The sequence below is a fragment of the Muscardinus avellanarius genome (genome assembly GCF_963383645.1).
Source record: "Muscardinus avellanarius genome assembly, chromosome: 2".
Classification (NCBI taxonomy): domain Eukaryota; kingdom Metazoa; phylum Chordata; class Mammalia; order Rodentia; family Gliridae; genus Muscardinus; species Muscardinus avellanarius.
Genome location: NC_137787.1, coordinates 22,269,433 through 22,341,521, shown reverse-complemented (window position 1 = coordinate 22,341,521; position 72,089 = coordinate 22,269,433). Strand labels below are relative to the sequence as shown.

Genomic DNA, 72,089 nt, shown 5'->3' with positions numbered 1-72,089 from the left:
AGCTGGAGCCAGAGCTGAGACCCACCGTGCTCAGGAAGAGAGGTGGCTACTGGTAAGCTCCCTGGCCCAAGCACAAATAGAACTGACTTGACTCAGAAGTGTCCTGTTTGCCAAACACTGGCCTCAGGCCCAGGTACAGAAATAAAGGGGCATATTTACATAATGAAGTACTATTCAGTCTTTAAAAAGGAAGGAAATGCCCTCATTTGGGATGGTGCGGGTGAACCTTGAAGATATTATGCTAAATGAAGTAAGCCACACCCAGAAAGATAATGCCTCATGATCACATATGTGGAGTCTCAGACTGAAGTAGAGAGCGGGATGATGGTACCAGAGACTGACAAGGAGAGAAGAGGTATTTGGGAGATGCTACTCAAAGGGTACAAAGTTTTGGTTAAACTGGGAAAATAAGTTTTTATTGCATAGTATGATGACTATAGTTAATAATAATGTAGGAGAGGGTTTTAGTGCCTGCTTGCTGAGAGCAGATTTTAAATATTTGAACCACATACACAAAAAGCTCTGTGAGGTGATGGATATGCTAATTACCCTGATTTAACCATGCCACGATGATGATCGAAATGTGCTCTCTACATATATGCAAATATTATTGTCAATTAGAATTTAAAAAATCTTCTTGCAGTCAGAGAGGACAAGAAAGATAAAATAATATAAACAAAGAAGAAAAATGAATAAATAAATGGGACTCAGCTCCTGCCCTTCAGGGCCTTATCAACCAACAGGAGAGCCTAATGCAAAGGCCTAAAGCATAGGCCTTTTGTGGCCCAGAAGTAAATGAGACATGAACTGTGGAATGAGAGGAAAGGGATGGGTTGATTCTTCCTGGGAGGGCCGCAGAGCACTTTTTACACTGGGCTTTGAATGGAGAGCAGAAATTTAGATCTAGGCAGACAGGTACAAACGATGGGGTACAGGGTAGCAAAGACATTCGCACCTAAGGAAACCACATGAAGAATGTCGTGGACAAGCAGAAGTACCGCCCAGGAAGAGTGTGGGGCTTGGTGTGGAAAATCAGGGAGCTCGGGGTGTGGCAGGAGATGAGCCTGGGAAGGATCTCTTGGCTCACATCAGCTTTGACTGTTCCCTTGCAGGACTGCTGAGTAGAGCTTTCTGCGATGATGCCGGTGCCTGTTATCCGCACCGTCCAACATCACCATGGCCACGGGCCACGTGCGACTCCTGAATGCATGAAATGCGGCTTGTGCCCGTGAAGAACACGTGTCATTTAAATTTATTTATATTTAAATTTCAGCAGGCACACGTGACTAGTGGCTACTGTCTGGGACAGCGCGACTCCAGGCACTGAGGAGCAGGTTAGAGAACGGGGCTAACAGAGAGATGCAGAAGATGTAATGACAAACCCGATAACTACATTTGTACAGTGTATTAATTTCTTGGAGCTTCCGTTAAAAATATCATAATCTGGAGGGGAAGGGGCTCAACCAATATTTTCTCCCAGATCTATAGGCTGAAGGGCCGAGGTCATGGTGTTGGCAAGGCCGGTTTCTTCTGAGAACTGAGGGAGAATCACGTCTCGGTATCCCTCGATATTGTTGCAGATGCCCCAGCCTGAGGTTGCCCAGTGTGGGGCCTTGGCAGCATCCAGCACAGGTGCCCTTCCCTGGGCCTCGAGTCCCTGGGAATGGGGACTTCTGTGGCCCAGCTCATCTCGCCCTTCTGCTTACCTCCCCCGTCCTTGCACACAGGAGTCCCAGCTCATCATTCACAATGGAACAACTTCTATGCAACTTGGTGAAGTGGAAATTTCAAGGTCACAAGGCAGACAGAGAAAGGCCTTAAAAACGGTTGTGGAGGTGGGGCTAGGGCTTGTATAGAATTCCTCTTGTGCCCAGTTGCACATGCACATAGAATTGCCAGATAAAATACTGTATGCTCAGTCAAATTTGAATTGCAGACAAACAATAAATAGCTTATTTAGCAAAGGTATATCTCTCCAATTTATACTTATTCATTGTTTACCTGAAATTTGAATTTTACTGAGAACACTGTACTTTTTGCTAAACCTGGAAAATCCTAATTGTACACCCTCCTGGCCCATTTTTAAATAATCAACTAATTAATTTACTGGAAATTAAACCCTGGGGTGTTGTCTATCCTCAGTTCTTTTTATTATTTATTTCAAATTTTGAACCAGACTCTTGCTAAGTTAATTTGTGCTGGCCTTGAATCTATTGAATCTATGATCTTTCTCCTGTCTAGCCTCCCCAGTACTGGGCCTGCAGACACGCCCCACTGTGCCTGGCTCTTGGTCTATCTTTTACACCATCATATGCAACCAATTTGAAGCTCCTCTGTCTTTGTTGAAGCTGAATCTTGGATGTCTGGCTTTGCCTTGGGGCTTCTCTGATATCACTCTGTGGAAAGGCTGGGCACTGGTGTGGTTGCACACTGGAAGGGGGCCTCTCCCCTCTGGGACAGCCCCTGGCCAACGGAGGGTGGGAGCTGCTGTGGCTTGGATGGGGTTTGTTCCCCCAAGGGTTCATGTGTTAGAGACTTGGGTCTCAGGATGGCAGTGTTGGGAAGTGGTAGGGTTTGTAAGAGGTGGGGCCTACCAGGAAGTCCTTGAGTCACTGGGGGTGCTGCTCTTGGAAAAAATTCAGCTATTTCTTCAAGTTAGTTCTTGAGAGAGCTAACCCCTGAGTTGCTCTCTGGATTCCAGTTTTATAATGTGGTCTCCGGCTCCTGAGCACTCAGTGACCATTGCGATGCCATTCTACCAGGTTGCCTTCACCAGAGCATGCCCTTGAGCCTCCAGAGCTGTGAGCTAAATGAACCTCTTTTTCTTATAAAGTCAGCTTTCATCAGGCATTTCCTTATGGCTTTTATTGGAAAAATGAACTAATTCAGGAGTCAATAGATAAATATTCTTTTGCTTCCATGACTCCAGGAGACTGTTATAAGGTACATTTTGCATGGCTCTTCAGAGGATACCAGCAAGATTGAGCCTCAATTTTCTTAGTGGAGATCATCTTATAATGTACCCTGTGTTAGCCTTCCTCCCTCCCTCCCTTTCTTCCTCCCACCTTCCTGTTTCCCACTTCTGTTTCTTGGGGTCACTTAAAAAACTCAGGACCTACTACACTCAAGCGAAGCTCAGACTTTGCTCTCTGAGGGACAGCTCAGGTTGGGAGAGGCTTGGAAACTCTTCTGAGGCTTCTGTTGGAAGAAGAAAGTAGATTTCAGAGCTGCATAGAGTTTTAGCAAATGTAGACTAGAATAACACTGAGAAATCATACAACACACCCACTCATTTAGATTTGGAAAAAGACCAGAGACTTTCCCAAGAGTAACCTTCAACCCTACCAGCCCAGAAATAATCTGGAATTTCTGCTCTTCATAGAATGAGCTAATCTCTATAAAAGCACAGTGCTTAACACACAGCAGGTGCATGCAAAATGTCAAGATAAAATAACATGGGGGAGAGGGGTGGATAAAGGTCAGCTGTGATAGTATACAAAATATTTCCATATGTCTCTGCGGCATGTCTCTACTGCAGGGCCATGGCTGCTCACCTGCTGCTGTTCTTCAGGGCTATGACTTGCATATTAATCAGGGGAACCCTCGAGAGATAGAGAGAACCCAAGGAAGATGTCCCTAAGGGAAGAGGGACCCAGTGGAAAATCTTAGAAAAATTATTGTTTTTTATCTTTCTTGTGCCAGGGCCAGATAACCTTAGACAGAAGCAGCAATGCTTCCTGGGAACTGCTTAGAGACCCCTTGGATCAACTCAAATTAGATAACTTGGGTCAATTTCACAGACTTTTATGGCAGGGACTTACGATGCCTGAAGATTTTACAACAAATAACATGGTCTGGTTTATGCTCCACGGAGCCTTTAGTTCTGTGGATCATAAAAGCAGTTCTGCTGAGAAGAGAGGCAAGAACCCAATTTATTAAACCAAACTCTTGTAGCCGGGCGTATTGGCGCATGCTTGTAATCCCAGTATTTGGGAGGCTGAGACAGGAGGATCGTACAGGTTCGAAGCCAGCCTCAGCCTCGGCTACTTAGAAAAGCTCTCAGCAATTTAGTGAGACCCTGTTTCCAAATAAATTATAAAAAATAGGGATGGGGGTGTAGCCCAGAGGTAGAATGCCTCTGGGTTTCATCCCCAGTACTTCAAACAAAACAAAACAAAACAAAACAAAACAAAAAACTCTTGAGATAGATATCCTATGCCTTTAAGAAAGTGACTGCATTTTGGGGAACAGGAAAAGAAATGGATGACTTAAGGAAGAAAGCTTAAGTAGGTTAAGTGCTTTTACCATGATAGGGTCTTATTAGGAGAACAGCCTCTTCTGCTCCCTGTTCACAACACTGATGGAATCATGACAAGTGAATCTATTGACAGGAAGTAGCCATACTGAAGATAAGCTTTCCAAAGATTCAAAGATCAAGACAGTAAGATATGAGGGTTCCATGGTTTTTAAGCATACCATATGCCAGGGTTGGGATCCTGAATATTCTCCAAAGGCCTATCTGCTGAAGGCTTGGTCCCAGGCCTATGGTGTAACAGGGAGGTGGTGAAATATTTAGGAGGTGGGTCTAGTAGAAGAAAATTAGGTAGCTGAGAGGCATGTCCTTGAAGGAGATATTGGGACCTTGGTTCCTCTCTGTCTCTATCTTTCACTTCCTTCCTACCAGGACATAAGCCTCTTCCTTGACCATGCACTCCCGCCATGATGTACTGCCTTGCCATGGGCCCAAAAGCAATGGGCAACCATGGGTGGCAGTCTCCAAAAGTGCTATCCGAAGCAAACTTTTTTTTCTTAAATTGCTTATTTAATGTATTTTTTCACAGTAATGAAAAACTCAAAGCACCCCTCTAAGGTGTGTGACAAGTGGTTCTGTACTTTGGAGTTTCTATTACCATAACTCTTGGTCTTGGTGATGTCCCACCAAGAAAGAAACCGGGATCAAAGTGTTGACTGAGAGGGAGGGAACATATAAGGGGTGATGGAGCTGGGCGTGGGGCCACACACTTGTAATCCCAGCTTTTGGGAGGCTGAGACAGGAGGGTCGCAGTTTGCAGACAGCCTCAGCTACTTAGTGAGGCCCTTTGCAAAACAGTGACACCCTGTTTCAAAATAGAGAATAAAAATAGGTCTAGGGTATAGCTTGGAGGTAGAATACCCCTGGGTTCCATCCCCAGTACCACATACAAAAACAAATAAATAAATAAATAAATAAATAAAGGGTGACAGAGGAGGATGATGGTGAATATCAATCTTGCGTCCAGGATAGTTGCAGCTGTAAGGACTATCGCTGGTTTCACTAAACTGCTTGCATTGAATCTTTGTGGAGACTGGATGGTCACCATCCTCATACCCCTATAGTATGTCTTTTGCCATCTGTCCTTAGTTTAGTTTTTTGTATAGCACAGTACAGAGCACTCATAGGAAAATTCTAGGCCCTTCCACATATGCAACCTAGATGTGCAGAGCAGTTGGCGTGTGTAGGAGCAAGGGAAAAACTCCTCAGCAATGGGGTACAGGAGCTGCTTCATACGTGTTCCTCTATTTTCTTTTCTTGGATGGACAGTCTTTCTCAAAATACAACTCATAAAGTCTTTTAGATAAATACAAGGTACAACATTCAGCTCTCCAAATAATGGCCAATTTGATAACACCTCCTAGTGATGGCTCTCCCTCTTTTACTGTTCCAGCTTCCCTGTCTCTTACTCCTGATCCCTGGCATCACATTTCTGTATAAGCTACTGAAACATAGATTTTTGCCTTGAGCTCTTCTTTCTTGGAGCAAGCCAAGCTAAGACAGAGAGATTCCCAGCTTTTCTACTTTGAAGCTATGTGATTTTAGGTTAGTTGATCTCTTTACATCTCACATCTCCCCCATTAGAGAGATTCTCCTTAAGGCACTTGGAGTGCTTGTATCATAACCAAATGGGGCCCTATTATAAAAAAAGAGAGTGAATCTCCACACAGATCTCCATAGTGGTTGAACTAGTTTGCATTCCCACCAACAGTGTAAAAGAGTTCCTCTTTCCCCACATCCTCACCAGCATTTGTTGTTGTTTGATTTCTTTATGCTTGCCACTCTGACTGGGGTTAGATGGAATCTCAGTGTAGTTTTGATTTGCATCTCCCTGATGGCCAGTGATGAAGAACATCTTTTCATGTATCTATTGGCCCTTTGTATCTCTTCTTTTGTGAAGTGTCTATTTAGTTCATTTGCCCATTTCTTGATTGGGTTGTTTGTTTTGCTAGTGTAGAGTCTTTTGAGCTCTTTGTATATTCTGGATATTAGCCCCCTATCAGAATGGTGGCTGGTAAAGATCCTTTCCCATTCTGTAGGCTTCCTCTTTAGGTTATTGATAGTTATACCACTCCTGGGTATCTTTCCAAAGGGGTTGAATTCAGAGAAATACAGCAACATATGCATACCTATGTTCATAGCAGCACAATTTCTAATAGCCAAAATATGGAACCAACCCAGATCACCATCAACAGATGAATGGATAGCAAAACTTTGGGAAATACACACAATGGAATTCTATTCAGCCATAAAGAAGAACAAAATTATATCATTTGCAAGAAGATGGAAAGCCCTGGAGAACATTATGCTAAGTGAGATCAGCCAAGCACAGAAAGAGAAGGTACATATGTTTCCTCTAATATGCCCAAACTAGGAAAAACAAAGGATACCAGTGGGACTCCAGATAATGGAGGGGAAATACCAGCAAAGTTTGAATGAAAAGATAGGAGAGGAGGAAGGCTGATCTTGATTAAAGAGGGTCTACATCTGAACATGTGTAAAATTATGAATAAGACATGGTTAACCTGGACAACCATTGGTGGGAGGGGGGAAGGGAAAGTGGTGGGGGGGAGAGGGCACCAAATATAGTTTAAATGTATACTGTTTATGTTCAATAAAAAAATTGTTAAAAGAAAAAAAAGAGTGAAGAAGAGTTTTTGGTAGATGTTTCAGCCAGGGTTCCATTGATAAGAAAGAGATGTCACCCTCAAATGAAATGTTTGAGCCGGGCCTGGTGGTGCATGCCTGTAGTCCCAGTGTTTGTGAGACTAAGACAGGAGAATCACAGTTCATGGCCAGCCTCAGCAATTTAGTAAGGCCCTCCATAACTTAGTGAGATTCTGTTTCAAGAAAAAAAAATATATAATAGGGCTGGGGGTGTAGTTCAGAGGTAGAATGCCCCCAGGTTTGATCTCAAGTACCTGTGCCCCTGACCCCCTACCAAAGAGCATTTCTATTTTACCTCCCTCTCTTCCTGGGGTGGGGGACAAGGGTAGAAAAAAAACCCCATCAAATACATTGTTTATGAAATATTTCCTCTGAACCTATCACAGAGAACTAGATGACCCAGGGACAAAAAGAGAAAGGACAGAGATGGCCTCAAGCCTCCTGGATTTTGCATTCTACGTGGGGAGATAAATCCCTTAGATGAAACAGAATAATAAAAAGTAGAAAGAATCGAAGCCTTAAAATGCGGTATCCAGATGAATTGCAAGGAATTTGACCAAATGAAGAGGTACCACTTCCAAGTCTGTGGTTTCTACAGGGAGCTCAGGGTGGGGGGCTCCCACCTGGGTGGGACTGGGTTAAAGCCCTCGTGTGTGAGCTTGGAGACCAGGGTGTGCCTGATCAGAATTGGGCAACAGGAAGAGAGGGAACGTATCATACTTGGCCTCCCAATTTCCTCCTTTTTGGGTGGGGCCCTTTGGCTTAACTGAATCTGCTGTAGGCTCATGTTGGGTTTCTCAGGGCCCAGATAGATGAGGGGTCCCTTGCTCTTTGTAGATATCACATGTGTCCTGGAAAGTGGAGGAGAGCAGTCAGCAAGCCCGTGTCATTGCTATTCCTTCCCAAGGTGGGTGTGGGGTGGAGCCAACAAGGAAAGCTCCAGTATCCTCACTGAGCTGGCTGTCTCTATATCCCAGGGGAAGAGGAAATGTTAAAACTCATCTGTTCTCTTCCAAGGATTAGAGCAGGGTTCATTAAAAGTGTTCTGTAGGACAGACAGGGCCAGGGAGTGAGAGAAACAGATTTCCATAGCCTGGGTGTGGTGGCCCACATTTTTAATCCCAGTACTTGAGAGGCTGAAACAAGAGGAGCCCAGGTTTGAGGCCACCAGCCTCAGGAACATAATGAGGCCTTCTGCAACTTAGTGAGATCCTGTTTCAAAAAAAATAATATATTGCTGGGGGGTGTAGCTCAAAGGTAGAATGCCTTGCCTCTGGGTTCAATCCCCAGCACCACAATTTTTCTTTTTCTCTATTAAGAAAAAGGTTTCTTTTGTTAAATAAGATTATGAACAGTTAAATAGAGGATTTTTTTTTTACTAAGTTCTATTTGCAGCTTTAACGTGATGTTGTGCATTATGAAACTTCCCCTATGGGTTATGACATACAGCCATTTCCAAACTTATTTGACCAAAGAACTCAGTTTTTGTGAATGCCCTGATGTCCTGAGACACTAGTATTCCAAGGAATTGTTGAAGAAACATTAATATGGGGGGAGTTTGTCTTTTAAAAGAGGATTCCTACAAGAGAGAGCAATGTGTAATGTTGTAGGGTTCCTTCTATGCTATGATCTGAATGTTTGGGTTCTCCTCAGATTCACAGGTTGAAATTCTAGCCCTCAAGTGATGGTGTACAGAGGTGAAGTCTTTGGGAGACATTTGGGGCTGTTGGCCCTCATGGGTAGGATTGATGTCCTTGTAAAGAAGATTCTTGAGAGCCAGCTAGCCCGTCCCACCATCAGCAGATATGAAAGACTGGGCCACATACAACCAGAAGACAACCCTAGCTGGACACTAAATTTGTTGGTGCCTTGGCTTTGAACTTCTCAGCCTCCAGAACTTAAGAAAAATAAATTTTTGTTGGTTATAAGCCACTTAGTCTATGCTAGTCTTTTATGGAAGCTCCAAAGTACTGAAATGTGTTAATGTCTAAAATCTCAGAATCAGTTGGTGGTTGGGAAGAATTCTTTCAAAATTCACAGAAGCCCTTCTTCCTTCCCCCAGGCTTAAGAAAGGATGCTGCCGAGGAAGGGATTCAAGTGTGTGTGGGGGCACGTAGCTGGGGAGTTTCTGCTGATGGGCAGAAAAAAGAAAGCAAGAAGAAGGGGATCGTGAAAACTCTTTCCCAAGTGGCTGAAACTACAAGAGGAGAGGAAATGTGGGACTTTCAAGACAGTGGGGGGTGGGGGCTCTGCAGTTATAGCCTTCTTTTCTAGAAAGGCTTCTTCTTCTACAGCCTCAAACCAAAACAGACTAAGTGACGTAGAAACAACAGAAACTGATCTCAGTTTTGTTCTGTAGGTTGAAAAGTTCGAGATCAAGACCCCAGCAGATTTTATCCTTTTTTTTTTCTTTCTAGGGAGCAGGAGAGAAACTGAAGAGACAAAAATCTGTTTCATCCAGAGCATGCCTGTCGTTTTTCTGGAGTTTCTAGTTCAAGGAATTGTCTGGTGTTTGCAGCTCAGGTCAGCAAGGAAGGAAACTCCTTAGCATGTTAAAGATGTAGAAATGCTATTTTCAGGGCCATAAAAATGTACAAGAACAAGGCACTATGGCTTAACGAGAAGATTTGATGGATCCTAGGAACCTCCAAAGATGAGCCACTCGATGTAATGTATTAAGTTGAATCATATGAAATTAACCCCTTTCCTAGGTCACAAATGCTTGAATGCTGTTGGTTTCATGTAATTCAACCTCTAGCTGATAAAACACTTTGTCAGTATTTTCATATAATTCAACTTCTAGCTGACAAAACACCTTGTCAGAGGGAGAGGAGAAGAGAGGAGAGGAGAGGAGAGGAGAGGAGAGGAGAGGAGAGGAGAGGAGAGGAGAGGAGAGAAGAGAGAGGTGTTGGTGGGAAGCAAGTCTTCAATGTGATAGGAATTACCTCCCTGCTGATGGAAAAGTGGAAGAGGAAAACTCTCTTGGGCTTATTTTTATGAGGTGAATGACATCATTAGGATTTTCTTTAAGGAAATAAAGGTGGAGGTTTAAGGATCAGCTTTTGGGATCCAAGGTGGATAGACCCTGGGTACAGCATTGATCTCTGGGAGGAAGGCATTGGATTTTGTGTCCAATAGTGCATTAAGTCTCAAGGATTGAATGATTCAGAAATGAGAAAAAGTGAAATAAAGGAGTGATATTACCAAAAGAAATGGAGCCCAAGTTTAGCGTCCTGGCTTCTTTCTCACTCTTCATTCTGTCCCTTCTTTTCTCTCCCACTAAATCCTGAAATCCAAAATGGAGGATGATAGGGTAGGTCTGGGAGTGTACTGAGGGACATGGTCAATGTAGAGGAGTGTGGTCAGCTCCTCCAGGCCTTGATGTTAGGTGTTCCTACTCCCATCAGCGAGTCCTTTGGGTAGGTGAATGCAGCTATCAAAATGAAACATTTCACACTTTTATAATACGTTATGATTTACAAAGTAGTCTTTATTTATTTTGACTATCAAACAACCTATGAAGAAGGAATTGCTATTCTCATTTTCTAGATCAGGAGAGTTGGCTCAGAGCAAATTACTGAACAATAGTAATTGGCAGAATCAGTCTCAAACCTGTGAGTTGGGACTCCAGATGGAATACTACTTTTGTTTGACCTCATGGAGAGTGAAGGAGGCAGTGGTACCACCAGTGAACACTAAGACAAAAGCAGTTGTTCAGACAACCTATGCAGGAGACAGGCATAAGTGAAGCTGGGCACAGGGCAACAGGGAGTGGTGAGGACTGTGGCTCAGAACTGGTGAACCAAAGGAAGTTGTCACTGCTTAGCTCCAGGTGGTAACTGCCAGGAAGAAATGCCAACCTCGACTACCGGGAAGATGGCGACGGAGAAAAGCGTGGCTAAGAGCCCTGCTAACAACCAATCTCTATCACTACAAAATCAGCGCCTTTCATAGTCAGAAAACACCATCAGCAGAGAAACAAAAAATGTAATTACAAGGGACAGAGAAAAAGAGGGCTGGAAAAACGAGACACCAGAAAGAAACCAGATCGCAGTGCTGCGGCCGGAGCCGCGGCGCAGAGCAGCGGGCGCCATCTTTCCTTGCAGCACCAGGCCCCAGAGAGGAGGAGACTCAGAACGGAGCTCAGAGCCACAGAGGAGATACGCCGGCCTCATGCCCGAGGATGCGGCAGCAGTGCCTTACTGCCGGTGGCAGTGGCGAGTTTACCGGATGGCTCCAGACCAAAGCACTCAACAGCCCACCAGGCTCCAGAGGAGTGGCGGACAGCGAGCCGAGGTGAGCCGCTGCGGAACAGCCGGGCGGGATTCGGCAGATTTTTAGGCGCAGGGAGCATCTAAAGCTCCCAGTGGCTGGGCTCAGCACACCCTGCAAAGACTCAGAGCAGAGCTCAAAACCAGAGAAGAAATATGCCAGCCTCATGGCCGAGGGTGTGGCAACGGTGCCATATTGCCACCAGCAGCAACAGCAGCGAATCCACTGAGTCCACTACAGCTCCATCGGCGCATTCATCAACAGTAAGTCAAATTGCGGCCCCTAGAGGAGAAATCTCAGTACTGCACCCCCAGGGACTTGACCCAGTAGGGGAGTGGCGGTGGCAGAGATATCATACCATAGGAGAACGCCCAACCTGGCCCCTCCCATGGTCTAATGTAGCCTCGATTGACTCCCTGGGTCTGAGACTCTGCAATACAACCTAATAAAGGAGTAGTGGGGACTGAGATCCAGAGCACCTTAAGTGAAGTCTTAGTGACCCGGGAAGAACACAGAGAAGGCACAAACTTCCAAAATCATGGGAAAGAGGAATAACAATGGAGCAATGAATGCCCACAACCCCACAACATCAGAACCTGATAAAACAGAAATTCAGAGATTTATAGAAGATCAAATCAGGAAAATAACTGTAGAAATAATAGAGGTGTTTCAAAAGGAATTCAGAGAGAGCCAAAGAGAGATAAAGGATGCAATCAATGAAGTAAAGACCTCAATTCAAAGTACAAACAATCGATTAGACCACATGGAGAATAGAATCTTGCTCCTAGAAGATGATCATTCAAAAAATGAACGCAGTTTCTAATTTAGAAAAAAAAATCCGACAGCAGGAATCTGACATTGAAGAAATATGGGCCCATTTTAAGAGAGCTAACCTAAGAATAATGGGAATAGAGGAGGGAAAAGAAGGTGAAACCAAAGGTATCAACAATCTCTTCAAGAAAGTAATAGCAGAAAATTTTCCAAACATAGAGCAAGAGGTCGATACACAGGTCCAGGAAACTTATAGAACCCCCTTTAGACAGGATCGGAGAAGAGGATCCCCACACCACATAATTGTCAAAATGACCAATGTGGAAGTCAAGCAGAGAATCTTAAAGGCAACAAAAACAAAGGGCCAAGTGACATTCAGAGGCAAACCAATTAGAATCACTCCAGACTTCCCAAACCAAGTCATGAGAGCCAGAAGGGCTTGGAGTAACATATTCCACACTCTGAAAGAAAACAACTTTCAGCCAAAAATTTCCTACCCAGCAAAACTATCCATCAAATTAGATGGGGAAATAAGAAGCTTCCACGACAAACAGAAACTGAAGGGATTTATGTCTTCAAAACCAGCGCTAGAGAAAATACTCAAAGAGATTAACTACAAAGAAGAATTAGGTAACACACACCAGAACCAGAGAAACAAGATTTTCCATCCAACAGACAACTAAGATTGGTTATCTGTGGAGATTCATTATTTATGTTAGTCTTTTACATATCTCTAAATTGTATTGTTTGCTTTTATTGTTGCTAATTTTTAGGATTTCTAGTTGGAATATTAATATACCTTCAGATATAGCATTTGAAAATATTTTATCCCATTCTATCAGTAACTTTTAACTCTGTTTACATTGTCTTTGGATATACAATTCTTTTTTAATTCTTAGGGAGTTTGTTTACCCTTCTATTGCCTGTACCATTGAAATCATATCCAAGAAATCACTGCCAATTCCAATGTTGTGAGGTTTAATGACCCAGATTTTCTTCTAAAAGTTTATAGTCTTAAGATTTATAGTTAGGTCTTTTATCTATTTTGAGTTAATATTTATATATGGGATTAGGTAAGGGTCCAATTTTATTCTTTTCAATGTAATTATTATTTTTCAACAGTATTTAGTTAAAAGATTATTTTTTACACCACCACATATTCATGGAAACCTTGTCAAAAATAACTTGACAATATAGGGAAGAATTTAGCTCTAGGCTTTTATTTAACTCCAATGGTTTATATATCTGCCTTTAGAACAGTACTACACTGTTTCGATTATTGTAGCTTTATATGGTTTGAAATCAGAAAATATACATCTTCTAGCTCTGTTCTTTTTCGAGATCGTTTTGGGTATCTAGAGTCCATATTCCATATTAGGATAGATTTTTTTCTGAAAAATAAATAAATAAAGGTATGATAGTTTCACATAAAAATATTCTCTGGTAAGAAAGAAAGCAAAAAGAAATATTGAAATGTTATCTTTAAGTCATCAAAAGCTTGGTATCAGACAAATTAAACTTTTCTGTGAGATTATCATTGTTAATTTTGGATAAATTACTAAAATACTAGATGTCAACCACTAAACCAAGCATGGGAAGGAGGGATGGGGAGGGAACGGGGTGGGGATCAGGTAGGGGCTAATTGGGTGATGTGTGCATGTATGTCTACAAAAGTTTTTTTTTTTTATCCCATTATGATGTATGAATACAGTACACCAATAAAAAAAGTAAAAAAAAAAAAAAGAAATGCCAACCTGATTTATTTTGGAAAGAAGCTGGGAATTCAATAAAATAAATACTTATTGAGTACTTACTGTGCATTAGACACTGGGGATAAAGCTGTGAATAAAATGGAGAAAAATCTCTAGATTTTTATGTGAGCTTTTCCAACTTTTAAGTGTTGGGAACTAATAGAGAATTTAGAAAACATTATTTGAGCCAAGAAAAACACATCTGTGGGCTACATTTGGGCTAAAGGCTGCCAGTTTGTGACTTCAGTTCAAAGACTTTGATGGACCAAGTGTTCTCTGAAGAGGGGAGTGTGTGGAATGGTAAGCTAGGGCCAGGGAAAAACTTGTTAGCACTTCTATTCATATTTTTTATGTCATCTTTAAGGATTTTTCATTTTTTTGGTGAATGCTATATTGTACATATAACTGATTTATACATAGCACATGACTATCATAAATAAATCTTTAAATCATGCACTAGAGTGGGAATATGTGATCAGAATACTTTCATTGATAAGAATATGCATCAGAAAAGGGTAAAGATGACTGGGATCATCTTTGGAAAGAGTTTATTTATTTAGCCCTAAGAGGGCTAAAGACTTCTCTGGCTGGTATACAGAGGACTTCAAGAAATGTGAGGTTCGGGCAGAGTACCTAGTGCAGCACTGGCCAACCCAAACCATTCTCTGTTCCTTCCACCAGAACACTGTTGTGAGAGAAAAGTGCAGACCCTTTAAGTGATGAGAAAAACATCTGGGTGCTGGGGTCAGTCCAGGGTGGGCCAGCATTTCAACCACCATGGCCAAGGCTGTGGGGGTGTGATGATCATGCTTGGTTTCCCTTTATATGATCCTGAGATGTACTTGTAAGCTACGCTGAAGAAGCGAAGACTGAGAGGTAATTTGATATTCACGCTACATTGTCAGGAAAGTTATTACAGGAAGGCAGGTGACCAGCCGCTCTCCAACTTCCCTGAGGGCAGACACGGATCAGGGTACAGTCAGAGAAGGCCCTTCCTTCCTTCTTTCCTTCCTTCCTTTCTTTTATTTCTTTTTATGGTCCTGGGGATTGAACCCAGGAGCAGTCTACCTCTGAGTTATATCCCCAGCCCTATTTTATTTTTATTTTGAAACAAGGCCTCACTAGGTTGATCGCTATTTGCTGAGGCTGCCATCAAACCTCCAATCCTCCTATCTCAGCCTCCCAAGTACCGGGATTAGAAGCGTGTGCCACCACCCTCAGCACAGAAGACATTTCTGATAGTTTCATCTGAGTACTGTTCTAAAGACTTCTTTAGACCTCTCCCCATTAGCAGTCAATAGAGTGGACTTCTGAAAAGGGGAATGGATGAGGAGTCAGAAAGACGAGTACTCTACTCCTGAAAAAAACTTTTGCCCTCCACGATTTAGGCCATTCCAGATTTACACTTCTCTGGTTCACATTTTCCTCTCTGGGATGAGGAAGTGCATGGTCTATGGTCTTTGAGCTTCTTTCTCCTACTTTAGTGTCTAGTTTTGTGCTAAGTTTAAGTGTTGCAACACTTGCGTGCTTTCTTGGGCCTGTGATAGTTGTCTCTAAAATGGGTAATTATACTAGCTGCTGTAGCAAACAATCTTAAAGGGGTTCTGGCTTGTGTGTGGTAGATGTTTATTTCTTGTTTAAAAAAAGCATAAAATGTGTTTCCCTGATTGGCAGGTCATTTTCCTCCAAGGGGTGATTCCGGGATCCAGGGTCTTCCCACCTTGAGGGTCTGCCCTCTTTAATACCTGGCACCAAAAAAGCCATACTCATCTACCTCAAGCTGGTGGAAGTGGCGGGGGGGGGGCATGGACAGTTGAGCCTGGGAGATTTGTATGAGCTGACTGGGAAGAGGGTACATTAATTCTGTTCAGTTTTATTAGTGAGAAATCGGCTTCACAGAAACAACTAACTATAGGAAGGCTGGGAAACATAGGCTGGCTGTGTGCCAAGGAAAAAGAGGAAATGGATTTGTCCAACAAGAACCAATCTTTGCCACAGAAAGGAGAGTTTAAAGAAGGAAGAGTTATGTGGATTGAGAAAGAATAAGATCTTGATGTAGTCTTAATTTTTTTTTTCTAAGAAGCTTGGAGATTCCTTCAGTTGCTGAGGAATGATAGAATCTGGGATTGAAAAGTTCTCCTGGCCATAGGGTAGAGCCCTGGGCTAAGACTCAAGGCATCCTCGGTGCTAGTTTGGGTTGTGATTTGACTTAGTTGTGTGACCGGATGATTATTTGACCTTTATGTTTCCAGGTTCCTCATCTATAAATGGAAACTCCAATTCTCAGCTTATTTATCTGACATAATTAAGAGAGATAATGACTAAAATGGAAAATGAGAATATTAGATGAGATTAAAAACAAAACAAACTTTTTCTATAGTGATACCAGATTTTTTTTAGAAAATATGCAAATAACCTCAAGAAATTAATGTGAATGCATTTTCAAAATAGTAGAAAGAAGACTGAAATTTGGGGAGCAGCTGAGGAGTCAGTGCATCCATAAGGATCCCTGCCCTAGCTCTGCATCTAAATTGCTCTTTGACACTGGGGGAGTGAGTTATTTTGCCTCTTTGGGCTTCAGTTTCCCCTTGCTAAATCAAATAAGCTTACTAAAGTCTTGTTTCCAAATGGCTTTCATTGGATTGTGTATTCAATCTGTTTGGATGCAGGGATCCGGCAGGCTTGAAACATTTATGCCAGTGAACACTGTGTTGACAATATGCGGGCTCAGAACACATCCAAATGCCAGGTTAATATCTCAACGGGCATGTCTGGTAGGCATCTCACTCAAAGCATTGCAGTTGTCTTTCCTCCTTAAAATGTTTCCCCTGTAGCCGTCTGTATCTTGGAAACAAGGCAACTACCCTGGAAGTGTCTTTTGGTCCCTCTATTTCAAGTACAGCCTGTGTCCCATTTGCCATCAGGTCCTATTGCTCTGTCTTCAAATACCTCGCAGACCTTAGCCCTCTCTGCCACGCCTGGGTGCCATCTATCACACCCCTCCCCTCCACTGGGCAGCTGCCTGCAGGGGTGCTCTCTGAGACTGCCCTTGCCATCTCTATTTCTCACAGTAGTCAGAGTGAGTTCTTTATTCTTTCCTTCATTCAATATCCTCCAGCAACATTTGAAATAAAATCAGAGTCCTTGGCTTGACCTGGAAGGTTTCCGCCCTCTACCCTCTACCATACCTGCCCACTCTGCGCACCCTGCCCACCCTGCCCACCCTGCCCACCTTGCCCACCCTGCGCACCCTGCCCACCCTGAGCACCCTGCCGCGGGGCTGCGGCCATTTGGGATGTTCATGCTGGGCTCAAGGTGCTTGGGGACCTTCTGCCTGGGGCGCTCTCCTTCCAGATCTACATCTGTCTCTTCCCCTTGCCCCATTTATATCCTAGCCCACATGTCCCTTCTTTGAGAGGCTTGACTGTCCCCTCCAACTCCTAATCCATCCATTTCCCACCCAAGCCCCAGTTTGCTTCTTGTTAAAGCACTTCTCACTATCTGATGTCATGTTATGTCTTGTTGACTTGTGCATATTTTTGAATTCTCTATTAAAGTGTAAACTTCATAAATCCAGGAACTTCTCCCATTTTACATGCAACTGTATTCATTGTGGTATATTATAACAATTCAATGAATATTAACTAAATGAACAAAAGAATCAAGGAAGATAAAATGGCCAGAGGAACTCTGTGGAGACCATCACCTGTGGCTGTCATTCTTCAGCAAAGAAAGGAGAGTTGGGGACTTGGGGATGTTGGCCAGGGTGAGGCCAGCCATCCTGCCTAAGGCAGTGCCATTCTGAGCAGGGCACAGGTCTCTGATGCTAGAGGCCAGCTGTCTCTTCCTCGTGGCCCCATTACAGTTGCTGGCTCAGGCTTCTGTGCTCCCCACTTTCTTTATTTTAGGAGCTACTCAGCTAACATCCAGGGGTATATGTGGCTTATTCTGAGCCACTGGCTTCTACTGTTGAGAAATGACAGAGCAGATTCTCCATCTCCTGATGACCCACTGCCAGCTGCTAGCTCAGACTGATTTACAGGACAAGTACCCTTTCTGAAAGAGCCCTCATTTTTTTTTCTGCATTCAGAGAAAGCATAAAGCAATGCTCCACCACTGCCCTCTCTGCAGTGCCTCACTACCTGCTCTTGGTACGTGGCACTAGGTTGACCGCACAAAGGAGGGGGATGCAGAGAGTCATATGACTCGTACCTTCAGGGCTCAAAGGCCAAGTCATACTGGATGTTGCAGAATGGCTGGCAAAGAACATTCAGATGATCGCATACTAATGACACCATTTTCTCCTTACTGAGTGCTTACGATGCACCAGACACAAATCTACCCTCTGCAGGTACATTTGCTTATTTGGTTCTCACAATGATTGCATAAGGTAGGCACTCTGAGTTTATAGAGGAGGAAATCTATAAGAAAGGGTAAGAAACTTGCCCACGTTACTATGGCTCGGAAGAGGGAGCCTACATCTAAGTGTGGGCCTCTCTCTTTCCAAATGTGTGTGCTGGCCTATTTCAAGTGCTCTTATGCCCTGCTGTGAAGACCGTGCCAAAGCTGCAAGTGGCAGAGGAAAAGCCCAAAAAGTTTTTCTGAATTTCTTACATTTTCTTAGTTTATGATAAGTTAGGTCCCTCCCCTACCCCATGTGATCTCACAGTGGGAACAGGAGGTGGAACTCCAGAAGCCAGAAGCGGAGATATCGTGAGACTACAGGTGCCATGAGACATACCTGAGATCACGAGACTATAGCTGTCGCGAGAGAATCGGCATGCCTATAAAACATCGGTGCCTCCGATCCACCACGTGACTCAGCCGGCCGATCAGGACTATGCGCAGCTCTCCAGACACGGGGCCCCTTGGTCCCTTCCCCCACAGTTGGCTGACTCCTCGGAGGGTGCCGGGTCCAAATAAAGCAGCGGTCTCTGATAACCCAGTTGGTGTTTTTACCTCCCTCCTAAACTCCCTAACTCTATTTCCAACCTTTCAGTTTACTCTAGGAAGACCCCTGCCAGCTTCAATGCAAAGTGAACAGGTTTAACTTGGGAAATTGGTTTGGAAAACAATTAAATTGGAAACTACTGGGTATAAATAGAGCTAGAGAAGACTTTGCAGAATTACTTCTATGCTGATGTTTACTGTACATCTTCAAGAGAAGGATATATCATACTGCCATTCCTACATTAACCAGTGAACAGTTTTTTCCTTCCATGAATATCTTGGCAGAGTAGAGTTCTATGAACACTCCTGAAATTGTTGAACTAGATTGAAGTACTAACTAACCTTTAGAGAGTCCCTGAACATTTCTCTTTTCTTTATCTTATACATCCCACATTCTCTATCAGGAATCCATCCATCCATCCATCCATCCATCCATCCATCCATCCATCCATCTATCCATCCACAAAATGCCTTCTGTATTCCAGGTACCATATGCAATATTTACTCATCTTATTTATTCTCATCACCTCATTTTATAGATCAGCAAGAGAGCCACAAAACTGGGAAGACTGTTGAGATTAAGCCCCAATTTCCAGCTGGGCATGGTGGCACACACTTGTAATCCCAGCATTCAGGAGGCTGAGATGGGAGGATCACGTTTCGAGGACAGCCTCAGCTACTTAGTGAGGCCCTCTGCAACTTAGTGAGACCCTGTTTCAAAATAAAGAATAAAAAATAGGGCAAGGGGTGTAGCTTGGAGGTCGAATGCCCCTGGGTTCCATCCCCAGACCCACAAACAACAACAACAACAACAACAACAACAACCACCAATTTCCTGATTATTCAGATTTGCTGATTTTTTTTCTATTCTTCAGAGTTTCTTTTAGCTGCTTATTCACATTCTAGGTGTTTGCAAAATCTCAACTCAAACCTAATTTTCTTTGGAAAGTCCATTTTCTTTCATCCTTACCTGCCCTGTGCAAAAAGATCTCTTTCTCTACTAAACTTTCTTCTTTCATCTCTGACAGAGTGTAGGGCCAACTTCATCAGCTTACTGGTTAAGGAGTGTGTGCGTGTGTGTGTGTGTGTGTGTGTGTGTGTGTGTGCGTGCGTGCGTGCGTGTGTGTGTGTGTGTGTGTGTGTGTGTGTATCTTGGATCTTAGGTGGTACTTAAGCCAAGCGGTTGACACACGTCATTTCCTTTAGTCAGCTCAACAGCCTTCTGAATGTCATCAGATTCATTCTGTTGATGAGGAAACTTAGAGAATGAGGCTCAGTCACTTGACCAACAGCACAACACAAGTTGGTGATGAAGCCGGGACTTGAACTTAAATCTTCTGGCCTCAAAACTCACATTTTGTTCGAAACTCTGTGCTGCCTCTACCTGGTTCAACCTTTCTCTTTTATAGCTGAAAAAACTGAGGCCCAGGGAGGGAAAGTGGTTAGCTCCAAACAACACAGCTTATGAATTAGCAGTATTTGGACCACCTGGAAAGGCTCCCCCTGGCTCCCACCCTGAGACCTCTCCTCCTAAGCAGGCTGCCTCCCTGGGTTGACTGTAGGTCCAGCGATTGCTGCCAGTCAGCGTCTATTACCTGGGCATGGTGGAAATTGTACAGAGGCAGCAGGAGCCTGGTAGCCTGATTTTTGAGGAACAACCAAGGAAGGTCGGCCTACTAGTCTGCAGACCAAGCACCTAAAATGAACCAGGCAGCAACCCCAAGAGAAACCAGGCAGCCAACCCCAAAGAAACAACATAACCTTCCAAATGCCTAGGTCTAGATGTAGCTGCAAAATCCCAGGTTCCCTTGGTACAATGCCCATCAAAATACACATGGACCTAGCAAAGTCTGCTTAGGGGTTTCTGTTTCATCCTCTTCTCTTAAAGAAATGAACTCTTGCCATTCTGGCTCTAGAATTAGGGGCTGGCAGGAATCGAGGGAGATGCAGGAGAAGAGACCCTTGGAGCATGATGAGGGCAAAGCACAGTGTTCAGACTGTTGGCTCCCAAATTTAATGCCCAGCAGAATCACTGGAGGAGCCTTTAAAATGATGGAGATGTCATCCCAGACCTAAGAGTTAGAATCTCTGGGGAGAGGGCCTGGGAATCAGAATTTGAACATATTTTCCAGGTCAGTCTATTCCTGCTCAGTTTTACCCTCCATCACAACAGTCTCCATTTGCTGGTCTGCTTCATTTTCATCCACCATCTTTAACTCTCACTTAGAACATGATTATTTTCACTTGTAAAATTTTGATTCAAAATCGTCCACGTCCATGTGTTGTGGGCTGGCATGATTATAAATGCCGAATGGGTTGCTGTTATTTTCTAAATGGCAATTTTAGGTTTTCCCATTAAATTGAAGTTTAGGAGGGTTCTGTTTTGCAAGGGTAGTCAGTTCTGAAGAATGTGGCTGCTTAAGAAGTCTGTCTCCAAGGCCCTTGTATCCAAGGCAGTCCACAAAAGTCCAAGGTTGCTGGGGTAACCAGCAGCTGCTGGGAGACAGGCTATTGTATTTAGATTTCTTAGACTTCCCTTGCCAGCAGCTGGAAATACCTGTTGAAACAAGGAGAGTTTCTTTCCTTTTTATTTAAGAAGAGTTGAAAAGTTATTTTTTTCTCTAACTCTAAAAGGAATGGGGGTGGGCTTGTGTTAGCTGTGAAGGGAGCTGTTCCTTCTGCTAGTGTTCTGGGGGAGTAGGAGGAGTGAGGAACCAGGACAGTCCTAGCTGATTAGAAGATGAAAGAGAAAGACAAACCGTGGCAATTCTGTTAGCAAGCTGCAGATTATTAATGGCCATGGGGGCATTACTCAGTATAATTATACAATCTGGCCAAAATCTTATCTATCCTCTAACTTTGCTTATCTCTAAGGACAGGATGTTTACAGGCTGAGAGTTTTTGTGACCAGATTAGTGGAAACCTACTAGATCCAAGATGATCTCCTAAATGACTTCTAATAGATCCCAAACCGTATTATAATCCCATTTGCCTGCTAAATGACACCCCCAAGGGCCTTGACAGTTGGCAATGGCCATGACAATGGCCAGAAAAAAAATGTAAAAGGAACAGAAAGAAGTTGCACTCGAATTCCTGGAAAATTTCCACCTATTTCAAGAAAAGGCATGAACAGTCCTCTCCTTTATGAGCCTATCCATCTCCCCTGTGTCTTTTACCAGCTTCCTAGACTTCCCCACTCCTGATGGGTCGAGAGATTGGTATCTGAGGTAGACGTCTACTTCTTTGTCTGTTGGCCACTTATGTTATTGGTGCTCAGTCTTGGTCTGGCATTCGGCTTCCTGGCACTGAAAGGAAAACTACAACCCTGCCAGGTATGGTGGCACACAACTGTAATCCCACTAATTAGGAGGTTGAAACAGGAGGATCATAACTTATCAAGCAACTTATCAAGACCCGTAGCAACCTAGTAAGACCCTGTTTCAATAGAAAATAAAAAAGAGTGGGGGTGCAGCTAAAAAAATTGACTAGGACAGAATGTACACTTGCAGGGAGTTCACTGTCTAGAGGCGAGCACAGACTCGGGGCTGGGTGGCAAGTGGTGGTCATTTTATTGACGGATTGCATTTTTGTGACTGATGAACATGCTTTATGTTTGTGGGGAGGGGGCTAAATGTTATTTTCTAGGCCAGAATCTAAAGCCATGCCATTATTTCTGCTACTCCAGAGAGCTGTGTGTGGTGTGTGGCATACTGAAAATGGCTCCAGGGAGGTGTCCAAAGATAGCAATGTTCATGCAGCCCTGGGATGGATGGAGTGTTGATGGAGACAGAGGGAGGCAAGCTGGGCGCAGGACAGGGCTATTCTCGGGTCAGGAGACAGGCCCTTGTGCTGAACTCAGAGTTTACCTTTTCATATCCTGGCAGATCTAGGCCTTGGCAGTATCATAAAGTAGATGAAGTTTTTCTTTAGGTTTCCTCTTTTTTTAATTCCTCAAACATTTCTTTTCTAGTTCTTTTTTGCCTAACAGAATCATCTTTCTTTCAGGGAGAAAATCTGTCAACGAAATAATGCCAATATAGGTAATTTAAGCTACTCTAGAAAGATTTCTATTTAAAAGAAGGGGTGGGGAGGAAAGAAGGGAGGGGGGAGAGGGAGAGAGGGAGAGGGAGAGGGAGAGAGGGAGAGAAGGAGAGAGGGAGAGAGGGAGAGAGGGAGAGAGAGAGAGAGAGAGAGAGAGAGAGAGAGAGAGAGAGAGAGAGAGAGAGAGCAAACTTACCTCAAAACAATGAATGTTGGAGATCTAGACAACTTTACCTGATTGAGCCAGGGATCACCAAATGTTTTCTGTAAAGGGTCAGAGAGCAAATATTTCCAGCTTTGCAGGCAAGCCACGCAGCCTTTGTTGCAGGCACTCAGCTCTGCTGCATATAATACCAGTCTGTGGGTGAGAGTGGCTATCTTCCCCCAAACCCTTATTTATGGACACAAATTTGAATATCATTGTTTACTTATCATGAAATATTATTATTAATTTTTCCAACCACTTAATAATGTCAGAAGATTCTTAGGTCATGTATTGTATGTTCAAATAAGAGGATTTGGCCCATAGTTTATTAACCCTTGCCTTCCCATCGCCTCTGCATTGCAACCTAAGACGAGATGCTCTGTGTCTGCGGGACGTTACTCTGCTTGGAGATTCTCTTTGCACAGCCTAGAATTCATCCCTCTTCAGTCCAGGCTTATTGAAACCTACTGTGTGTTAGGACTGCTCTGGGTACTGAGGATTCAGAAGTGAACAAGGTGGTCATCTGTCTCCATAGTAACTTACATTTCCCTGGGCCTTGGCAGGAGTATTTAGGGACTGGAGGCAAGGATTTGGGTTTTGGTTTTAGTTCCTGATTCTCTGGACTTGGGTCTCTGTTAGGCAGTCTTGCGAGCTTGGCCTTTTTGTTGTGCTGAGCTGTGGAACTGAGCATGGGTCCCTAGTTATCAGCTGCAGAGAAGCTGCGTGGCATGCTTGGAACGAATGCCCTGGGATAGCTTTAGTGTTCTGAATTTCCAACAAAAAGTCCAGCCAAAAACTAAAAGTGAATAAAATAGCATAGAACCCAAGACCTAAGGGCTCCGTGTACTCTGGCACAGGGCTGCAGTGGGATTCTGGGATGGTTGTCAAGAGCTGTGGCTGCTCTTGGACTTTCCCATGGCCTATTCCAAAGCAGCCAGAGATCTGCAGATGCTCCCCTAGGACTGGTCACGGCAGAAGCCCATTGCAAAAGCAGCTACCGCCTCTGCCAGGCCCGAGGTCAGTGCCCCTGCGGCCTCTGGCGTGGCTGTCTTCCAGCTCCCACCCAGTCCCAGGCAGGTGATTGAGACGCTCTGTGAAGTCCTCTTTTGAGACCCACAGGTCTGCTCCCTGATGTGGGGAAACAGATACAGCCACATGGAGACAGATGAGGGCTGCACAGCGAGTGGGAAATTGCTCTCATGCTTCACAAGGTCCCTTTGTTGCTTGCTGTAGGGTGGGGGTGGGGAATCGATCCTGGAAAGAAGACAGAAAGATATGGAAGCCATGGGGAGTTTTGTCTTTCCTCAGAAATGCAAGGGTGAGGGAAAAAGAATATTTTAGAGAAAAGACAAAAGTACCCCCAAACTTAGTTTGGGTGTGATTTAAGATAGAAAGCTTATTTCTCACAGCTCTGTGGATTGACTGGGCTGTGCTAGGTGTTGGTTTTCTTTGAGGGCCTCTTGTGAAGTTGTAGTCAGCAGGTAGGACAGGAATCATCTGAAGCTTTGAGATGGCAGAATATTCAAGACAGTTCCTTGACTCACTCATCTGGCCATGGTTTAGGCTGACTGGAAGAGCTGGAAGTAGGCAATTGGTGCTCCCAGTGTGGCTTCTCCATGGGGCTGGTTTTGGCTTCTTCTAGCATGGGGAACTTGGGATGGATGACTTCTCTCGTGAGCAGGAAGGAGGAAATTGCCCATCTTCTTCAAGGATAGGCCCAGATTGGTCTAGTATCACTTTTGCAGTATCTTGTTGACCAAGGAGCTCATATTCTAGGACACAGAGGATTAGGCTCTACCTCTCCAAGGGGGAATGGTGGATGCATGCAGGAAGGAATGGTGGCCATCCTGAGGACAAGTGAGTTAAGGCTTTCAAGTGGAAAAGGCTTGCCATGTTGGAGGACTGGGAAGAGATCAGGCTTTTCTGGGCTCTGGTGAAGGTGGCACAAGAGGCACTGGTGTGGGAGGCAGGCTGGAGTCCTCCTGCATAAGCCGAGCTTGGGAATTCTTTGTTTGGGACTGTCAGTGAAAGCCTTAGGTGTTCTCTCCAAGGGCTGATAGTCATAGGAGTGTGCATTCTTCTTCCTTTCAACCTTGCTACCAGTAAGTCAGCAAGTACCATCTGGTGATCGCCGAGCTCTCAAACCTTCAGTGAGCTTCCCTCCCCTTCTGAGTCAGGCACAAATTTTCCAGCCCAGATTTTCAGTCGCCCACCAAATTGTACCTTTAATAGGTAGGTATTTCATGCACATTTGTCCATCCTGCCAAAGTAGACCCCTCGTTCTCTGGAGAGGTGACTTTTGTCTCCCTGTCTTCATGCCTTGATACATGGATCACTTAGCTCAGAGTGCCCTCTCATGACCCTATCTTCATCTGTCACAATCCTGCTCTTCCTTTAAAACATACCTCTAATCTCACGTCCTCCACCTGAGTGAACCTTGACTCCAGGGAAATGTCGTCCTTCCTCATTCAAAGTAGAGCCAGTGAGTGCCCTGCAAGGCCAGGCTCATCTCTGAAAGAGTCTCGCCCTCACTCTCATGGCTCACTCTCCCATTGCTTTGGGTCTTTGGGGAGGGAAAACATGGTGACCTTGCTGCTTCTGCCCTGTAGCTCCGTGCTTTGCACACAGCAATCATTCAGTTGATGCCTGTTGAATTAAACAGTGGTTTCTCTGGGCCACCAGCCTCCAATTGTCTCTTTCCTTTCCCATGGCAAATTGCGGCATTCAGCTCCCAGCAACTCCTGGTCCATGGCCCCAAGGTTCCTGGCAGACCTTTCCTGCAGGACCACGAGGCTACAGTTCCCACAGGGCCAGGCTTGCACAGGCCCGGGTCCCAGGGAGAGGCAGAGCTTCTGATTCCCTGGCTCCCTGGCTCCTCTCCTTCCAGCACCCTGCACTTGTTTTCCTTGGCAGAGAGAAGCCCTCGGCCACCACAGCAGTTTCCATTTATAGGCATATATGCATCTTTGTTATTCTTTTGACAAAATGGGCATTTGCAGCTCAGAAAAAGAGGAGAGAGATAGAGATAGAGATATAGAGATATATATATATATATATATATATATATATATATATATATATATATATAGAGAGAGAGAGAGAGAGAGAGAGAGAGAGATGAAGTTTGTGCAAAGCAGAGGCAGAATTTCACATAAACCTCTAGGGTTTCCTGCAATATTTTTGTCCATTATGGAGAAGGGAGGCTCCTACTGCTCTATTCCTTGGCTGGTTGGACTTTACTGTTGAGCTATTATGGGTCAAAGGAAGGCCAGGGCATGGGTAGTAGATGTGGCCAAGACTCTTGTTATCCAGACAAGAGAAGGAGTGTGGCTCCCTGGATCCAGTCCATGTCTACACAGTCCTTGGGTTCTTCATCTGACACCAAAACACTGTGAGGCCAAGGGCTAAGATCTGTGGGCTCCAATTTGTCTATCAGCCAAGCTATTCTTGCATGCAGAAAGGAGGACCAGGAATAGCATTCATTTAGGTCCTGTTCTTTCTCTAAGCCAGCTAGCGTTTTAAGCAGTTTGTAAATAGCAGCTCACCTAATCCTCAGAATAATCCAATAAAGTAGTACCTTTACTTCGTTGCAGTAGTGGTGTTGAAGTGGCACTGCATTGAAGTAGTACTATGCCTAGTTTACAGAGGAGGAAACTGAGGCCGAGAGAGGTGCGTCACTTTCCCTTCGTCACATTGACTGTCAATAACACAGCTGGGACCAGGGTCTGGGAGGGCTGGCTTCTAAGTCAGCCACTGGAGAGACTGCTTTAATCACTCATCAAATGAGGAGGCTTAAATAATCCAACAGCGTTCCTTAGCCCTTCTCACATACCCAGGCCCAGTGGAAAGGACAGCGTGTCTGAGAGTTGTGGGCAAGAGCCTGGACAAGTCTGAACCAGTTCTCGGCACAGGTAATTCAATTTGGTTCAAATTCTGACTTTCCCACAGATTTCTGTTTCTCAGTCTAGCTTTGTGTGCCTCTTTGGAAGGGTAGATTAGCAAAGGGATTTATTGGTGTATCCAAGAGCAACCTGCTTCTCTTGGCTCCAGTTCATGGCCTGGGAATTCACTAAATAGCCAATTAATTCATTTTCTTCTCTCCTTCATTCACTCATCCAACTTTGATCCTATGTCCTGTGTGCGCGAGGCGCCTTGCGGGCACAAGGGGGATGAGTAGAGAAAAGAAAATCGAAATGAAACAGACACAGTCCCTGCTTTCAAGCTGTGGGGTCGTGTGCGCATGTGTACCCTCGCAGTTAAACCTGGCAGCTCAACGGCACAGGTCTCTGTACTCTCTGGGGTCACTCAGCAGTACCTTCTGAGGTACTTACTGTAGGTGGTGTGTTTCATTGCTTTCATGGAGTCTGGGATGCCCACGTAAACAGGTTTTTATGAGGAAGGTCACTGGATCCTAGATGCTTTTACAGGCTGCTGGGTCTCTGAGCTGTTGAAACCGGATAGAATGATGAGGTAGATTCCTGCATGGCTCTCTAGTTGGCTGAGTTGTGGTGCAGACTTTCCTCTTTTCCTGGGGCTGCTGTATAAATGATCACAAACTCCCTGGTTTTAAGACAGCGGTGATGGATTCTCTCACATTCCTGGGTGCCAATGCTGAACAGGCTGAAATCCAGGTTTCAGCAGGCCCGGTTCTTTCTGTAGACCCTGAGGGAGACCCTCCCAGCTCCTGGTGGGCCCCATCCATCTCTGGCATGCAGACGTGTCCTTCCAATCTTTGCTTCCTCTTCACATGGTCTTCTTTTCTGTCTCGGTGTCTCAGATCTCTCCCTGTCTTTCTTGTTTAAGTATACCAGTCACTGGGTTTGGGGTGCCACCTTCAATCCAGGAAGATCTCACCCTGAGTTCTTTAATCGCATCTTCAAAGACCTTCTTTCCAGACGAGGCCACATGCATAGATTCTGGACTTTAGAACGTGGGTATATCTTTCTGGGTGGCCACTTTTTAAACTAGATTTAGAATCCTTATCAACCCAATGATCCTGATAGCTGCTACCAATTTAGCAGTATTGTCAGAGAAAATAAAATCTATTGGCTTCTTTAGGGTAGTAGCCATCGTTGATTTTTGTAAATGTTTTCTATATATTAACTCACTAATTATGAAAATTAATAGGTTTCACTGTGATCTTTCCATGCACACATATATTGTTCTTTGATTACACCCACCTTTCCTATTACCCTTTCTTGTCTTTTTTGCCCTCACACACTCTGTCCCTTTCCCCTTTTTTAATAGTCTCTTTTCTGCTTTCAGTTCTTTTTTAAAAAATTGTTTTCACATATGAGAGAAAACATGTGATCCTTGTCTTTTTGTGACTGGCTTATTTCTCAACATTATGACCTTCAGTTCCATTGGTTTCTTGCAAATAACATTTCACTCTTCTTTATGGCTGACAAAAATTCCATTGTGTACATAGACCATATTTTCTGTGTCTGGTTATCTAGGCTGATTCCGTGGTTTAAGTAGCCACTTATTCCTATATCCATACACTTTAACTGTGAGTGCTGGAGCAAGAATATTCCTACTATCCTTCTAGACAACAGTGAGGAAGTCATGACCTCCAAGCTGCCTGTAGCCCTATGAAAAACAGTACTTTGGTGTCGGGAGTGGTGGCGCACGCTTGTAATCCCCGTGCTTGGGAGGCGGAGACAGGAGGATCGCGCAGGTTCGAAGCCAGCCGTGCTGGCTTAAGAGACCCTGTTTCCAAATAAAAATATAAAAATAGGTCTTGGAGTGTAGGCCGGAAGTAGAAGGGCTTCCAGGAACCCCAGTACCACCCAAAACAAACGAACAAACAAACAACCCAGTACTTTGGAGGCAGAAACAGGAAGAATTTAAGATGAAACCAGCCTCAGCAATTGGGTGAGACTCTAAGCAACCTAGCAAGAGGTTGTTTAAAAAAAAAACAAAAAAAAACTAAAAAGGATTGTAGTTCAGAGGTAGAATGTCCCTGGGTTTAATGCCCAGTATCACAAAATAAAAACAAAACAAAACAAAACAAACCAGGGAAAGAAGTGTTAATGAAGTAAAAATTAAAACAGAAATAAAAAGTCCTGAGTAAAACTGTTGATGCCAGGATACCTTACAATTTTTTTTTAATATCAGGTGAACCAATCAACTCCCTTTAAAGTTTAAGCTTTAAGTTAGTTTTTTTATTTGAAGGAGGAAGAGGCCCAGGTAGAGGCCCTGACCTCTTTGGCATACACTCTACTGAACACGAATGAATCACTCAGCCTCTCAGATGAATCTCACAATTGCATGTGATGTCAAAAGGAATTGAAATGCGTTAGAAAAAGTTAGTTCTTTTTTGGTGCCTCATTTATTTTCTCTTCTAGAGAACACAAGTGCTGCCAAAAACCTACTGGTTACTACAGTAGGCTGCATTGACACGTGTGCGCCCCCAAATCAGAACTAGGAGGCAATAGAGGAAGAAATTCTCTATTCAGTTTTCACTTGTGGGTCTCCTTTACCATGCTTACTGTCTTTTAGAAAGTTTATTTTCCTTTTCTCTCTCTCTCTCTCTCTCTCTCTCTCTCTCTCTCTCTCTCAGGTTGAGACCCTCTAAGGGAGGGTTGGGGTGTTGTAAGGAGGCTGTGAAAAAGGTTTGCAGTATGTGGATGGGAGGAGAAGCTTCAGTGAAGATAGCAGAGCCTACAAAGTCTCTTGGGCATTTTTGTCTGGTCTGTATAAAGGTAAACTGAGGTTTAGAGTTAGGATCGTGTTCACGGTGCCCAGACAGTCCAACATCACAGAGGCTTGAACTTGAGAGTCCCAACTCCCCAACATGGCCTCACCCTCCAGATGGCCTCTCAGCCTCTCTTAAGTCTGTGACCTGCTTCCCTGGAACCAGATGTTTTGAAGGAAGTGCTGAGTCAGCATTCTGGGTGGATGGCCTGGTCTCCTGAGATTCTATTTGCTGGGCTCCCTGAGCTGTGCTGACCAGGGCCAAGGTTTTTAGTAAGTCAAGGCAGTCGTGGAGAGCCTCGTGGAGCTCTGGGTGGGAAAATGGAGAAGCATGGGTGACATGGATTTCACGAAGGTTGAAGAGGGGACAGAAGGCTGTGTGTAGCAGGTGGCAGTAGTCAGTAAGTATATAAAAGGTGGGAACAATTAATAGCGCGCAGTAGCCTTCAGGAAGCTCCTTTGACTTGAGGAAAGGCTGCGCTGGACTGCAGGGGCTGAGCTCCTCACCCCAGGAAGACCTCTCTTCCCTTTTTACTGCAGAATTGACAGGAGTAAGGAGGACAGATCCCTGGGAAGAGCGAGGGCCTGGAGGGAAATGGAACATGACAGGAGATGAGATGTGGTGGTGAGGGCCATAGAAAAGGGTTTGGGAGATCATGTCAGGAGACTTAAGAAGTTTGAGAGCTGGGAGGGGTTTTTAGAGATATCTTTCTCACATCCCTTGTTTCACAGGAAAGCAGGCCAGCTGATTCCCAGAAGTAACTTGCCTAAGGGTTCATTGTAAGCTATTGATAGAACTGAGACTCGGATCCAGATATTTTTACTTTTAGACTGAATGAATGTATCAGATATGTATTAAGATGTAAGAAATCATACCCACAATTAGTAGTTTAAAAGATCATAAACACATCTGGGCTTTGTGGTACACACCTGTAATCACAGTACATGGGAGGCCGAGAAAGGAAGATTGTATGCTTGAAGGCAGCCTCAGCAACATATTAATCTCTCAGCAACTTAGATCCTATTTACAAAAAAAAAAAAAAATTAAGAAGGACTGGGACTGGGGGTGGTGGTGCATGCCTATAATCCCAGTACTTGGGAGGCTGAGACAGGAGATTGCATGTTTGGGGCAGCCTCAGCAACATAATCAGACTTCCAGCAACCTGTTCAAAACAAACAATTAAAAAGGGCTGGGGGAGCCGGGATTGGTGGTGCACAATTGTAATCCCAGCATTTGGGAGGCTGAGACAGGAGGATAGAGGTTTGTGGCCAGCCTCAAGCTACTTAGTGAGGCCTTTTGCAACTCAGTAAGGGCTGGGGATATAGCTTGGAGGTAGAATGCCCCTGTGTTCCATACCCAGTACTGAAAAAAAAAAAAAAAAAGCTGGGGGTTTAGCTCGGAGATAGAATGCCCCTGAATTCCATTCTTAGTGCCACAAACAAGCAAACCAACAACCCCATAAACACATATTGTTTCATAGTTCTGTGGCTCAGGAAAACAAGTATGTCTTAGCTGAGTCCAATGACTCCAAGACTCATGATGCTGCAGTCAAGGTCTTAGCAGGGCTACATTCTCACTCGAAGGCTTGATTGGAGATCTGCTAAGCTCATTCAACAAGCTCAGTCCAGAATTCTGCTCTTCACAGACCGTTGGGCCAAGATCTTCTGTCCTCCACTGGCTGAAGCCAGAGGGTCCCCCGAGTCCTCTGCGGTGTGTTCCTCTCCATATAGCAGTGCACAGCATGGCAGGCTGGCTTCCATGGGTGTGAATAAGGAAAAGCTCAGTGAGATGAGCAAGACGGACCACAAAGTCTTTTCCTAAACGAATCCTAGAATCAGTGTCACATTTTGTGGAATCTCTCTGGCTGGAGCAAGCTACTGTGTATAGCTCACACTTCTGAACAGCGGAGGCAGGATTCATTAGGAGCCATCTCAGAAACTGCCCACCATGCTAAGAGCTTGTCCCCCTCCTAAGCAGTACAGCAGAGGCACTGGAGGCAGATACCCAAAAGGCAGGTATTCATCACGTAACTGTGGGGCTCTGCCTTTCATTTGGTGAAAACTCTCTTCCCCTTCACAGAGGGAAAGCAAGAGTCAGTGGCAGAAAGGACACTGCACACTCTGAAAGCAGCAATCATAGCACCGGGGAGTAAATGCTTGCTTATTTTATCTTAAAATGAAAGTTTCTTCTTTATTGCCAGTCATTTGCTTGATAATAAAATAGAACCCAGAAGGGATTTGACTGAGCAACTGAAAATCTGAATCATAGTACCAGCTGAACCCCCAAACAAGTCCCTTACCCTCAGTAAGGGAGACTCAGTTTACTCGTCGGATCATCAGGATAACGAAGTCAGCTTCACAGGATCAATCAAATGACGCTCAGTATCTACCAAAGTTAACTCTTTCATAGAAGGTGACTAAATTGATAAAAATAGACACAATAGAAAATCAAATGTGAACCTCCCCTCTCATGGCATCCCCTAAATGCGTGGCTGCTGATGGGACTTGGTAGAAAACGAGAATATGCCTATGGGACCACGGTGGAAAAACAGCCAAACTCCTTCTTGTTTTCTGATTGTATTATGATATATTAGTTTTCTAGGGCGGTCATGACAAAGTGCCGCAGGCTGTGTGGCTTAAACATCAGAAATGAACTTTCTCACACAGTTCTGGAGGCTGGAAGTCCAAGATCAAAGGATCTGCAGGTCCGGTGGCTTCTGAGGTTTCTCTCCTTGGCTGGAAGACGCTCAGCTTTTGTCACCTCGTCACTTGGTTGTGTATGCACAGCTCTGGAGGCACCCCTTTGTGTACAAATTTTCTATACTTTTTTGTGTTTTTATTGGTGCATTATAGTCGCATATCATGATATAAATCATGTTGAAAATGACACCCATGCACACGCTCTTGGTGCCCCCCTCCCCATCTCCCTCCCTCCCAATACAGAGCACCCAGATTGACCTTGGTGTATATTCACATGTAGACACATAGTCTATGGTAATATTTCTATTAATGAACCTAAGTCTTCCTCCACCCCCACCCTTATAGCTCTTCCCCGGTTCCCCGAGGTTTCTCCTCATCATCTGGAGTCTCTCTTGTATTCCAATTACTCCCTATGCTGCACATATTTAAAAAAAGATATGACCCTTCACTTTCTGTGATAGGCTAATCTCACTTAAGGTAATGTTCCCCAGGGTCTTCTATTTTCTTGCAAATGACATAATTGTATTTTTCTTTATTGCCGAGTAGAATTCCATTGTGTATTTCCCACAGTTTTATAATCCATTCATCTGTTGATGATGGACACTTAGGTTGGTTCCATAGTTTGGATATTGTAAATTGTGCTATGAAAATGGAAATATATTTATTACTGTAGTTCTCTGGTTTCAGCCCCCAAATTTCCTATTTCTATGAGAACACCAGTCAATTCTGCTTATGGCCCAATTTAATAGCCTGGACTTCATCACTTCCCTCGAGGTCCTGTCTCTAAAATATGTCACATTCTTAAATATTTGTGATTAAGGCTTGAACTTATGAATTTAAAGGGACATGATTCAGTCCATTACAGATGGCATGCCTACAACACGCTGAATGATCTAAAAAATCCAAGAGATTAGCATGTAACCAGGTATAAAATTAAGTATATGAAACTTAGAGCTTTATTGCATATCAGTAATGACCCACTGAAAACTACAATGCAAGAATGAGTCCATTCACAATAGCTACCTATCCGTGGTCTGTAAAGTTTTTCCACACAAGCCAGAAGGGAAGCTCTCTTGTAACTCAGGGCTTCATTTGGGTATGTAGGCATAGAAAGTGCATAGTTGGCAGCCAGTCTCATGAAAGTCTTATGAAAATGTTCTATCCTTGTGCTTAAGCCTCTGGCACGGGGCCTCAGGTGCTGAGCATACTGCTGTTGGGTGGGATGCGAGCGGCCACCATCCTAGGGGTCCTTGCTCCTTTCTCAATTAGGAAGCAGTCCTCCAAAGCCTCCCAATCCATTCCATTTTACTCCCACATGGGAATGTGCTAGCACAAGGAGCATTCACACCCTAAAGAACTTTTTCTCCTGGCAAGCATGTCTCAGGCACAGAAGACAGCCCATTAATATAACTAAAACCCTTGTTTAGGCAATTTCCTCAGAACAAAGAGACTCTCTATGCTGAAGGTCTGTTGATGTTTCTAGTTCTTGCCAGATAGAAATTGCTCACAGTTTAAGGAAATTAAAAAACGTTAATTATAGAAGTACTGTGCAATAAAATTTCAACAATATAGGTAAATCAAGTCTTCTTTCTTTATCATTTAGTTTCATTCTCCCCAGAAATGATCACTGTCAGTAGCTTGTAAAAGTATTTAATTATGCACAAAATTATGTGTCTATATATGTACATATGTGTACTCACACAATTAAATAAATATATGTTTGCATACAGTTATGTACATGTTAAATTATCTTATATTTATTTATTTATTTATTTATTTATTTATTTATTTATTTATTTTTGTGGTACTAGGGATGGAACCCAGGGACATTCTACCTCTGAGCTACACCCCCAGCCCTATTTTTATTCTTTATTTTTATTTATTTATTTGGTGGTAATGGGATTTCTGGAAACCCTTCTACTTTCGGGCTACACTCCCAGACCAATTTTATACTTTTTATTTGGAAACATGGTCTCTTAAGTCAACGCAGCTGGCTTTGAACCTGCTCGATCCTCCTGTCTCTGCCTCCCAAGCACAGGGATTACAAGCATGCGCCACCACACCTGGCTTTATTCTTTATTTTGAAACAGGGTCTCACTGAGTTGCAGGGGCCCTCACTAAATAGCTGAGGCTGTCCTCGAACCTGGATCCTCTTGTCTCAGCCTCCTGAATGCTAGGATTACAAGTGTGCACTACCACGCCCAGCTGTATCATCTTATTTTTAAATATAAAATATTTTAAAATCTTAAAGGAGATCATACTGTATATGTTATTCTGCATTTTACTTTTTTTGGTCTCAATAATAAGTCTCAGAAATCTATCTGTATCAGTACATATCTACATAACTACTTTTTAACTTCTATAGACTATATTATGGTATAGATGTAATTTTACTTTATTTGACCAGTCTCCTAGGGCATACATACTATACTGGTCCTCATTAGACCACTTTTACTATTTAAGAAACTCTATGTTTTAAATGCTGCTCTGAGCATTATTGAACACTTCTTATGCAGAGATATAAGAATTTCTTGAGAACAGATGATGTCTCAGTTTATATCGCTCTAACAAAGTACCTGAGACTTGGTAATTAAGCAATAACAGAACTTTATATTTCATAGTACTGGCTGGGGAGTGCAAGGTCAAGGTGCTGCGGATTGGGTGTCTGGTGAGGGCCTGGTCTCTGCTTCCAAGTTGGCACCTTAATTAAATACTGCATTCTACAGAGAAGAAAAAATGCTGTGTTTTCACATAAAACAGAGCAAAAATTGGGCTTATCCAGTTCTCTCCAGCCCTTTAGTGAGGTGTGGGTTCTGTTCACGAAGATGGGACCCTCATGGCCTAATCACTTTTTATAGGCCTCACCTCTTAATACTGTTACGTTGGGAATGAATTTCCAACCTGAATTTGGAGGGTACAGGTATTCAAACCATAGCCAATCCCAGAGGTGAAATTTCTGAGTCCAGTAGTTTACCCATGTGCATTTTTAGTAGATCAGCTCTTAACTGTTTTTTTTTTGTTTGTTTGTTTGTTTCAACTTCCACCCATCAGGGTTTTAAATATCTTAGGTCCAAAGTTTTTGCCTGGATTTCCCAGACACACTTCAACGGGCCCCTCACGGTGTGTGGGTATCAAGTTGAGTGGTTGGTGGCACTGCTGGGTTTGTTAAGTTTTTTTTTTTTATGACTCAGATCTTTCTTCATGTTCTTTTTTTTCTCTTTTTTTTCTTTTCTTTTTCTTTTTTTGGTGGTACTGGGGGTGGAACCCAGGGGCTTTCTACATCCCAGACCTATTTTATATTTTATTTGGAAACAGCATCTCACTGAGTTTCTGAGAGCCTCATTAAGTAGCTGAGGCTGGCTTCAAACCCATGCGATCCTCCTGTCTCAGCCTCCTAAGCACTGGGATTACCAGCGTGCGCCACCATGCCCATCATTCTTCATGTTCTAAACCCCAAATATTTCTTGATAATGAATCAGCCTCATGATGTAGTTCTCTAACTTTTGATTAAAACACAAAATCTTTTTTTTTTTCCTTTTTGGTACTGGAGTTGAAGCAGAGGCATTCTACCTCTGAGCTATGAATGTGTGTGTGTGTGTGTGTGTGTGTATGTATGTGTGTGTTTATGTCTATATATGTACATATATACATATATGTATACACATGTGCATATATGTATATATGCATATGTATATACATATGTTTTTATACATGTATGTAAATGTATAGTAGTTGTTTTGAAACAAGGTCTTGCTAGGTTGTTCAGAGTCTCACGAAGTGGTTGAGGCTGGCTGTGAACCTGGTAAAGCTCAAAATCTTAGTACAAAGTTTATATGTTGAAGGACGATTTATGGACACATAGCTTGCTACAACTTAACACAAAGCAGAATGAAAAACTCTGGGTTATGTCTCTCTCTCTGCCTAGCTCTGCTTCCTCTCTTAGTCTTGGAGTGTGGAGGATGCTAAATTCTTTCCACAGGCATTCTTGATACAAACTTTCCCCAACTCAAGTCCAAACTTTCCTGCAAGGGGCCAGCTGCTCCTTGGACATTGCTGGCTGGTGGCTTACTTTCTGGGTTCCACTAGCAAAACCTTCTGTACTCCTGTCTTCCCCAGACCTGCACCCTGCAAGTCCCTCAAATTCACTTTCTCAGCTCAGATGAGTGTCAGTCTGAGGTTTGAAAAGCATCCCATACTTTTTGAAGGCAGAATCATTTTATTTTGCCCCGATAGTCATATACATTGGTCTGCTTCTTACTAGATCCCTAGGGCAGAGGCCCAGCTTTGTCGGTCCTCATCAGCTTTCTTGAACACAACTTTACAGTTACAAGGTGGCTACATTTGCAGTGACAGCCACTCTAGATGCCATATAAAACTGGCTTGTAATTGAGAAATATATAATAATGGATAGATGAGTTTAACAGATATCTATTATGTACTTCAGTTATGGTGGTGGATGTTGGGTATACTATGGCCAGCAAGCAAGTCAGAAACCCAAACTTTGACCCCCAGCTTCATGAAGCTTACAGTCAGAGAATTGTATAAGAATAGAGTCATGAATATTAAAAGTGATGTTAAGCTTTCTAGTGCTTTTCTAGGATGCGAAAGAATACGAGCTTCTAATTTCAGACTTGGGAGACTGAGGCAGGAGGATTGTGGGTCCCAGAGCATTATAGTGCTTTTCTAGTATAAAAAAGAATCTGACTTTCGAATTCCAGTACTTGAGAGACTAAGGCAGAAGGATCGCAGGTTCCAGGCCAGCCTCTGCAACTTAGTGAGAGTCTCAGCAACCTAGTGAGACCTTGTTTTGAAACAATAAAATTTAAAAAGGTCTGAGGATGTAGCTCAGAGGTAGAATGCCTGATTACTACGTACACACACACACACACACACACACACACACACACACACACAGCATCTGGCCTAGTTGGTGGGGTGGAGGTGGTGTAGGACAGTGGGATGGTATGAAGACTTCACTAACACTACTCCCTCCTCCTGGCAGTTTTCTTTTGCCTGAGTTCACCAGAACCAAGCCTCAGGTCTCCCAAGCCTTGATTCACTGTCCTTTTCTCTCCACTTGATGACCTTGACCTTCAATTTCTAACCAAAACACATAAGACTTAAAAGTCCCCCTAATCTCAATTTTTTCTCTTTGTTGGCTTTCTCTTCCTAGTGGGGGGTACCTGTGGTCTCTTTTCAGAAGCACCACCTCCACCTTGCTCTCCAGCCATTCTACATGTTCATTAAGCAACTATTATGTCCCAGGCACTCTACTAGGGGCTGGTAATGCAGTGGTGGATGAAACACCACACTACTCCTTCTGTGGGAATGTTCAGGCCTGGAGTAACAGTTTGAGTTTATGGAGTCCTCCCCTACCCTCTTTGATCAAATTGACACTTTTAGAATGTAGGTGTTACAGAAAAGGCAACCTGGGAATTCCAGGTGTGTAGCTTGAGGGGCCTAGGACCTTCCATTGCACACCGCTGGTGATGAGCCTCCTCTTTAGTGTGGCTGAGCTGCTCCCCTTAGAGACATATATAACCTGCTGTACATGGTGCTGGGGGCCACTCTTCCAGCATAGGCACCAGGCTGTGGTAGAGCGGTCTTTCACTCCACAGACATTTATGGAACGCTGGTTGCCATCTTTGAGGGATGTGGGAAACTACAAATGCAGTCTGAGTACAGAGGAGACATTCAAGAAGCCCGCAGTGATTTAGTGGGGGAGGATATTGTCCCAACTAGAGAGGCCTTTAGTGAGTAACGTGGATGGGACAGAGCGGGCGGTGGCTCTGTCTCCAGGGAAATTGTGCTCCATTAGGGACGCAAGGTCTGTAGCTATAGTATTATTGTACCCACAGGGACTGAAGACTTCCAGAATGACAAGCACAGTGAGCCAGAAACTGAGAAGTGATAAAGCCCATTCATTCTGCCAGGGTTGATTGGGAGCTTTGTGGTGAACTATGGTAGGAATTTCAGTGAAAGAGGCGATCGATCGTGAGATATAAAAGTAGTCTCTTTGCAGAGGGGTGCCTCTCCTTGGTCTCTAATTACCCTGGAAACCATGGAAAGTCAAGAGGACCTAGAAAGACAAAAGTCTTGGCTAGTCACTGGGAGTCCTGGGGTCTCACTGTTGGTCTGTTCAGTTGGGGTGAGTGTAATCTGTGCTCTATTCAGGGGGACGAATGGGCACAGGGACTCCTTGGAGGGCTCCAGGATGTTTAGAAGACCTACCTTTTAGTTGAGGAAACACAGGCATGGAAAATGGGCCCCTTTTACATCTAAATATCTTTAAAAAGTGAATTTAATTAAAATTCAAGTTAGAAGGCAAGCAGAGAGAGAGAGAGAGAGAGAGAGAGAGAGAGAGAGAGAGAGAGAGAGAGAGAGAGAGAGAGAACTGTTTAAGTCTTTGCTCTGAGCCCACACCTGTCCCCACCTCGCAGGGCACCTCCACCCACTGCCCTTGCAACACACCAGACCAGACTGGGCGGGATGCCAGCCTTTCTTAGATACAATCGAGGCTGCCAGACCCCCTCCCCCAACCTCCCTCCTGGGAGACACAAAGGGCTTCTGTGACTCACACAGGAGTCACAGAGTCCTCCTTTTTCTTTCTAGCAACACTAGTGAAGCTGTGGGGCGCATCTCCCGGTGGTAAATGTTGCTCAACTCGCCGCGTAGTGAATGATGTGAGGGTTTTTACTTTTCAGTAACTGAGACAACCCTCTAGATGGACACACTTATTTTTCTCTAGTATAGATCCTTTTGCAGAAATTTCAGGCCAGGGTCCCTGTTTGGTTGTTGTGAAAGTTGAGAGGAGGAGAATATTCCAGAGAGGTACTAATATCTATAGAGTACTTAGGATGCAGGGATATGTATGAGTTGTTTTGCATAGGGATCTTACACAGATTATCATGCCGATCCTAGAAAAAGGTATTAATCCAATTTTACAGAGTGTGTAAAAAACTTCTCACACCCTGGAGAAGTTGGGTAATTTGTTCAAGGTTCCTTAACTGTCAAGTGGTTATGATGAGATTCCTAGGTAGAATGGGCTGGTCCCAAAGGCCTTGGTCTTTTTGCTATAGCTTGTGACTGAGGGTCTGAATCAGCTGGTCCTGCCTCCACCAGGTCCAGACTGGTGACAAATGTCACTTTCTGTTCTTACCATCCATCCTGAATCATCCTAGGTCTACTATCAATCTATCCACTTTGGACACTGATGTGGTCTGGGTTTCGGGCAGGGGACTGGAACAATGGTGGGGGGGCAGTGAAAGCAGAGTTTCAGTTTGGGGCCTGTTCCTGAGCCATCTTCTGTGTGTCCTTTCCAATCTCTAGACTTCAATCCCTTTACTTGTAAAAGGTGCAGTGGCTTAGTGGTTAAGCACATCGACGTGGAGAGCAGGTGGGCTGGTCAAACTCCATCCCTGCTGCTCTCAAGCCATGGGACCTTGGACAAACTGCTGGAGCTTTTGGTGGCTCAGTTTCTCATCAATAAAATAGAGATCCTAATAGTCTCTACTTCATGTGATTGTGGTGATGGTTAAATAAGTCAGTACCTACGATGCTCTTAGAATATGTGGTATAAGTGTTTTACAAGCATTGCTGTTATTATGATTCTTAGGCATAAAAATTCCTGAAATCTCATATCTAAATTAATATATGGAAAATAATATGAAACTTAAAGCTGAGTGCCATACCATCTATATTTTCTACTTTTCTACTTTTTGTTTCTGTGTATGAGAGAGAGAGAGAGAGAGAGAGAGAGAGAGAGAGAGAGAGAGAGAGAGAGAGAAGCAATGTGCATAGATCATGGTGATAATTAGATATCAAAATCAAATTTCTTCTCCCCACACACTATTTGGCTGTGTGAAACAGAATTTCATGATACATTAAAAATAGAAACCTTTGAAAATTTTGTATATTATACATTTATAATGAACAAAATTTGAGATGATCTATTAAAAATTAAAAGTTGTCTTGGTAGAAAATATACTGTGGTGAGTGATTTTTGCCCCCAGGCATCCAGAAAAGTGACCATTTTTGTTATCATCAAGGGCAACAGGATGATAATATGGGCTGTGAGAATAGACAACAGAACACAGCAACCATCTTCTCAACCCTGAAACCTAAAAGATAATTTCACCAAGCCCAAGAGGGGAAGGAGAGTTTGTCTGTGTGCACTGGAGTTGGGAAGGTGAGGGTAGACAATGGGCTTTGTTCATCCCTGCATTGCTTGCTTAGCACAAAGCCTGGCTTATGATGGGAATGTAGGGGATGAGGAGCCGCTAAACTGTGAAAGTCCAGAAGAGCCGAGGCCAGCTTTGTCAAAAAGAAATATAGAAAATAGGTGTCATATTTGTAATTTAAAATTTTCTAGTTTAAGTATCTATGTTTGGAAAAAACAAAGAAGAAATATGTAAAAATCAATTTGTTATTTTATTTAACCTAATGTCTAAACTGATTTCAACACGTGCTCAAAATGAAAAATTATTAGTGAAATATTTTCTTTTTATACTAAGTATATGAAAACTAGCATGTAACAGTAAGTGCCGATCACCACTCAAACTAGTCATATTCTGAGAACTCAGTAGCTGAGTGTAACCAGCAGCTCCTACACTAGACAACTTAGCCCTGGACCCCAAGGACCTTCTATTTGTTAAAACACTCTTGTTTTCTGTCTGGGGTGGAAGAAGGGAAAGAGAGCCGTCATTTTTCTTAGGAATTAGGCATGGGAAGAGGAAGTCCCTAAGGTCAGGGCCTTACCTCACCCCAACTTTATATGACTATAGTCTTGGCTTCTGTGGAAAGAATCCATGACTTCCAAACACATTTACTTTTGCTGAGGCAGAAATAGGAAATGTGCCTATGGACAATGTGCCTGACCATCCGACAGTCTCAGCCCTGCACTGAAGCTCTGTGACTCCCCCTTGCTAGTCCCTTTGCTGCGAACTCTCTTGATAAAATTTAAAATGTCCTACATGGACGGGGTGGAGCTGAAAATAAAAACAACTTCTGGTTCTGGTGGTGAAAGTAAAATGTATGTTATACACTCTACATCCATTGTGTTAAGATGCCAGTTTTATAGGAAAAATTGCATGCTATAAAGGTGTTCATAGAGGTAGGGATTAAAAAACTGGCTGGTATTTGCTCAGAGATGCAAAAGTTTTACCTTATGCAGCTGGTACCCTGGAATTCTTTGCAGGGTAGCAGTACATTGAATCCATTGCAGACATTATCAGATATGGCTGACCAGCATACATACCCCGTTCTTTGGCAACGGTCTTTCTATTTTCCTTTTAGGACCAACCCTGCCCTACTGCAATAGACATTGGACCATCATTTTCTCTTTAAACTTGGGAGACGGTGATGTAAAAATGGAAAACAATTGGAGTCCTTTCAATTAGAGAAGAGACCTTGAGCTCCTGGATGCTGCCACCTGGCTCCCACTGTGAGGCCCAGTTGTCCAGCTCCTGCTGCTCTTCCCTGAGAAAGGCTACCCCCGCCCAACCCCATGGATTTGCTCCTCCCCTACTCCTCTTTCTGAGTTAGCTAGATTCTGTTGGTCTCAACCACATGCAAACAGATATACATTGATTTTTGTTTTTGTTTTTGTTTTGGTACTGGGACTTGAACCCAGAGGCATTCTACCTTCAAGCAACACTTCCAGCCTGATTTTATTAATTTCTTATTTGGGAATAAAGTCTCACTAGGTTGCTGAAAGCCTTGTTAAGTTGCTGAGGCTGGCTTTGAATCTGTGATCCTCCTGTCTCAGCCTCCCAAGTACAGGGATAATAAGCATGTACCACCATGCCCAGCTACAGGTACACATTTTGAGCAGATTTGTGATTTGCAGCCAGGGTGGGGAGGGGCAAAGAAAAGTACAAGGGAAAGGACTAAGTAGTTAAACAGAAATCCCTTTCAAGTCACTGGTGTTGGCCAAAGGGAGAAAAGCCTCGCTTGTGTCCAGGGCATTTTCTCATCTCTTTTAAATATGTCTCTGGAAAGTACGATCCCCATGGTCTGAGGTGGTGTGGCCAGTCCCAGGTTCAAAGGCCAAAGGCAGCAGAGAGAGCCCTGGGCCAGATCAACCCCTCTACCTATACTTGACAATGTTGCTTTCAATTCCTAGTGAGATGTGACTGCTGGCTGCATTTTTTTCCTTTAGTCCTTTAGATTTTTTTTTTTTAATTGAAGAGGACTTTAGAGAGATCATCTCATCTCTTCCCTTACTTCTTATGATCTCCTGGGAAGTCCAGTCAGTCTCAGATAGGGTTGATGAATTGTCATGGAAATTTGGGGAGAGCTGAGTTAGGAACTGCTTTCAGGGCTTCCGAGTATTTGATAAGTTGGGTCCCTCCCCTCCCCCACATGATCTTGTGGCGGGGACAGGAGGAGGAATCCTGGAAGCGGAGATACCTGTGAGACTCTAGGTGCCAGGAGACCTACTTGAGATCATGAGACTACAGATGTCGCGTGAGAATCGGCGTTCCCATGAGCAGTCCCACCCCCCAAAATACCGGCTTAAAAGAAGGATCATTTCCACCCTGCCTCGTTGGTGATTCAGCGGGCTAATTTGGACTATGCTGTGGGACTCCTCAGGCAGATGACTCATCGGTCCCTTCCCCCGACCCGCTGACCTCGCCCCAAACCCCCAAATCCTGAAAGTGCCGAGTTCTTTCAGATTAAAGTAGATTTTTGTCACCTTGGTGGGTACTTTGCCTCCTTTGTGGTCTCCCCAAGCCCCAACACCCCCAGTTCAACCTTTCAGTATTCTGTATACCCTGGGTATTCACTGTGTGGTTCTTTAGATGAGTACCATCAGTACCAGCTGGGAGCTGCTTAGAAATGCAGTCTCACCCTGGACTCACCCTAACCTACAGAATCAGAATCTGCATCCTTTTTTTTTTTTTTTGGTACTGGTGATTGAATCCAGGGCATTCTACCTCCAACCTATACACTCCAGCCCTACTTTATTTTTATTTTGTTTATTATTTTTATTCTTGCTAAGTTGCTGAAACTCACCTCAAACTTATGATACTCTGTCTCAGCCTCCCTAGTACTGGGATTACAAGTGTGCAAAAACACACCCAGCTCAGAATCTGTATCTTACTGGTAACCACAGCTGATTACATGTACATTAAAGCATTCAGTAGTATTGTTATATTCTTGGTGTGGTATTATTCTTCTATGTTTCTGAAGGAAACTATTTCAATAAGTAAAGGCTCACTTTCTAGTCCTGTGGAAGACTGGATCTCTTCTTTGGTTTTTCATTCTTAAGTACAGTTGAAGATGATCCCCATAGATTGTGAAATGCAAGGTGTTTTCAGTAAAAAAAAATCTGTGTGTTAGACCTGAAGACTTCATAACTAATTACAGAGATTACCTGTTGCTAAAGGAAAAGAAATAAACATGATTCTAATCAGAAGACTTATTAATCTATCCTTGGTTTCTTTTCACCAACATCCATACTCAGATTTATTTTTTACAACTCTTTGAGGATTTGGGTTCATTGATTTGTTTCCCAATACACAATGGGTGTTTGTGTGTCCCGGTGTGTGAACCTTACGCCCCTCACTCTGTGGATGGCCCTGCCTCTTGCTTCAGGAGTCTACAGTCTGGTTGGAGAGATAAATCACCCCCGGCTCTCAGATTTCATAAGGGAGGGAAACAAGCCTCAGGCAAATGCAGACATTTTCTGATGTCAGGACCCAGCCTAAGCAGAGGCTCAGGAGAGGCTGAGGGGTGCCAGGTCACAATGGGAGCCCATAGCTGGCTCTCTGCAGAGCAAGCAGGCCCCACTAGGGAAGTGCGTCCGTGGGGGCAGTACTCAGCCTCCTGTAGTGTGGCTTCCTGAGGCCCAGGTCCAGAGAGGAGGGAGAGAGCTTCTAAGTTACTCAGGACCTACCATTGATAGCATTTTAAGTGCTCACAAGCATCCCTTGAGGTAGATACTATGACATTTTACAGATAAGGAAGATGGGGCTGATAGAGGTTACAAAATCACTGCTGTAGAATAGACATCCAGACACAGGGCTGGCTTTCCCGGTGCCCATGCCTACTGTCCAGGATGTCCCACTCCCTTCTGCCCAAAGTCAGGCTTGGTCATAGAGATGGAGTTGTGCCATAGAGATTAAATGTCCCCAGTTGCGAGAAGAAAGTTATATGAATATGTACAAATGGGTCAATCAAAGCCATGATGCGGGAGCATTGGGCTCAGATGGAATCTGGACTCTGGCTTCAGTGCTGGGCACTTTCTTGCACTGGGACAGAGTGGTGACGGATCTCATCTGCACCACTCTGGGGCTCTTGGCTAGGATGGCAGAGATGGCTGCAGAGCTCCACTGAAGGCGAGCCCTGGAGAAAGATGGCACCAGGCACGAGGAGAGGCAGGCTCTGCAGAAGCAAAATAGCCAGTTTCATCATTCATTAACCTGGCAAGGCACACCAACCAGGGCTCTTGGAGGTCAGGGATTAAGATCCTGTGCTGTTCCATCCTTCCCCCAGGGCCAGTGAGTGAGGAGTGTTCAGAGTGCAGAGCCACAGTGAGATGGAGTGTTCAGGTTGCTGCTGTTCTCTGGTCTCAAAGGACAGAACCTTTGGGTGACCCCGACAACCAAGCCTGAGGCTTGTCAGACATGGACTGACTGCCCCGGGTGCACAAGGTCTCCTCCCAGCTGCCATTTCTGACTTCATCTCCACAGTCCAGCCCCGAGTATTCCTCCAGAGCCTCCTGTTTGCTTGTGGTCAGCTTAACAGACACACTGGTCCCACCCAGGGTCATCTGAAGGAGTCTCAGGGCAAGGGGTGGGGCTCAGCCATGCTCCCCACAGGTCTTCCATCTACACATGGACCCTCCAGACTTCACTGCTCCCACGGGACCCTGCAGCCAGGGGGGCAGAGGCCTCGTATCCAAGTCAGCTTACAAGAAGGTCAAGGTGACCCATAAGGGCTGATGGCCAAGATTCTTAATTTTTTTTTGTTTGAATTTTCGTTTTCCAAAAAAGCCAAAGAAGTGATGACTTCAGGACATGGCGTTCCAGAGAAAACTGGGAGAGGAACAAGGTCTGCCTTGGTTAGGGAGATGGGGAAAAATCACGCAGAGAGTGAAGTCTTCCAGTCTCCCTGAGGCACATCACTCTAGTCCAAAGACCCACAGGTGCTGGGCCTCTGGGAGCCATAAAGAGGGACAGAACGAATGTTCCTGGGGGGCAGGGACTAAGTCAACACCAACTTGGAAAATTCTCAATATGTGAGCCTGGAAAATGTTCCTATAAACAGAGTTTTCCGGGCAGCTGCCACTCCCTCACAGCTTGTCCAAGAGGGCAAAGGCTGAAGTCACCGACATCAGGGGCTCTCTTACCTCCACAATCCCGGGGCTATTTTCCACTCTTCTGTCCTCAGGATTAATTAGGGAGTTTTATCATTTAGAAAATTGTGGGAATGAAACATTGAAATAGAAGAACAGTGCAGTGTCTTGGTTTGCAGGTAAAACTATTACGCAAATGACATGAAAATACACACAGAAACCTTGACACCTTGCTTTTGAGCCCCTTCTCTTACTTACTCCACCTCTATTATTGGCTCCTGAAGGGATTTTGGGAGAAGACTAACTGGGTGCTGAAGTGGCAAACTTCTAAGAAGTCTCAAGGAAGAAGACATTTCGCCTAGGAAGTCGTATTGGCCATCACTGTTGTATTACTGATGCTATTTTTCAGTACTTGCTGTCACTTGATTCCCCGAGAGACTGGGGCTTCAGCTTTGAATCACCCATATCCCTTGTCTGCTGGCTTCTATGTTCAACAGGAGCATCAGCCAGAGGTTAGTGATATCGGGCATTTTAACCTGCCTCCAGGATTGTAGCCACAGCTGCGATCCTCAACAGTCTGCACCAGGGGGGCGTCCACCTGAACAGTCCTGGCTTGCATTAGGCTCGTATAATTCTATTTTGTCCTTTTGTTCTTCCCACCTAAGGGGCTCAGGATAGAATCCGAAATTTTCTTCTTTGCAATTAGTCCCTTCAGTAATGTCTTTTCATTTGAGACATCTGCAGAGATGACAGATAAACCCCCTAACCAGTTTGGCTTCCCGGTCATAAGTTTCCCGTGGGCAGCTGATGTCACACTCTCTCCATCACTAACCTTCTGGTTTGTTCCTAACTGTTGACTTGGCCTTGTGGGAAGGCCGTCTTTGTGCAGACGGGCAATCTGAAGGATGGCGAGAGGAAAAGGCAGCAGAGTGCAGGTACTTCCCATTAGCCATCTTGCAGTGTTTCAAGAACTCCAGATGAGAAGTTAAAAGAGCTTTGTTCAGTTACACTGTGGACAACATATGGATGGGAGATTACGTGAAAGATTGGAAGCAGGGACAAGCAGGGAGGATGAGGGTTGTGAAGGCGGATGATTTTTGTCTCTATTTTGCAGACAAGATTCAGTTCAGAGAAACACAAGCTTGGTTCAAAGGCGAGTTTGAAGTGTCTGTATGCCTGATGAGCTTGTGTACTATGCCTGATGAGCTTGTGTACTTTTCACATGAGCTTGTGTACTATGTCATGCTAGCCTTGCCTCCAGTCTTGTCCATTTCAAACCAAGTCTAGGCTTAAACCTTCACTTCCCACACAGACACTCTGTCCGGATCAACCTTTCAACACCCTGCTCTCCCTGTCCATGCTGTTAGTGGAGGAGGAGCCCCTCCAAATGTCCTGCATTTCTGGGTCAAGTCTTTAGCTTTAGTGTTATTTCCCCCCCTGCCATGCTATCTCTTGAAACATCTGGTGTCCTTGGCTCATAATTGGCACTCGGCTGAACTCATTTGTTTCTTCCATATTGGTATGAGAGATGGAGCTTTGGGAGAGTGACGGTTCATGGCCCTTCTGGCTGTGAGTTACAAAGAATTGAGTTAAAAGACAAATTACTTTGATATTTTTCATGTAATGGTTTCCTACTGTTTAATTCTTGCCCCAGCCTGTCCGGCTCAGAAACCCACAACCAAAAGATAGCAAAGGCAACATTGCAATTTTCAAGTTTTTATTGAGATGTTGGGGGGAGAAACAGCCAACATATACATTCCTCACTCCATCACGACTGGCATTTTATCCACACGATAGGCTTTTCTCTGGCTTTGATCTAACTTCAGGTCTCCTTGGCAGTTCTCCTCTCGTTGCTGCCTGGCGAGGTTCGAAGGTCACCAGGGCACAGACCCTGGTGGGTCACAAGTGGGAGCGGTAATTGCGATTGGCTGTGGAGGAAAGAAGGTTGCGAAAGGGACACTTGTTAGAACAGACCTATCAGCACTCTTCTTGCCCAAATAGGGACTGAGCCGCTGGAAATAATCTCAGGCTGAGATTTCAGGGTCACACAAGGGCTGCCTCCAGGAGGCAGGGGGCAATGTGCCTCCCAAGCTCAATGGCTCCCCCACTCAGTCCTCACTTACCATCATCGCCCCGTTTTCTGCCCTTCAGGCTGCCCTTCCGGTACCTTCTTTTGCTGCTACCTCTCTTGACGCCCTTGTGAGGGGATCGGTTCTTGCCCCTCCTCATGCCATGGCTCTTTAATTTGCGGCTGGTCGACATTGTAATTTCTGCCAAAATGAAGGGCTTTGCAAAGCCCGGAGGCCACGAGTCTGGGTATTTAAAGACTTAAGGCATTGTGACTACCAAGGGGGTGGGGCTTAGCAAGCGGGTGGGACTCTCTTGTGATGTCACTGGCCTTTTTTGCACTTTGGTCATATATATGAAATAGGGTGGCCCCTTCAGTGCAGTTCAAGGCTGGCCCTCGAGTTTGAGGTCCTTTTTACGTTAGTTGAAGCTTTCCAGACAGATGTTATTGAGCAACCAAATCCCATCCCTGTCCTAGGCATCTGGGGGAGTCCCAGAGACCTAAAAATATGAGTCTCCCACTGGTAGGACACCTAACAGTCATGAGTGTGTGTATACATGCCTGTTTAAACCTCTCACAGCATCTCAAGGTAACAAATGTATTTCTATAAGCACTCGACTCTAGGAGATTTGATTCAAAATATACATTTTCTTTCATCCAACTCAGGGTTTCTCAGTCTGGGTACCACTGACACCACAGGCTGGGTAAGTTTTGGTGGGTCCTGTGTATTGTAGGATATTCAGCAGAATCCCTGGCCTCTACCCATTAGATGTCAGTACAGCCTCTGCAGATATGATAGCCGAAAATATTTCAGAAAATTTATTCCTTTGGGATACTGGGGGATATGAGGGGCAAAGTCATGCTAGTTGAGAACTATTGGCCTGACAATTAAAAAATTAGTCACAAATATTTATTGCTTTTCTAGGCTATGCTATCTACGTAGGTGCTAAAAGATAGTGGATTAAAAAAAATAGATCTCGCGTGCATGGAACTTTTAGCACAGTGGAGAGGAAGCTATTACATCAGGTATCTACAAAAACCAGGCAATAATTTCTTAGGAGCTTATTTTGGCTGGGGCAGAGGGGAAAAGGGGTAACTTTCCAATGTGGTGAAGGATGAGGCTACAGAGAGAGGCAGCGACCAAACCATCCTTGAATGCCTTAAAAATGTTAACAGGATAACATGATGAACTTAAGAGGCTTCTGGGTGGGCCATGGCTTGAGGAGGTGAGCTTAGTGAATAAAAAGAGGCTATTTTTTTGGATTGGAGAAGAATAGGAATTGAACCTAGAGGAATTCTATCTCTGAGCTACATCCCCAGCCCAAATTTTATATATATATATATATATATATATATATATATATATATATATATATTATAATTTTTTTTTAATTTTGAAACAGGGTTTCACTATATTGCTGATGCTGGCCATTGAACCTACCAGCCTCCTGTCTCAGCCTCCCAAATACTGGGATTACAGGTATGCACCACTGGTATAGTTCATTATCTCTGTAACATTGGCCTTCAAGTCCAGACAACAAATTCTAATAGTGTGAAACTCTGTTTTGAGCCTGGATTGCCTGTCTTGTGTGTTAAACTGGTTTCAACAGGAGATGGTAGGTCTTGGCTCTGGTCTTGACTGGACTTTGAATCCTTTTGGGCTAGGTGACCTCTGAGCTGTCCTGGCTCTGGCAAGTAGCCTCCTGGCAGTTAAGGACTGTATCCTTTGTTTCTGTGGCATCTTCCACAGGTGTTACATGGTCCACAGTAGGTGGTCAGTAAACATATGTTCAGTGTAGTTTGGCATATCATGGGGACAGATAGTCCAACACAGAATGACTGTGCAAATGGGAACATTTCCATAGAGGGGAGGGGGTAAAAGACATCTCCACCTGGTTCCTCTTGGCTCTGTGCTGGCCTCTGATCTCTGACTCTGCTAGCTGAAATATTTACAGAGGAACAAGCCTCTTTGATTTGGGAGACATTTTTCTGGATGGTTATGGAGATGAGATACTATTTCTCTCCCCAGTCCTTCCCAACCCTAAAAGATCTGCTGTGCCAAGGAGAAGCTGAGATCACAGGGAAGAAGGCAGCCAGTCCAGAGAGTTGATGAAGAAACAAACAAACAAAAAGGTCTCCTTCATGCAGGGTCGAGGAGCAGTTCTGGTCTTAGACACCAGTGCTGAGAAACTTGAGCTGCAGAAAGCCCAGCATGGGGGAGGCGATTCACAGGCCCGTGAGGGGCAAGGGTTGGGCTGAGGTGTTTGGGTTGGCTCCTGTAGCAGACCTCCTGGGGTACAGAGCAGGGTTGAGCACTGGCAACTGCAGCCTGCCCTGCTTCTCTTTCCATTTCTGTCCCGGTGTTGCATAAGCCAATGGCAATTTAGATGGAGCTTCGCAGGCCCAGAATGAAGGGAGCTCTTCTTTGGGAGCCATCTGTGAACCCGGTCTGCCCATTATCTCCTCACCTTTCTTTCTGCACCTTTTCTTTTGGGGGGTGGAGTGGTAGGCTGAGGAAACAAGCACTAGAAGGACCCCGGAGTTACTTCCTTCAAATACCCCCCGCCCCAGGAGTAGCAGAGTCAGCCTGCAGTGCCTGTCTCCCACACCTCGGCTTCCCCAGTGGGCCTCAGCTTTTGTTCCTTTTTGCTTGATTTTATTTTTATTTCTAATCGATGAAGGAAACCGGATATTTTCTGACAGTGGTTAACACTTGGAGAGATGGAGCATTCTGGCCTTTTTAGCAGAGATGCTATTAGCTCCTTCATTCTTGGGGGCTGGATGTTGTTTTACCTGGGCACAGGTAGATGGACTTCGTGGTGTCTTTATCTCCTAAGTAAACAGCCAATATAACATTACAAAACAGGGCTTGGAAGCCAGTTCTCACACTGGCCAGGTTCTCAGGTTAGGAAGAGCTGGCTTAGGGTGTACTGTTTTGGAACTCAGATCTCTAGCTGGATCCCATCTCACCTCTCCAAACTTGTTCCATTAATTTTCCTGGGGAGTCTAATAGATGTCTTAACAGGGGTTGGATCTTCCCAGCAGGCTGTGACTTGGGGTTTATTAAGAGGGAACACGGAAAAGCTGCCGACAGCCCTTACACATGCTGATGACTCAGTCTGCGTCCCTCTCAGAAGTCTAAGTCTCTCCAGATGTTGGCCTCGGCTGGGGAGTGGGGACCTTGCACCGGTTCACATGCACACCCTGTCTTTTGTACTGCTGTGGCAGCTGCTGCTGTTCATATAGACAGAGGGTGTTGGGAAAGGGAGGAAGCGAAAGCTGCTGAGAGAAGTATCTCACCAAAGGGCAGACTCTCTGAACCCTGAACACATCTGTGTTTGGTAGAGAATCAAGAGAGACCAGAGACCCGGGTGAAGGGGTGGGTTCAGAGAAAACAAAAGGAGGGACCTCAGTTCTATTCACCTGTTCCACACAGGTCTAGGAAACATAGGGTGCATCTTGGTTCTGTGGATGATCAAGTTTCTGCCTGAAGAGGTTTTCCCATTTTCCTGCCAGGCTGCTCTCCCATCCTTTCAACTGCATTCCCCAATTTTCTTTTCATAAATCTTATTTTTCAAGAATAGGTTAGGCTGTTAAAAGATGGGGGACTCACAAGACTGATGGCCCTGCTCCTTCGGGCAACCTAGACTTGTCTGAGAGGCTGTACTTGGGCACTGCTAGAGCCAGGGATAGACCCAGGGTTGCTGATCCCCAAGACTGCCTACTGCTCCACCATGGCCTCTTCTCTTGGTGAGAAAATGTATATGGCCTTGACTCTGCCATTTGCCTTGTCTCTCATGAGCATGTTGCTGGACCACAGTGAAGGAATCTAACATTTAAAAGTGAGAGATAACCAGGAAAAAGTAGCATGTCCGTTGAGGAAGGTCACACATTTGGAGGGCCTCTGGACAAATTAAATTTCCCATTTTAAGATACTTCAAGCTTTCACTTGTTTTAATTTTGGATCTCAGGAAAATCAATTCCTCTTACCATCACTTTGGTCTTCCCAAGACAGCACTAAGTCCATATGGTGTGGTGATATAGAAAGTCCAAATTTTATGCTTCAGAAAGGGCCAAATAAAATTTTCACCTGAACATGCTCCGTTACTACCCTTATTTCCCATTCATTAGCACAAGAAAGTGTCCCTTCTTTGAATACTCTTGGAATACAGCTCCCATCACTAAAGGCAAAAGTAGGTTAGCATCCTAAGATGATGGAAAGGAGTGTTTTGAAAGTCCCACATATATTAAATTATTTACTCTCATGTGATCACTAGGAGCAAATATGTTTTAATCAATCTACCAACTTCAGTAAGGAACTTTGAGCTGGAGCAGTTCTGGAGAACAATTTCATAATAAATAGGCCTGGGGAGGAAGGGTAACTTGGACAAAGTCATAAATTATAGACAGAGTCAGATCTCCTGCCCAATTTCCTAATCTTCAGTCCAGGCTTTTTGCCACAGTGCCACAACACACCACAGTTGAAATTTCTTGCCCCCCCCCCTGCCCAAACCCCGTACATTTTCTCTGCTTCTCTCTTTTTCTTTCATCTTTCGAGAGCCAAGTCTTAGAGCTCTTGCCCTCTTGAAATCATCCCACAATCTCAGGGCCATTAGATCATTGAGTCTGAAGATACCCAGCCCTTAGAAAGAGGAAAATTTGCCACCTAGAGGAAGAGGTCCAGAGAGCCAGAGTGAGGTTTCCACACATGAAGGTCGCCACCTTCACAATGGGTTCCTGCATCATTCACGCATGATTTCAAAGCATTGTGACCACTCTGCTGGTGCTAGTACACTGGATGAAGTGATGCCTAGCGTAGCCTTATGTCACTCATATCGAGAATATAGTCTAAGAAGTGTGTCATTAAGGCAATTTCATCTTGTGTGAATATCATAGTTTGTAATTACACAAACTAATCTGACGCTAACATTCTTAGGTGACATAATCTCATGGGACCACTTTTGTACATGCAGTTTGCCATTGACCAGGATGTCCCTACGTGAGACATCCATTTCTGGATTCTTTTAAACATGATATCTTCTATAACTTTAGTAACGAAGGTTGTATCAAGAGAAATCATTTCACAATTCAATCTCATCTCTTTGACTTGACTGGCTAGACCTCTGTTTCCTACTCTTAGTGGTGACAAACTGAAGGCAAAGAGGGGAACTTTGCTCTGTCCTGAGACCACTGAAAGATGGAGCTGACAAGTTTCGCCTGACAGCATCACTGCCTATATGGTTCCACCAATGTTTTTTGGGGGGCAGAATTCTCACATTTGGAGGTTTCAAACACTGGGCATAGTTGTATTTATGTTTATAAAAAGGAACAAAGTAACCCTTTGGCTGCTCTTTCTAGTCTTGGAATACTGCAGTTCCAAGCACCAAGATGTGGTATCATTCACCCTTCCCAGACTCTTGTGCTTGGAGAGCAGACACAACTTGCCCAGCTAAATCTTAAAAATAAAGCCTCAGTCTTTGCAGGAACAAATGATGTACTCAGATGCTTTAAATGTTTCAGCAGGACTTTATTGTCAAGAATCTCTTGATACTGGGCAGCCCTATTTTTTTTCCTGGGAGGGTTAGGATGACCTGGAGCTATTCTGGGTTCTAGGGAGGACTCTGTCACCATGAAGAAACATTGTCTTCCTCAGTAGACCACTGTCTTGTATTAGTGAGAGTGATATTTTGTTCATGTTGCAAGAAAGTGAGGGCAAAACCGAGGTTCAAAAGCTCCATGGCTAGGGTGAAGAGTCTCTGGAGGTTCTTCAGGTGGGCACCCGAGGCCAACTTGATGGTCCCCAGATTCTCCCATATGATTTTGTTACCCTTTTAGCTGTGATTTGGTCGTGTATAGATTTGCCACTTCCTGAGACTTGTTCCAGGCACAAAATCATGTCTCCCCAGCACTAGCTATCTTCTTATAGGCATAGTGCAAGGTGAATATGCTGGCTTTATGGTAAGAAATCAAGAATTTTGAGACAGGAGAGCAGAGCATAAACCTGGGGTTCCCCTGCACAGGGCTCATTATGATTCATGAGTCGCATGACCATGAAGCCCATCCTGCCCCTCCCCTCTCACCCAGCTCTTGCTACTTACACACACAGGTCAGACAACTCTGCCTCCCTCTCTTCCTCTTCTCCACCTTTGTTGCTCTCCCCACCATCAAAACCTTGGGTCTTAACTTAAAGAACAATGACAGAAGAACTGTAGGATTATCTTTAGAGAAGTCTTTCTCTGCCAGAAAGTGTAAAAAACTGGCTTTAAAGAGAGAGAAGGGATAACATGCCTCTTGGGACCTCCCTGCCAATGTGGCCCTCCAAGCTGGCAGCATCTCATAGCCACACACCTTAGGCTGGGAGCCCAGGCGTGTCCTTGGCTTTTCCCCTCTCCTCCCTGGTCCTTGTTGACCCTCCTTTCACAGTGCTCACATTTCTGTGACCCAAACGGGCAGTTCCCTTGATCTATCCTGGGTTTCATGATCTTCGAGTCTTTTCTCTTGCAGAACTCTATCCAATGAAACTATCTAAACCGAATCATGTCACTCTTAAAAACGTTTGGGATATTTTCTGTCTTCAGGACAGAGCTTATTTCCCTCATCGCATCTCAGTTCCACACCCTCCCAGCCCCAGCCTTGCTCCCTAGCTGTGTCCATTATTCTCTCCCTCAGGCAACTTCTGCTGCTGTAACCAAATTGGATTCTTTCAAAAGGAAAAGGAAGTGTAGGCATTCATGGGACACCTAGTAGCTTGTACAGATTTTCTATTTTTAATATCTTCAGCAATTACATTTTTCTGTGTCCTTCAAATACCCAAGCAAAGGCTCCAAACTCTGTGTTTACTTCTTTATATGAACTTTTATAACATATCTTTTGGGTATATTTTATATCATTTACCAGACTGTATCTAGAACTTTATTTATATGCCTGTTTTCTCAGACGGACATTGAGACTTCTTGGAGTTGAGGCTGTGTGGGGTTCTGGGGGATGAAGTAGGGTAGTAGATTTTACAAGTCCCTAGAGTAGTGACTTCTTCACATCGAGTATTGGAGAGAGGTTGGAGAAGCATGAGGGAGATTACAAAGAGCCCAGTGGAACTATTGGGAGTGAAGGATATGTTTATTGCCTTGATTTGTTATAATAGGTTCATGGATGTATACATATGTACACAAAAAATGGGTGCAGCTTACTGCATCTCAATATACCTCAATAAATTTATTTTTGAAATTCTACAATTTTTGAACCCTTGCTCAAAATCTTTCTAGAAACAAGACAATGGAACCAGGAATGCAAGCCTAAATGTGCCAGAAATGGGCTTGTGTTTGGAAGGCAAAGGGAATGTTTTTTTGGTTTGTGTCATTTATGGCCCTTCCTATGGGTTCTGCTCCTAAGTAGCCCACTGAATCAAGAAGTTCTCAAGAGTGCTTTCTTGATTTTATCCAACATCTCAGTGTTCTCCCGACTACCTGACCAAGCTCTCTTGATGACTTTCAGCCATTATGACGAAGCATTACCAGTCATGAGGTCCTTTGTCACAGCCACTTATATAAAAGAAGTGATGATGGACTGCTGTAGACCAATGGCCTGGGGTGAGGGAGGGGGATGACAAGAAGAATGGGCAGAAACCATTGCTTCAACTAGAACTTTGATGCTGGCCAGAGTTAGGGACCATGAGAAGATGTTGTAAGTGCTATAGGTATAAGTGTTCAGCATGCCGCCTGAAGGATTTCCCTCAGAGACAAAACACAAAGAAGTTATTCCAGAAAAGGAACAAGAAGTCAAGGTATGGATGACAATTCTTGCTTATCAAGGAGACTCCCAGAATGGAGGAATTCTCATCCTAGCTTATCCAGTTTTCCGAGATGGCCTATCTTTGTCAAAAGTAGAGCTTTTCCATTCACCTTCCAAAAGAATGCCCCAATTCATCCCTAGCAACCCCTCTCCTCATACCCCCCAAGTCCCCCCAATCACCCAATTATTTTTTTCACCTCCCTCCCAAGAACCAGACTTCCTATGTGCACTGCTTGTCTCCATTGTGTCTCTCAACTTGTCCACTCAGCAGAGAGGTGGACATAAATATGGACCTTGAATCCTTTGAAACACTGCATTTGATGGCATCCCTGGAAAACCGGGCTGGGAAGGACCCTCTATAGACATGGGTTTCTGGAGTGTGTACCTTATATTTCCCAATTTTTCTCCTTAGTCAGACACACATGTCAACGTTTGAGCTGAAGAGACTGCTTGAATCTGTGCTTCCCTATGTCACGCTCGCTCCCAAGCCTGGCACAAAAAAAAGCTCCCTGTGCTGCAGGCCCAAGGCCATCATAATCATCATTGATTTTTCCTCTTCACCCCAGGGTCTTTAAATAAAATTTCTCTTCTTTCTCTGGAAAATGATGTTTTTAGTGTAATTATTTAGCTGGGAAGTGATCTGTGGTCCCTGGAGTACCCCAGCTTTTTTTTTTTTCATGTAATAGGATAGTGGGGTGTGGTAGTAGAAGGGAGGCAAGTGAGTCAGGAGGAAATGTGTTGCTTTTTTCCTGTTTGGGAGATTTACTAATAAAATTTATGGTTGGACTTTGGTTTGGGATAGGTTGAGATGCTTTCTGGGTACAAATAGAGGTTATTTGGTTTGATAACCCCAACAAACTGGGCCAGGTGCAGGTTCGGCTTGGGGTGGGAGGGTGATATACAACAACTAGATTTTCATCAGTGTATACTTCTAACTTCATTTGTTGGCAGTGATGAAGATACATATTTTTCTAGAAACTAGTTCAAGTCATTCCAAGATGAAACCCAGGAACTGTAGTCACGGGGAAGAACAAAATCATGACAGATCTAGAATGGCATTATGTTTTTGGAAGATTTTTAAAGGACGACCTTCTCAAGCTTCTCCTAATCATGTCTTGCAGATACAATAGAATGTTGGGGCAATTTAGTGTCACATAATTCCTATGGATATTTGGAGTCCCTCATGTAATTGAATTTGAACCTTGTGTTATTTACACAACAGTACCGGGTCATTTCTTGCCCCCAACTCATTACCATTAAACTGCAGAAGTTCAGCATGGCTTGCCCTCTGGAGGGCTCATAAATACAATCTTTAAAAATCACGTGCTGGTAAGGTCAAAGCTAATTCAAAAGCTTTTGAGGCCTCAGAACTTTATTCTCGTAACTTTCTTGGAATGTTAAAGATACAGAAGCTGGAAACAGAACAGGGACTATTTACTGCTTAGCCCACTTAAGTAGCCTAATCTGTCCTGTTTCTAAATGGGGATACGTTTCTTGGGCTTCTCTTTGGTGATCACATTTGGTCTTTGCATGGGTGGGGGATAAATGGTTATTTATTGCTTAGTGGTATTATGATGTCACTGGGCCCCAATCAGAGTATCTCAAGGTAGTAATAAGATAGTAATATAAGTGCATCTTGCAGTAGTCAGTTGCAGTAATATGTCAGAAATATATTATCAGAAGGGGTACATGATAAGAACATCTCCTGGTAGAGGGCTGTAGCAATGGGTGTGCACCATCACAGGCTCGGGGAGGAGCAAAGGCAAAACAGGTCCGCAGCCCCCCTGCTTTCTTTTGGTGCCAGTCGTCTTTACCACCCTCATTATTTTTCCTAGCATCACATGGCAAACATTGATACTAATGCTTTACTATTGAATAAAGTCACTATTTCATTGCTTTACTATTGAATAACATGCACGTGTATGTTCATGTATGTTCTAAGAGCTTATAATCTAGTGGAAAAGCAAAAGAAATCAGAATAAGAGTAACAGCACGGGGAATCTGCCTATGCAATGCTCAGACCTTTAAACTTAGAGGAACACTTTTCATGAAGCTAGTAACTTTAGAGGAGAACTTTGAATCTAGCATTCAAGGCCTGCGATGTTTATTGAGGAAAGTCCTGCATGAGGTAAGTGAACATGACCCAAGTTATACCTAACAACAGCTTTTGTGAGTCACGTGGGATGATAAGGTCCCTTAAAAGGCAGAGGGCCAGGTAGCACATGTTTTGGTCTTTGTGGGTAAAAGCAGCTACAGAAAATGAATGGCCATGGTTGGATTTCAACAAAACGCCTCCCCAGTTGTCCATAGGCTGTGTTTGGCCTTTGGGCTGTTGTCTGTTAAATTCTGTACTTGCTCTCGTGCGAACCATTATTTCATTTAATCTCAATTATGCCACTGAAGTAACCATTATCCCAATTTTATAATTGAAACAGTCTGAATAATTAACTTGCTTAAGGTCATACAGTTTGAGATGTGCTTAAGTGAGGACCCAGGTCAGACTAACATATCACACAAAGATGAAGGTAGGCAGAGCTGGCCTTCATGGTCTGTCCACACTCACCGTCCTCTAGGACCGGGAGTTTGGATTCTTCTTTGGGTCTCCAAAACCTTATGTCAGTCTTTGCTTTCTTTTCCCAATAGGTCACTACTTTTTCTGGTAGCTGTGCTTTCTGCTCAGAGGCCTTTGCCTCTGTCTGGAAGTCCTTTATTCAGTGGGCTACTTTTCTACTTGTCTTGGTAGTTTCTTGGTGAAAGAGTCATTTTGAGGGAGGGTGAATGGAAGTGGGGCTGAGGCATAGAACCTACTAGTTGAGACCAGATGAACCAGATGTATAGTATCTGTTTATAGGGCCAGGGCCTTGTAGGATGCACGGCTGCTCATAACATTACAATCACATTTCCTATGTAACACATAATATCAGGTGCTGCAACTGGCCCAGAATTAAAGACCATAAGCTTATGAACTGGCATACAGTCCCTTGTGCCCATTTACAACTCAGTTTTTTTTAAAAAATCTTTCTCCTGATTTTCTCCTTTTGGAAATTTTATATGTCCACTACCATGAGCTTTCAATAGATTCTCCAATTACAGTAGATAATTTTACTTCCATTATTTATGCCAACATAGTAGCATAGGAGTTAAATATGTTCATTACCCTACTATGCAGGCCAAAACAGGGTGAGCAAAAAATACCCGAGTTCATTGCCACCATCGAAGTCAGGTGTCTTCATGCACAATACATATATATATATATATATATATATATATATATATATATATATATATTTATATATACACACACACACACACACACACACACACACACACACATATATATATATATATATATATATATATATATATATATATATTACTTCTTAGTTGCTTTTTAAAATTTGTGGTATCAACACTGGATTCTGCCCAGAGCTCAGAAACTCTTTAAAATTAGCATATTCTCTTCCATTTGTTTCCACAAATCCCCTCTCCAGTTACTTATACCACTTGCTTGGACCTGAAGACCTCTGATCTAAACCTTCAGTGGCCAACACTACTGGGGCTTTCTGTTCTGACTCACTCTTGCTTATATCTATCAGCATCCAGGAGCCAGTCTGCAATGTAGGTAGGGAATAGAAGAATAAGAATCCAGGATTTGGTACAGGATAACCTTCTTCCCTGGGGATTCCTATTCAAATCCTTAGCACCATGCAATATCAGCGCCACTTCATTCCTAGCCTCAGAACCCCTCTCTCTTCTTGAAGCCCAATTTGAAATCCATGAAGGTAACTTAAAGAATTATCACCAAGGAGAAGAGAGCCAGTTGTCCTCCTGGGTGTGACTTGGGTTCCAGAATGGGAAGAGGAGACTGGTAACAAATCTTAGCTCTCCAATCTCGGTTCTTAGTATTGCATTTTGGTGGGTATCACACTGTGCTCTGTAATGTCTGATCCCTTTCTCATAGCTGAAGAAGCAAGGGAATCGTGCAGAGGAGCGGCCTCAGACAGGCCATTGCCCTATGAACCTGTTTCTAGTGTTATGGGTTCCTGCAGGGCTGGGGCCCCCTGTGACCTGAACCTGAGTCTCCGGTGTTTGAAGCAGCAGTGGTGGTGGTGATGATACTGTTGTGATAGGCTCCCTCACTGAATTATTAGTTTGTGTGTGTTCACAGCGCATTTCCCTCACTTGTTCCAAGCAGAGGACACATTTCCTTTTTATGTTTTCTTGCTTTGAGTGGGGGATGAAACAGAAGCTCTTTATATATAACTCTCTTCCTGTGTTTTTGATATCCAATAACCTGAGCTCAAGGGGATATTAAGCTTTGAAGGTGACTTAATTTTACCTCACCTTCTAATGAAACTCGAGGTAAGGATGTGAATTCGGGCTTCCTAATGGGAAGGGGATTGTAGAAAGAAGGGAGGAGATAGGGCATGTGGGATAGGGAAGAAAGAATAAAAAGTTTGTTACTTGCCTGATTTTAGGGCCAAATAGGGTACTTTTAAAATTACTCTTCTGAAAAGTTTTACTTACCTTTGCAGTCCCATCTGCAGAGTGACAGAGCACTAGAGGTGTTTTTTTTTTAAGCAATGATCTGGAAGTGGCCAATGAAGAGATACTGTAAAATCTTATTGCTTATTTTTTTTTTCAAAATGGCGACTGAGGGACACAGTACTCCTCAGTAGCTGAAGCAAATAAAACTTCAGATACTTAGAAAGCTGTGTCTTAATCAACAAAATAAATACATACCAGGAACCAAAACAAATCCTGGTACCTCGGGGGAACTCTGAACTTGAAGAAGAAGAAGAACATAGACCCGACACCGGACCAGCTGCAAATGTTGATCGGCAGCCGCAGGCTGCTTTCGCGGGCCCGCGGAGCTGCCTGCCCGATAGTCCCGCAGCAAGATAATCCGGGACTGAAAACAGCGAGCAGCTCCCACGTCAGAATTCTGTGTGCTCACCAGCGACTGGATCACAACAGCATAGAGACTCCCACGAATCCTGAACCAAGGAAGACAGGTACCTGCGGGCGCCCAGGGAAGTGCGGACCCTAGCGTGCGCTGCACTCCAACCCCCCAGCACGCCCAAGCCTCAGACCCGAGCACTCCCCTCTGCACACCTTGTCTGCGCCCCGGTTCCCTGCTAGCAGTCATTGCCTGTCTCACTCTCTCCACTAAATTGGAGCCTACCTGGGTGTCTAGCCCCCCCGCCACCTTGCCAGAGACTGCCTTCAAGGCTGCGAAAGCCCTGTGTAAACTGGAAATCTCCTTGGGGCACCCCCAGTTTCTACATCCCGCGGGAGGCAGAGACCATTACTGGGCACCACGCACTGGATCCTTGAGCACCTATCCTGCACTCCTGGCCCACCGCTGGGTGTTCCCACCCTCCTGCTAGCCAGAGGCTTAGTTCTAAGCGAGAACTCAGCTCAATACACCTTGGAAGAGCATACCAGCAGCAACAGACAGCTGCATCCACTCACTCCTGGGTCCAGTAAAAGCAGCACACCCAGCCTGCACCCTTGGAATAGGCAGAGCTCTGGCAGCAAGCGTGGGCACCCAGGAACCAGCACCCATTTGCCCAGGGTACATCTTGGGACCACACCGGCTAACCCAGCTGGAATTTCCAGAGACACAGGAAAATCCATCGGGCCACAATATCTGCACAGGACCTCAGGGGGAGGTTCTAATTATACCTTGGTCATGCTCCACCCATGTTGTAGGGAAGCACAGGCTGGAGTCTAGGGTGGTGAGTGCAGAGGTACTGACCACAGGTTAGAATTTCGCAGAACCTGTGAATTGTACAGAATCAAATAAAAGTGAAACCAGACATCCGGACACATAAACCTAAAGCAACTAAAGGAGAGAAGGTGTCCAAATACCCAGAGTGACCTAAGAAGATAAAAAATAGAGTACAAAGAAAACTAAGAGACATTGGATGGTATTCTGAAAGTTACCAAAGCAATCAGATACGCACATATTATATAGACCTGACCCCATATGCGTAAATAAGGAGGACTGTTTATTTTACTTTTAATGTGGATGTTTTGTTTTATATTGCTTTTACAGTGCTTTTGTTTTGGTATGGTTATTGCTGTGTTATTTTTTTTTCTTTCAACCCACACTTCTCTTACTTTCACATGTTGTTTTTTTATATATATATTGGATAGTTTGCCTTATTTTTTAATTTCACACAGCTGCTAGCTCCTTTTATTTTATTCTTGTTCTTTTGTCCTCTTTCTTCCTCTTTCCTTCCTTTATTTTCATTCTCCTCCTTTGATTGGTCTTCCTCCCTTTTTCTTGGATTACATAATAGTCTTGGTATCTTGTGTGGATTTTTTTTCTATTCTTTTTTTATGTCTGTCTGCTCCTTCCATCACCCCTATTTACAAACCTTCCCACACTAACCCTACATACTTTTCTCCCCCAAAACTTTTCCACATAATATACCTCCTGGTCTAATACTCTAAGTATTTCTTACATTCATAATTACTCCACGAACGACAAGTCCTAGTAGTTAACTCTCTCTCATTCCTAGCAAGATTTCACCTTACCATACTTAAAGTCTTTCTCAACCTAAACATATCCTCTACCTAATCCGACTCCTTACTAATCACCCCAGCTCCTCCCACATCACCCACCCTCAACACTGGAAAGGCTCTGCTGACTAGCCGATACCCCAACTCCTAATATTAAGATTTGACTAAGCATAATACTCACGAACGATGGGTAGAAACCAGAAAAACAGGACAGAGAACGCTACAAATATGAGAACCAGGAATTATGAAGAGACAGCAGAAATCACGAATACTGACCTACTAGAAATGCAAGAAGGGGAGTTCAGAATCTTGTTGTTCAATATGATGAAAGGATTCAAAACAAGTATAGAGGAGGTTAAAGGTGAATTAGAAACACTAAAAAAGAATCAGAAAGAGGTCTGGAATGAAATGAAAGAGGCAATAAGTGAAATGAAGACAGCAATTAAAAGAAACTCTGGAAGATTAGATGAAATGGAAAACAGAATATCAATATTAGAAGACAGTACATCCCAAACCGAAAACACAGTCAGCGATATACAGAAATCTTTACAGCAACAAACCCTAAACATCCAGCAATTATGGGATAATATGAAGCGCCCTAATTTACGGATAATAGGCATTGAGGAAGGGATAGAGGTACAGACCAAGGGCATCTGTAATATCTTCAAGGAAATAATCTCAGAGAATTTTCCAAATATGGAAAGAGACTTCGATCTTCAAGTCCAGGAGGCATACAGAACTCCACTGAGACAAAACCAAAGAAAGACCACTCCACGCCACATAATAACCAAAATGACCAATATAGAGGCTAAGGAAGGAATCTTAAAAGCAGCGAGAACAAAAGGACAGGTGACATATAGAGGCAAAACAATAAGAATCACCCCAGACTATACAACCCAGGTTAGAAATGCTAGGAGAGACTGGTACGACATGATTCAGACCCTGGAAGAAAATAACTTCCAGCCCAAACTAATCTATCCAGCAAAACTACTATTCAGGATCAATGGTGAATCCAAAATCTTTCACGATAAACAGAATCTCAAAAAATTCATGAATTAAAAGCCAACACTAGAGAAAATTCTTAAAGAAATAAACCATAAGGAAGAAAAAAGAAGCAGACTTCAGAATCAGAGAAGAGAGGAAGTTAATAAGTGGGCCACTTAAGTAAAGAAGAAAGATCACACCACCCAAGAGTAGACAGAACACAAAATGGCAGAAAACAAAAATCATATTTCAATAATATCTCTTAATGTCAAAGGACTTAACTCACCAATCAAAAGACATAGATTGGCAATGTGGATTAGGAAACATAATCCGAATATATGCTGTCTGCAAGAAACACACCTCACAGCCAAAGACATCCACAGGCTGAAGGTGAAAGGATGGAAAAAGATATACCATGCCACCAGTGACCAAAAAAGAGTAGGGGTAGCAACCCTAATATCCAACAAAACAGACTTTAAACTAAAACACATCAAAAGAGACAAATCAGGGCACCTCCTTTTACTAAAAGGAACACTATACCAAGAAGATATAATGATAGTAAATATTTATGCCCCAAATATGGGTGCAACCACATTTGTAAAACAAACCCTTCTGGACATAAGATCCCAAGTAGACCCAAATACAATAATTCTGGGAGACTTTAATACGCCTCTCACACCACTGGATCGATCTTCAAGGCAAAAGATGAGTAAAGACGTTTTAGAACTAAAGGAAACCATAAACCAAATGGACCTAATAGACATTTTCAGAGTATTTCAACCAGGAACTACAGAATACACTTTCTTCTCAGCAGCCCATGGAACCTTCTCCAAAATTGATCACATCCTGGGACACAAAGAAAATACCAGCAAATTCAAAAAATGTAATATAATTCCTTGCATTTTTTCAGACCACAACGGAATAAAAGTAGAAATCAACAACAGGAAACTCAAAAGAAAGTATTCAAATTCATGGAGAATGAATGATACACTATTGAATGACGAATGGGTAAGAGCAGAAATTAGGGAAGAAATAAAGAAATTTATGGAAACAAACGAAAACAGAGACACAACCTACCAAAACCTATGGGACACCATGAAGGCAGTACTAAGAGGAAAGTTTATTGCATTGAGTGCCCACATAAAAAGGACGGAGAACCACCAAGTAAAGAACCCAATGACACAACTCAAGGATCTAGAAATTCTGCAACAGTCTATTCCCAAAGCCAGCAGAAGGCAAGAAATCATCAAAATTAGAGCAGAAATAAATGAAATAGAGAACAAAAAAACAATTCAAAGAATCAATAAAACAAAAAGTTGGTTCTTTGAAAAGATTAATAGAATTGATAAACCCCTGGCCAACCTAACCAAAAGAAAAAGAGAATCAACTCAAATTATCAAAATTAGAAATGAAAAAGGAGATATCACCACAGATAGTGAAGAAATTCAAAATATTATCAGAAACTACTTTAAAAATTTATACTCCAATAGACTTGAAAACCTGGAAGAAATTGATAGATTTCTAAGCACAGTTAACCTTCCTACACTTAGCCAAGAGGACATAGCAAGCCTAAACCAACCAATAACAACCAAAGAAATAGAAATGGCAATAAAAATTCTTCCACCAAAGAAAAGCCCAGGCCCAGATGGGTTCCCAGCTGAATTCTACAAAACCTTCAGTGAACAACTAATACCAATACTGCATAACATGTTCCGGGAAATTGAAAGAGATGGAACTCTTCCAAATTCCTTCTATGAGGCCAGTATCACATTAATCCCCAAACCAAATAAAGATACCTCAAGAAAGGAAAACTACAGACCAATATCCTTAATGAACATAGATGCAAAAATTCTAAACAAAATACTAGCTATACGCATTCAAAACTATATCAAGAGAATAATACATCATGGCCAAGTCGGTTTCATCCCAGAAAAACAAGGCTGGTTCAACATACGCAAATCAATACATGTTATTCACCACATAAATAGAACCAAGAACAAAAACCACATCATCATAGCAATAGATTCTGAAAAAGCATTCGACAAAATCCAACACCCATTTATGTTAAAAACACTGCAAAAAATTGGGATAGAAGGAAAGTACTTCAACATCATTAAGGCAATATACTGCAAACCCAAAGCCAACATTATATTGAATGGGGAAAAACTGCAAGAATTTCCGCTACAGTCAGGAACAAGACAAGGATGCCCACTTTCACCACTCCTTTTCAATATAGTCCTTGAGACTCTTGCTGCAGCAATCAGACAAGAGAAGGAAATCAAAGGAATTCACATAGGAAGAGAGGAATTAAAATTATCCTTATTCGCAGATGACATGATCCTTTATCTGGAAGACCCAAAGAACTCAACCAAAAGACTTCTGGACCTGATTGACAAATTCAGCAAAGTCGCAGGTTACAAAATCAACCTAAAGAAATCAATGGCTTTTCTTTATGCCAACAACGAATCCACAATGAAAGAAATAAAAACAACAATTCCATTCACTATAACCTCAAAACCAATAAAATACCTAGGAATAAACCTAACCCAAGATGTAAAAGACCTCTACAACAAAAACTATAAAACATTAAAGAAAGAAATAGAAGACGACCTTGGAAGATGGAAAGATCTCCCGTGCTCATGGATAGGCAGAATAAATATCATCAAAATGGCCATTCTGCCAAAACTGATCTATAGGTTCAATGCAATTCCCATTAAAATACCAGTGACATTCTTCAGAGACCTAGAAAAATCAATCATGAATTTCATATGGAGAAAGAAAAGACCTAGAATAGCCAAAGCAATTCTCAATAACAAGAAACACGCAGGAGGCATTACAATCCCAGACTTCAAACTATACTATAGAGCAATAGTAGTAAAAACAGCATGGTACTGGCACAAAAACAGATATACTGACCAGTGGATTAGAATAGAAGATACAGAAACAAACCCACACATCTTTAGTCAATTAATCTTTGACAAAGGGGCCAAACACATACGCTGGAGAAAAGACAGCCTTTTCAACAAGTGGTGCTGGGAGAACTGGCTAACCATTTGTAAAAAGATGAATCTAAACCCCTATATCTCACCAAACACAGGAATCAACTCAAGATGGATCAAAGACTTAGAAATTAGACCTGAGACTGTGAAGCTAGTAGAGGAAAGCATAGGTTCAACACTACAACATATTGGCACAGGCAGTAACTTTCTCAACAAAACCTCCAAAGCTCAGGAAATTAAAGCAAGAATAAACAAGTGGGATAACATCAAACTAAAAAGTTTCTTCTCATCAAAGGAAACTATCAATAACCTAAAGAGGAAGCCTACAGAATGGGAAAGGATCTTTACCAGCCACCATTCTGATAGGGGGCTAATATCCAGAGTATACAAAGAGCTCAAAAGACTCTACACTAGCAAAACAAACAACCCAATCAAGAAATGGGCAAATGAACTAAATAGACACTTCACAAAAGAAGAGATACAAAGGGCTAATAGATACATGAAAAGATGTTCTTCATCACTGACCATCAGGGAGATGCAAATCAAAACTACACTGAGATTCCATCTAACCCCAGTCAGAGTAGCAAGCATAAAGAAATCAAATAACAACAAATGCTGGCGAGGATGTGGGGAAAGAGGAACTCTTTTACACTGTTGGTGGGAATGCAAACTAGTTCAACCACTATGGAGATCTGTGTGGAGATTCCTAAGAAAGGTGGGAATAGATCCACCATATGATCCAGCTATACCACTCCTGGGTATCTTTCCAAAGGAGTTGAGTTCAGAGAACTACAGCAACATATGCATACCTATGTTCATAGCAGCACGATTTGTAATAGCCAAAATATGGAACCAACCCAGATCACCATCAACAGATGAATGGATAGCAAAAGTATGGGAAATACACACAATGGAATTCTATTCAGCCATAAAGAAGAACAAAATTATATCATTTGAAAGAAGATGGAAAGCCCTGGAGAACAGTATGTTAAGTGAGATCAGCCAAGCACAGAAGAAGAAGATACATATGTTTCCTCTAATATGCCCAAACTAGGAAACACAAAGAATACCAGAGGGACTCCAGATATTGAAGGGGAAATACTAGCTAAGTTTGGATGGTAAGATAGGAGAGGAGGAAGGCCGGTCTTGATTAATAAGGGTCTACACTTGAACATGTGTAAAATTATGAATAAGACATGGTTAACCTGGACAACCATTGGTGGGGGGGGAGGGAAAATGGGGGCGGGGGTGGAGGGCACCAAATATAGTGTAAATGTATATTTATGTTCAATAAAAATTGTTATAAAAATAAAAAAAACAAAAAAAACAAAAGACTATCTTAAAAAAAATCTTATTGCTTAGTGGATTTTTAGCACAGTGGAGGCAGGGTAGGGCCTATTCTTAGAAAGAGAATGGACGAATTCCATAGTAGATCTCCTGCCTTCTCTTAGTTCTAAAAGTCTTCTTTACAGCACCACTGAAAAGAACAAATGCCCAACAATGTGCATCTGTGTGCATACACAAAAGACATACATAGTAGTCTCCTCTCCCCACACTCAGCCGTGGTCAATCTTGGTATAAAAACATTAAATGAGAAATGCCAGAAATAATTTGTAAGTCTTAAGTTGAGCTCAATTCTGAGTAGCATGATGAAATCTCACACCTTCTTTCTCTCTTTCTCCTGGGACATGAATCATCCCTTTGTTCAGCATTTCCATACTATATATACTACCAGCTCCTGGTTCATCACTTAGTCACTGAATCATCAGATGTACTGTCTCTGTATTACAGTGTTTGTATTCAAGGAACACTTATTGTAATTAATTATAGCCCAGAAGCGCAAGAATATTGATCTAGATATGCCACAGAGAAGCAATTGAAAGCGCCCAAGGGGAAGATTCTCAGTGTGCATAGGAATCCATACTATCTGTGAAGTTAGGCATTTCCTAGAGCTCTTCAACACAACCCTGTAGATAAGGGGAAGTACTGTAGCAGATGCTTTAAAATAATCACAATGTTGGGATAATTAATTGAGTCTGAATTTACCACCACATCGTTACATCCTTATTTTCTGTTTATCCATATAATATAAGCATTACTTGGGATTCTGTGTTTGGGTTCCCCTAATTATGTGGGGAAGAATAATCCACATAAATGTGGGATTCTTGGAATTTTAACCTACCTTACCAAGTGATTTGAAGAAATTTTGAACATGAAAAGTCTCAAGCTATTTATTGATCAATAGAATTAGAAGAACTTTGATTTTCCTTTTGTCCCTTCTGTTTCACAGAAATAAACTAGTAGCTAGAGAAAGAGATTTAAAAAGTAGATATCAAGAGGAAGAGGGAAAAATAAATAGAATAGTCTTAATTTCATTTGAGGCCTTTAATTAGTGAGCACAACCATATTTCTTGATTACAGTTGGGGTAAAAGATGAAATGCAGCCACACCTACATCTTCTCCAATATCATCTGTCTTCCTCTGACTACCTTGTTTTAGCCCAGAGCATCTTTTCATCTGTCACTGGCAAAAAAAATGTGCCTGGTATCATTGGAAATGTGGAGAATAGAACGAAAATACTTCTGGCACCAAAATAAACCTGGACTTCTTCAGTGCCTAAAATGATCAGTTAGATGTTCTTTTGTGGAAGAAAAGTCTGTTATGTACACAACATGGATGAACCTGAAAGACCTTATGCTAAATGAAATAAGCCAGTCACAAAAAGAATAAATATGTCATGATTCCATGTATATGAGATAGCTAGAATAGTCAAAATAATGGAAGTGAAAGTTAGAATGACAGTGTCTGGGAGTCAGTGGAGAAGGAAACAAAAAGCTGCTATTCTATGGGTATAAAGTTTCAGTTATGCAATATGAAAAACTTGTACAGAGATTGGCCATACAATATCATGCTTATTGTTAGAAATATTGTACTGCCCAGTTAAAAATTTGAGTAGATCTCATGCTACATTTTTATCACAATAAAATAATAATGCCACCTTGAAAAGTTTGTCTTTTTAAATTTGTTTGTTACTTTTATGAAAGAGTTAAGTCCACTGCTGATTTCTAACCTGGCTGGAACTCCACCAAGGTCTAAAACAGGTCATTCCTCCAGAACACCAGGGGGAGCTATTGTGCCACCCAGTCCTGGCACAAATACAGTTCTAAGGGGCGTATGCGTATAGACAAAGATAATCAAACTTCCAGGACACAGGTTCTTAGAATATACTAGCAATTTATTGATGAATACAAATGGAAGGGCAAGATGTCTAGAGTTAGGGGGTCTTATCATGTCTGGTGGATTATGGGTATGGTCATAAGAGGGCAGGATGTCTAGAGCTGGGATGGTCCTATCATGGCCAGTGGGTTATGGAGGAAAATGTAGTGTCCATGGCAGCTGAGTTCTGTTGCCTCCCAAACATCCCTTTTACCATATCCATGCTTTGTTTCACAGTGAGAACTGCAAATAAAATAAGTGGAAAATAATAATGCTAGTAATTCCATTTGTTCCTTCAGATTAAGGACTTTAGCTGCTTCTAATTGTTACGTCCTTGATAACTTGTTATTCCCTGTGGCTTTTATGTTCTCAACAGTAAATAATTCCCTATATTAAATTTTCTGTGTTAAAATAACTGGCATGGTTTCTGTCTCCTAAGACCAGATCCTGACCAAAATATGCCCTGGAACAAGGGAGTCACATGCTGCTTTATAAGGTTCTAAACTCCTAGTTGTGTCAGGCTTTCCGCTTGGGGACAGGAAACATGGCTCCAGTAGGCCAAAGGTAGCTTTCCAAAGAAGAGTCACACACATGCAGTGCACCAAACTTACAGGGTTGTGTGTAAAACCTCCAAAAGAGATATGGGTGGGCTCTGCTCTGTGAAATATATAATACAGACTAAGGGGCTGTAAGGTCCCGATGGCAGTTGGTGCTCTGGGAGCTCAGAGAAGGGAAACATCAGTAAAGTCAAGAAGAATCCTTTTTTTTTTTTTTTTTTCAGAGCAGATAAAGCTGGACAGGTATACATGGCTTTCCAGGCTAGAAGACTAGACACAAGAATGGTCAAGATGCATCCAGGGACAGAGATATTAGGCAGAGAAACTTGCTTAAATTTGCATATGTGTAGGCAACTTATCACAATGTCAACCTCAAAAATCACATATCTATGACAGCTGTATACACAGCCAGCAGGCCCCAGGAAGTCAGGTGAGACAAAAAGATATGCTTCCTTACAGAAAGGGGCTGGTCTTTCTCTTACCAGCTTTAGATAATCCTGAGATAATGCCCTCTCTGGAGGCTTCTTCTGCAAGAGATGTGCAATATGGTTTATTTTTAGGTAAGTTTACAATTGATAGGGTATCAGAGAACAGGAGGAGCGTGGATGTGGTCTGCAAGAAAGGCCAGTCATGTCTTTTGGCGTTCCAGCCCGGGCTGCTTCTGGGGTGCATGATACTGCAGCCAGGGGACAGAGGTGCCCTGGGCCCCTTCGGGCCTCTTGGAACCCTGCCTGCCAGTGAGAGACAGTCCTGGCTTCTTCTCAATGCAGCCCCAGAAGCCAGTGGTTTGTCTTGATTTCCTCCCCACTCTGCTGCCCAACCCTTCAGATTCTCAGAATGCACTTCTTTTGGAGTCCAGAAAATGGCTGGCACAACTTGGGGATCAAATCCTCTCAAAACCCATCCTCTATCTTTCTGCGACTGGACACACAGTAGGGACTGAGCAGGCCAGGCTAGCCCTGGATGGGTCCTGTCTTGCAGCTCCAGGCCTGGCCCTCATACCTACTTCTCATGGACCGCCCTCCCTCTTCCTGGTCCCCAGACATACCTCGTGAAGCACCTGACCTGGTCCTTTCCTAGGCCAAGGCTTCCCCTGGGAAGGGCCTTAGGATTCTGGAGTGGATGGTCAAAGGCTGTTTTCATCGTCCGTAGGGCAATCCCTAGTGACTGACCTGGGCTGCAGACTATGGTTCCTTTTGTTTCTGTCTTCATTATCTAGCTGCTGCTTCTCTCTGTAGAGGGAATCTTTTGGCCACCTCTTATATCAGAAAGGAATGGATTAAGTCAGGGGTCAGCAAAGTTTTCTACTAAAGAAAAGGCAGAAAAACTGGGCGTAGTGGTGTGTGCCTTTAACCACAGATACTTGGGAGGCTGAGGCAAGAGGATCTCAAGTCTGAGGCTAGCCAGGGAAACCAAGTGAGACCCTGTCTCAGAACAAAAAAATAAAAAGAACTGGGGATACAGCTTAGTGGCAGACGGCTCCTGGTTGCAATTTTAAATAGTACTAAATAAAAAGTAGTAAATATTTTCGGTTTTGTTGGAGAGTGTTCCCAAGGCTCTCCTCTGGTTGTGTTGAAGAATTCAGGAACTTCCTGATCCCCACCTGTGTCTGGTGGGGAACCATCCATCATCCCCCCGGGGCTCTAGGAGGTCTTCCCTGGTTACAGAGCTAACCCTGTAAGTGACCACCTGGGTACCTGCAGTCAGACGAGTCAGGCAACACCTTCAAGGCCCCACTGACCACAAAGGCAAGTGAGCGCCGAGGGACCCCAGCTCTCTTCAGGGTCCTCCAGGAACTAGCTGTACATTGCTGGGTGTGTCTCCTTCCTCTGGGGAGCTCAGAGTTTCTTACCTGCAACACTAGGAGAATGTCTTTGGCTAGTTCCATGATTTTTCAGTGATGTGTATGGAAGGACACTAGGGGTCACCGCTGAGCAACCTGGGGTAGCCCACACCCACGGGTCAGCCCTGTCAGGGTCTGGGGGCACTCCGCCTGCGCTTGGCATCTGTGGGGACTGATGTTCAGACTTGTAACCCACATTTTGAGTTTTCATCCAGCGTTCTTGGAGGAGGTAGGATGGAGTAGCTTGGGTGACTAATAGTGGCTCCAATAATATCTGGAAGCTGGGGGTGGGGTCTGGGGAGAGGGAGATGATGGTTGTAGACCAGGTTCTATTCTGGGAGGGTGTGGCCTCAGGTGAAGGGTAGCAAGATGATGTGTTAAAAATGGATACAACAGGACTTCCGGGAAGATGGCGACGGAGCAAAACGGGGCTTACGA

General features: G+C 43.5%; 1 protein-coding gene across 1 annotated transcript; it reads right to left on the bottom strand.

Moving 5' to 3' along the window:
- Positions 1 to 47,564: 47,564 nt before the first annotated feature.
- On the bottom strand, positions 47,565 to 47,927 carry TNP1 (transition protein 1; the record flags this gene model as incomplete). Its single annotated transcript, XM_080688840.1, has 2 exons — positions 47,565 to 47,593; positions 47,789 to 47,927. The coding sequence occupies 2 exons, from the start codon at positions 47,925 to 47,927 to the stop codon at positions 47,565 to 47,567; spliced, it is 168 nt and encodes a 55-aa protein (XP_080544966.1).
- Positions 47,928 to 72,089: the final 24,162 nt, after the last annotated feature.